The sequence below is a fragment of the Helianthus annuus genome, chromosome 7 (genome assembly GCF_002127325.2).
Source record: "Helianthus annuus cultivar XRQ/B chromosome 7, HanXRQr2.0-SUNRISE, whole genome shotgun sequence".
Lineage (NCBI taxonomy): Eukaryota > Viridiplantae > Streptophyta > Magnoliopsida > Asterales > Asteraceae > Helianthus > Helianthus annuus.
This window is the reverse complement of record NC_035439.2, coordinates 141062286-141134374: the sequence shown is the minus strand read 5'-3', so window position 1 is coordinate 141134374 and position 72089 is coordinate 141062286. Positions and strand designations below refer to the sequence as shown.

At 37.9% G+C, this 72089-nt stretch overlaps 1 protein-coding gene, 1 long non-coding RNA gene and 1 other non-coding gene across 3 annotated transcripts; 2 read left to right on the top strand and 1 right to left on the bottom strand.

Annotated features, from left to right (window-relative positions):
- Positions 1 to 37807: 37807 nt before the first annotated feature.
- On the bottom strand, positions 37808 to 38679 carry LOC110868853. Its single transcript, XM_022118123.1, has one exon. It carries the CDS (start codon positions 38654 to 38656, stop codon positions 38312 to 38314), a length of 345 nt encoding a protein of 114 aa, XP_021973815.1. The 5' UTR covers positions 38657 to 38679; the 3' UTR covers positions 37808 to 38311.
- Positions 38680 to 51753: 13074 nt separating this feature from the next.
- LOC110867399 lies at positions 51754 to 62503 on the top strand. The gene is made up of 3 exons (XR_002551573.2): positions 51754 to 51795; positions 57389 to 57391; positions 62417 to 62503. It is a non-coding gene; the product is annotated as an uncharacterized LOC110867399 (long non-coding RNA).
- Positions 59782 to 59887, top strand: LOC118480625. Its single transcript, XR_004863605.1, has one exon. It is a non-coding gene; the product is annotated as a small nucleolar RNA R71 (small nucleolar RNA).
- Positions 62504 to 72089: the final 9586 nt, after the last annotated feature.

Genomic DNA, 72089 nt, shown 5'->3' with positions numbered 1-72089 from the left:
CTTAAATAAACATCTAAAAACATATACACACTTACGCACATCAATTATACCGTATCCCAAGCCCGTATAGTGAAAATAAGTTAAAAGTATTTACCTTTGCAAGTATATTCCTTAATGGATTACGTCACAAGTAGCTTTTACTGGGGCTCCTATTCTGGAACGAAGGTTTTAATTAACCTATTAGAATCCTAACGAGTCTTTATATTGGCCGTAGCCTAGACCGGTTGGTTCCGAAATGTGAATACGGTTTAATCGCGCGAAAAGGCGAAAACCGAGAATGGAGTGTGATTCTGACCCAACAAGTTCAGAGACTTGTTTTATATGGGTTTAAGGTTCACACTCTGGATTTCGGGGTCAAAATAATATGGTTTGACCCATATCGGCTAATTTTTGAAAACTAGTTTCATAAGCCGAACCATGCGCGCAATAGGCGAAACGGTTAACCATGAGAGTCCTACGTTTATTTCCTAAGTCAATATGCCTTAAAGAGGTTGTGGTATCAGTAGGATACCTTCCGTGATGCCCGTAACGAGTTTAAGTTAATATTACGCCCCGTAGGGGTTTTTCGGTCATTTTAAAGACTTTTAAAGAGCTTTTCGAGTTCTACAGGAAATCTGAGTTTCCCAAACAGTTTATAAAAGTTTAAAATACTTTATTTATTATTTAAAATCAGTAGCAACTGGAATCGGGTCAAAAGACCTTGTAGAACTCAAGTTTTGGCCGAAAAGGGCATATTCGGTATTTACCGAACCGTAGCCATAACCGCAGGTTATGAGCAAGGTAAAAATTATTAAAAATCTTTAAGATTCCAAAAATATTATTTTACAACAGTGGGTAAAGGTTTTGGTGACGAAATCTTGGTCTAGATAGGCGTTATACTAATTGCGCCGTTTATTACAAAAGTTTTCTTATAAGTGCGCCATTTAGCATAACTCTCATTCTAGACCTCGGATTGGCGTGAAACTTTAAGGACATGCTTATAATTTAGTAAGCAAGGTTATGGTCCGTTCACGTGTCCGAAATACTCGTTTTATTTTAAAAAGGCCGTTACGGTCAACTTTTAGGCGATTAACGGAAATGCGTAAAAGACTCGGACAATTAATGAACCGGTCACAGAGGGTTATACCATCATGTAACCTGGTCCTAAGAGAGTCCTAAGGCATATCTATACCTCACTAAAACGGGTCAGAACTGAAGTCAAAGCAAAAGTCAAACTTTTGCGACATTCGGCTCCGAACCGGGTCAATATAGAAAATGGTCGATTCAAACGAGCGTAAACAAGTTTATATACTTAATATCATGTTTTATGAGTGTCTAAACAGGTTGCATATCATTTATATCACAGATTATGCAAGAATCGCAAAAATAGCTTTCTGTTGACTTTTTAAGCATTCGTTTGACTCGACATTTGAGCTAGTTAGAGTGGTGATCAGAGGAAACCCTTTTAGAGGTTTATTACCCACATAAATACCAACTCATAACTACTTTTGATCCGTCATAAGCCTGAGCCATTACGGATTTATTTTGAAGTCAAACCGTATTTACGACGGTTTGGTTTTTAGCTATTTACTAAGTATAAATCAAAACACAAAGGATCTAATGGACTTACAGAAGTTGAGACTTGCTTAGAGAACAAAGAGGAATGCTTGAGAGCTTTTGGAATGACCAGTGAAGTGTGTTTGAGTTGTGATGAAAGTTATGAACACAATGTACCTATTTATAGTCAAAGGCAAGGTCCAAGATCATCACACACCACTCTACAACTGATCATGGATGGATGGCATGTGTCCTATAGAGTTATGGGTCGAGTAGGGGGCGCCCATGACCCTGAGAAACCCATAAATTCATGTTTTGCCGCTTAAAACAGCCAACAACCAACAATCTGTCGCTGGGCGTTGCTTACGGACCGTATGGCTTCGGCCTTGCGGTCCGTAAGCCACAGGCGGATCATCAGCAATCATTCCCCCTCCTTACGGTCCGTAAGGCATACCCTTTACGGTCCGTAAGGGGTTAAAAATAAATCTTTTTAAATCTTTTAGTAATGGTTATAAAATCTTGGTAATTAATTACCTAACCTTTCGGGTTTGAAGGGGTAACGTTGCGATATGGCCCTTGATTAATTACAGTTAAGGAACTCGCGTTATTTACCCGCATTGTTAAGCCCCCGATTAATTTATTTATTATCCGGAAAGCCTTAAATTATATTATTGACGCTTTTAACCCTTCTCACACGAATTCGATCGTAACTTTCTCGTTTTAAAACGGAACTTCGCGAAATTTATATATTGCATTCTAGTGAGTGTATTATATTGTTACAAAGCCTCGGGAACGTTAAAGGGTCACTCAGAGGTATAATTAAACATGTTGACACAGTTAACCCCTGTGGTTTGTAATCTCTCACTTTCTTCCGCGTTTCGCTTCCGTACGATCTATGATTTATTCGTTTGAAGGTACAAGCATTATTTAGGGTTACTATACAGAATATTTACCCTTGGTTGACATTTATAACCCTCGAATTTACATACTTTCAAGGTTTGTCAAAATTAGTCCTTTATTTAATGTAGATGCCACGTGTAATCAAATGACACGTGTTAACACATCATTGGACACAAAAATTCGAGGTGTTACAGTGACCGAGCTTACCGTTGTGCTAAGCTATCTTATTGTTATAGTCTTTATTTCATGTGTAAATAAGATAAATCTAGTAGACCGAAAAAAGAAAATTTGTACATTGTCGCATAACCACCTTTTTTGGACCTTCATGTTACTTTTCACTCCCTTCCATTTTTACCATTGATATAGCTTTTGACTATGGGATATCCATTATCCATATAGCTAGATTTTATATACAGAGGTAAATTTATTCGTATCAGTTGTAACAAATTCATATCAAAATGTTATTGGAAATTTGTGAAAATAGCATTTTTCACAAATATAGGAAAATGATTTTTTCCTATTTTGACTAGAAATAAATATAATAAAATGAGCGGATTATCCATATAGCTAGATTTTATATATAGAGGTAAATTTATTCGTATCAGTTGTAACAAATTCATATCAAAAAATTCTTGGAAATTTGTGAAAATAGCATTTTTCACAAATATAGGAAAATGATTTTTTCCTATTTTGGACTATAAATAAATATAATAAAATGAGCGGGTTTTATATATTTATTTGTGGGTTTGTGTTCTATGTTGAAAGAGCTTCGTAACGAACTAAATCATGTCCAAAACGGAGCTAAGATGAACGAGATATCGATACTCAAAGTTTGGTGTTTGAAACTTGAATGCTGAAAAAAGTGGGAAGGTGGCACATTGTCCCACATAGGAGGAGATATGAAACTAAAAGGGTTATTTAAGTGGGAACCCTCCATCCTTATTGTTTCATGGAAGCACTCACTAAGTGTACTCGCGAAGGGTGCAAAATTCGCACACGCGCGTGTGGCGTGGGCGATGAGGCGCAATGTGGCGCTTTGATGGCGCACCGCGAGCCGCTTGAGAGCCGCCTTTTTATTTTTAACCGCGTGCGCGTGGTGGAGCAAAGGCTGCAAGGACAAGGTGGTTGGTGACGGGGCATGCAGGCGCATGACCCTGGTGGGTCCGCGCGCAGTGGCGCATGACGTGGCAGTCATGAGTGTACGCGCGCGAGTACACATGGCGTGATGGCACGCACTGGCGCATGGAGAATGGGCACTGAGGTGATGTGCGCGGCGCACCAAAGTGAGCCAAAATAGCGCGACTGTGTGGCGTGCTCGTAGAGGCTTACAAGTGATGTGGCGCAGGTGCGCATGGGACTGAGGCGAGCCGCTTGAGAGCCGCCTTTGTATTTTTAACCGCGTGCGCGTGGTGGAGCAAAGGCTGCAAGGACTAGGTGGTTGGTGACGGGGCATGCAGGCGCATGACCCTGGTGGGTCCGCGCAGTGGCGCATGACGTGGCAGTCATGAGCGTACACGCGCGAGTACACATGGCGTGATGGCACGCACTGGCGCATGGAGCATGGGCACTGAGGTGACGTGCGCGGCGCACCAAAGTGAGCCAAAACAGCGCGACTGTGTGGCGTGCTCGTAGAGGCTTACAGGTGACGTGGCGCAGGTGCGCATGGGACTGAGGCGCACGCGCGCATGGCAGTGAGCCAAAAGGGCGCAGCGTGCATGAGGGTGCAGACCTGCGCGCGCACCAGTGTGTCTTGCGCGCGCGCGCAGAAGCTTCCCGCAGCAGTTAATGTTGTGCAATTACGTTCCAGCATTCGAAACTAACGAAGTTAATGCGTTTGACTGAGAATTAAGTGACGAATTAAAGTGCATTAAAGACGTTTAATGTAGTTTAATTCACCCATTTAATTCATTTTTCAGTTTCTTCAAGACTTGCAACTATAAATAGGAGCATCCTATTGCAGAACAAAGACACCGAATTCACAGCAATACAATCCTTCTCTCTGAATATTCTTCTCTCGTCTTCAAGAATCAAGGTACTCGTTCGAGTTGGAGTCAAGACCGACAGTGCAACTGCTTCGGGCTGTTGTATCCTGGAAACAAACGTGTTCTCCTGGGAGACACGAAATTTGTTTTAAGGGACCCGTGTCTAACACGGTCCTCAGCCAAGAACAGTTTTTCTGTTCGATTTTCTCTTCTTGTATTTTCAAATTTTTCAGTTGTAATTGTATTGTACTTTTATTTCATTCTGTTTAATTCTTGTAATTCAAGTTAATAAAGTTTTATTTAATTTTTACACGAACGGATTCCTACAAATGTAAATAAGATTATATTTAAAATAAACAAAAATTAATTAAAAGGCAAGTGAAATTACCACTTTTCTAAGCCAACTTTTTAATATATTCTTCATTTTGTGTGTAAATAAGATAAATTCGGTAGGGCAAAAAAATCAATTACACTATCATGTGATTATTTTCTATTGGACTTTCACATTACCGTTCACTCCCTCACAGAATCCACACTTTTTATTTATTAATATAATATAATATAATTTTTGGCTATCTGATATCCATATTAAAATTAGTAATATAACTTCATTGAAACAGTCTCTCTATTTCTACAGGTAGAGATAAGATTGTCTATATTTTACCCTTCTCAGACTTTACCTTAGCTTTGCTATTAGTGAGATTTACTGAGTATGATGATTATGATAAGGTAAATTTACACGTATCAGTTGTCACAAAATTTACGACAAAGTGTAAATAAGATTATATTTAAAATAGCAAAAAAATAATGACAGTAGAAGCGTGGATTAGTTAATCGGTTTTTTATAACTATTTCATCAAATGAACACAAACGCAAATGAGTTACTCGCGATACAAACTATTATCCGATGAAACTCGTTTTTGATAAAGTCCTGTTATTCAAACTATGGTTACGTTATTTTTATACACACTAATGGGGTGGCGGTCATACAAAACCTTTAAAACATATGGGTTGGAGAGTGGTGGGGGTCTTGGGTTCAAGTATCACATGCAACAGAGATTAAAAGAAATTTGTCATTAAAGAGTTATTTTTATACATTGGGTTATATGAGTTAAGCTCACGTACAAACAGCTTTATCGTACAAAACGTACGAAATGCATGAAAAAAAAAGCGCGGTGACATTTTCGTAATTATTTGCTCGTAGTGTAATTATTAAAATTACTTTACAAATGATCTTGTTGGGTAATTTTGATCTTATAGGTAATTTGGTAAAATGTTTTTGTAGGGTAATTTTGATCTTGTAGGATAATTTTGCAAAATGTTCTTGTAATATAATTTTGAAACTTGCAGGATAATTTTGATATACTTTTAGAGTAATTATGATACTCTGCAAAATTACCTTACAAGATCAAAATTATCTTACAAGATCAAAATTACCATACAAGATCATTTGTAGGGTAATTATGAAACTCTATAAAATTACTCTACAAGATCAAAATTACCCTACAAGAACATTTTACAAAATTACCCTACAAGATCAAAATTACATACCCTACAAGATCATTTGTAGGGTGATTTTGATAATTAATCTATGAGTAAACAATTCCGAAAATGTCATTACGTTTTTTTTACCTTTTCACTCTATTCGTACGTTTTGTATGATAAGGGTATCTGTATTTGATATTTTGTCTGAATGGAAAAAGAATTAGAAAAAGGAATACATATACTGATAATTTGATTCTTCATTGTCGTAGTAGATAGGAGGTAAAATAGAATTTCTTTCTTCGTCTTTAAAAAAAAATAGGAGGATAACATTAGTAGATAACATGTTTCTATAAAATGTGCATAACATGGTTCAACCTAGAGTTTGATTACTACCTAATCAAACTTTGAGAATGTTTTATACTTTTATATGTTTATTTAGTTGTATAAACTAACACCAAAATGAAGATAAAAATGCTAATAGCATTGTGCTAATAATGGGACCATATTCCTTTCTACTTCCCCATTAACTTGAAAGTGACTATTTACACGTTCACAATCCAATATCTCAGATTCAAGACGTTGGCGGGACAAGGAAAACAAAACGCAAATTAAACTTTTGTAGTACGATATTCACCTACCTGAAATCATATGAAAATACTTTACATTTTAGTTTTATAGAATTTATTAGTATCACCTTGTATTTTATTTCTATTTTTAATTTTAATTATTGGGCATGTCACATGTATCTTCTAAATTTAAACTGAAAATAAATTATATCAAAATAAAAAAAACAAATAAGAAAATAAAATATTTTAAAATTATAAAACATTGGGATATAGTAGTTGCCTTGGATGCCTCTGAATTTTTGGGCTAGCTTCGCCTTTGGTAAAAAAGCCAGTTTGGACCCGACCTAACCCGACACTTCATATGCCAATTCATAGTTTCGTTTATAAACCGGTTTGGACTCGGGATGATTGAAAAACATGTCAAAAAAACATTTTTTTCCCAAACTAGATTGAACCTGATTCCAATTGATTTGATAGATTCGAACATTTTCGAACCTAAACTGGTTTATAACTCAAACCTTTTTTTATAAACCAATTATATTTGTTCATCAACCCAATTCGCTTTATAATCCAAACCGGTTTTTCAAAAATTTCAGATTTCCAATAGGTGTGGGGGGACCGTGGAATATGGACCGTAGAATTTGAAGTGCCCGTAACAACTTTTGTATTACTTATGGGGGGTAAACTGAATTTACCCAATGGGTAAAATTCTACTAAAACTCAAGTGGTCCATTATATACACAAATATACACCGATAATAAATTCCACCATTCAAAAAAAAGTTACATTAAAAAAGTGTTATGGAAATTGTATCTAACCTCAGTTAAACCGTAAACATTCGTCTTTGGTTCGATTGTTCGGACCAAAGAAGTGAAAACGGAGCTCAACTCATCAAACATTGGTCTTAGGGGGCGTTTGTTTCGCAGAAATTCAATTGAATTTAAAGGAATTGAAGTGTGAATTCCATATCTTAAGATGTTTGGTTCACAGAATTTGAAGGAATTAGAATCTAAATTCCAATCTTCATGTGTTTGGTTGACAATGAAATTGGAATTGAGCTTAAAATCCTTCAAATTCCTTAAACTAAAATCATATATATGAAGGAATTAAAGTAAATTCATTGGAATCTTTGACGGTTTCGACCCGCACCGTTTCAACTCGTATTGTTTTGATCCGAACCGTTTTGACTCGTACTAGTTTCGATCCGAACCGTTTCGACGCGAACCATTTCGACCCGTACCGTTTCGACGAGAACCGTTTCGAACCGTTTCGAACCATTTCGACGCGAACCATTTTGGCCCGTACCGTTTCGACCCGAACCGTGGGTTGTGGGTGTCGGGGTGATGGATTCCAATTCATTTGACAACCAAACACAACAAAAATGCAATTGAGATTCCAATTCCGACAATTTTCAATTACAATTAAAATGTTTAAATTCCAATTCCAATTCCAAAACATTACACAAACCAATCGCCCCCTTAATTTCTCCTAGAGCAATGTTTAGTAGTTCAGAAAATATATTAGAAAAAAACAGTCTTCAATAAAAGAAGTTGTACCTAAAGTTTCTGGACTTTATTTTAAATGATTAAAGCTTTCATGGTGCTAAAAGGTTAAAATGGCTGGATTTTATTTTCTTTAAAAATTCGTGTTTTTTATATGATTAAGTCAATATCATCATTAAGAAAATCTAATACGTTAATATAATCATTAATGTTTACTGCACATTTGTACGTTGCATTTATGAGAGAGACTAAAATTATGACAGAGATAGTGATTAATACCATTACATAACTGTTTTAACTATCATGTTAAAGGTGACTAGGGAAAAAGCCCGTGCGATGCACGGCATGCATAATAGCTATTGTTTGTTCGTGATAAGACGTTTGACAGTGCTTGACAAACTAACCTGTGAGATGACTACTAACCTGAGCAGCGCGTTATTTAATTATATTAGTAAACAGAGTATTCCATGCGTAAGTATAACGATCCGACTTGAAACATCTATCGCCAGCTTGTCCTAAAAGTTTCTGTACAGGGGAAGAATATAATTTAACCTATGAACCGTTTACTCCGGGTGACCCGCTGGGTTCAGGTTGTTAAAAGTTTCTTTGTAGACGATGTTTATTTGTAGCAGAGCATTACGTCGGAGTCGACAATTTACACCATTCTACTCGTTCTCTGTTAGTGTTAGTTCATCAATCGTTTTATTCTACACTCTTCACTAACCTAAATTTGAAAAATAGTTACGACTTTTCGTGTCAAACTTCCCCTTTCAAATGTAGAAACTAATATAGTTGATGCTATAATTGTTCCATTTTCCAGTTCTTTTATATTGATAATCAAAACTACTACAAAAGTTGTACTCTTTTCTATCCCAAAACACATGTGCATGTTATTCAGATGTCTGAATAGAGATCCACACATACAAAAAGAAGGATCGAACAACAGCTTTCGTATATGTTTTAAGTTCTTGCAAGAACGGCTTGTTTTACATGTCCGGACATGTGAAGGCCATCTTCGTGCATTGGTCTTGATCCTAACATGTGTCGCTAAAACATCAAAGCCGTTGTAAACAAACCAAACATCCAACAAACCGTGAGTACATCTATAAACAATAATAGTGAGTATATATATGTACAAATCAAACATCCAACAAACCGTTGGTGAACCTTTTGATAGAAAGTTCCTTTATTTTTATTTGTTAATACATATATAAAATAACTAATAGAGTAGGAGAACCGTTTAACTCGCTCTATCATAACACCTTCTTTAAGCTCTCCAACTCCTAAATAATCACACATTTAGATCGCTCATATTGCATTACTAATGTAGAATGTTTGTTTTTTTCCAATTGAAGAAGTTTGCTAGACAAACTATTAATCCCTTTAATAGTTAATCCACATCTCGCAAGATTTTAGATTTATACACAAATCGTGTACCTTTCACGACACTGCTTACCAATACGACTGAGAAGAGACTGTGTTATGAGAGACCATTTTGTGGGCCCATCCATATGTTTTCACCAGCTCAAGGACTTTTTCATCCTCCTACAGCGAAAATAATAATAATAATAATAATAATAATAATAATAATAATAATAATAATAATAATAATAATAATAATAATAAGAGACCATAAAAGCTGTTTTGATCAAACGTGTCAAAGAGTAGGAGGGGATGTGGTGAAAACCTCATGAGTCTATGGACCTTTAATAAGTTCTGAATTAAGAACCTTTTTCCAGCGATGCAGACATTGGACTTCAGATCTATCAGAAAAATACACAGCTGCAAACACCAACTTTTATAATTGATTTTAAAAAAACATTCATGTAAAGCCCATGAATTCCAATCCCATATAAAGCATAAGAAAACCAATAAGCCGGTGAGAGAAACAAAAAGAAATTACGTTGTATAAATATGTAGGGACCAAAGTCTCATATGGATCACTGAGAATAATCAGTCCATGAACATTAATTATTGGAAATTTCAATAGCAGTAACTATATGAAACCAAACCATTGAAATCATATGAACATTGAAATTTAAAATCAAAATGACTCAATAAGACGGACACTATTGCCTTTTTTGTTAGACTTGAACCCGTACCACTTTAATAAGAATAAAAACACGTGATACCACTAACCTAAGACGCCATCGGCTTTTTTAGTTATCTAATATACTTTAATGATTGGCATTTGTTTACTTATTGATATACACGGCTCCTTATAACTTATCATTTCTCTCGTTATATATGTGAGAATGACATGTGAGACAGAACCTTTTATTTATGTGCGGGTATAACTGGACCGAACTTAACTATGGATTGGGAGTGGCTGGGGGATTTCTTGAAGGGAATAGTGAAGTCTGTGGCCGCCACCGCGGTGGTCAGGGCCAGCTCAACCATTTTGGTGGCCTAAGGCTAAGTAAAAGCTTGTGGCCTTTTTAGTCACATCGTGTACAGGGTACGTTTAGTCAATCCCGAATAAAAAAATTACTAAAAATGGAAAAAATTCGTACCAGCCATTCCTTGTGGCCTTGAAACTCCTCGGTTTTAAGGTTTTAACTAACTGTACGATAATTTATCAAAACTACTGTTTGTAGAGTAATTAGGAAAACAAACCTTGATGAAAAACACCGGCTATGTGCTAGGAATTGCGTGTGGTTTCCCAAATAGAGTTCAAAGCAGGTTCGGTTTGAACCAGATCAGGAACATTGTTAGGCACAAAACGTATTTGATGTTGCCCATCTGCAAATACAAAAGCATAATAAGTTATAAAAGAACTGAGAATAAGTTATGATAAGAAATTGGCTCCTGAATAATTTGAATACCATAAAATGATGAAGATTGACTTCTTGAGTTAAAGTGGATAGTTTCTTTTTCTTTTTGTGGCTTTCGGCGACGGGCATTGTGGTCAGAAAGCCTCTGGCGACAGCTCCACTTCTTCCCATCAAATTCTGACAGCCTGTAAAATCTTTAACAGTCATTGGAAAGCACAGTTGTGTTGTTTTAGAACTGGTTGAAACGGGTCGGGTCAGGTTGACCGACAAACATTTGTACCCATTGTAACAAATATGAATACATTAATAAGCTACCTTTTACAAATAAACAATGTAGGACTTTAAACACTTTTAAATTACACTTTAGCTAACTTTTAATAACCAATTCGCTTTTATCTTAAATTATTTGATTTGACCCGTTACATATGAATACAAAAACATAGTTGTTAGTGGGGGTTTTCAGTAAAATGTAGGCTCTGTTACCAGCATGAGTCTGCATACGGTTACTTCTTGAGTTAAAGTGGATAGTTTCTTTTTCTTTTTGTGGCTTTCGGCGACGGGCATTGTGGTCAGAAAGCCTCTGGCGACAGCTCCACTTCTTCCCATCAAATTCTGACAGCCCGTAAAATCTTTAACAGTCATTGGAAAGCACAGTTGTGTTATTTTAGAACTGGTTGAAACGGGTCGGGTCAGGTTGACCGACAAACATTTGTACCCATTGTAACAAATATGAATACATTAATAAGCTACCTTTTACAAATAAACAATGTAGGACTTTAAACACTTTTAAATTACACTTTAGCTAACTTTTAATAACCAATTCGCTTTTATCTTAAATTATTTGATTTGACCCGTTACATATGAATACAAAAACATAGTTGTTAGTGGGGGTTTTCAGTAAAATGTAGCCTCTGTTACCAACATGAGTCTGCATACGGTTCGACCATAACACATGGATGCAATATAAAGGTTCTTTGACCATTTTTCATGTAGAATGAACATACAAACAAAATTCTTCATAAAAAAAGTAAAAAAAAATCCCAGCAATTATGGGTTTTACTATTACGGTTCTACCTTCACGTGGGTACTCGGGAAGGCAGATGTTCTCATGGTTTCTTGTGTCTCGTCCATTATTTTACGCCTCGGGATACTCAAAATGAACGCTTGCAACTAAAAAAAGAGGTAGATTAAATAGGAAACGGGTCAAAATTTTTCCAACGTGCACCTTCAATTATTTAATTTAAAAATTAGATGATTATAGAAGTTAAATACCTTTTGTAATTGTATTTTACGCTAATCATCTACATATAAAAGATTAAAATGTTGGGATAAGAAAGTGTTTCGGGTCAACATTCCCTTCTCAATCCACACCATAAGCCAAGAAAATCTCAACCATCAAAATATGATCCAAGGGCTAAAAAGTGGTTCTTAATTATGCAATGGTTATCATTTTAACTTTATTCCATGAGACTTGGGGTAAGATGCAGGAAGATTTTTTTGAGTTTTAAACCATCTCTAACTAAGTTCATTATTTAATCATTATTGTTGCAATTATTAGGTATTATAGATAATACCATATGAAATTACCTTTTAGTAATTTTCGTTTCAAATTGGTTAGCATCTTTTGAGTTTTAAAACCATTACCTTTTAGTAATTGTCGTTTCAAGTTGATTAGCATCTTTAAAGTTTTAAAACCATTTATAGTTATAATTAAATTCATAATAACGTTGATTAAGTTTGTTTATATTATTATTATTATTATTATTATTATTATTATTATTATTATTATTATTATTTCATATGATGTTCATCAACTATGTGATAAAATTGCAAAAAGGTTGTAACCTTATTTGTATGATGTTTAGCACAAATTATCTTGATTTACTTATTTTATTTTTGTTATCAACGTTTCCTATAATTCTCATTTCAAGAGTTATATTAATTTTAAATTTGGGATCCACCATATATACACACACATATGCCGTTAGTAATTTATAAGTAAAGCACATATTCGTTTACAACCCAATATTTTGATGTACCCTTATTATTTAGTTTAATTATAAAATTCAATCAACTCATCGGTTACGGAAAAGTTGAAATGGAAAAGCAATGTAAATATGAGGAAGGTGATGATGTTTAATTAAGTCAAATGATTTAATTCTTTATCAAGTATTTAACAATACTTAATTTATAAAGTTATCAATTTAATTGTATTTATCAATTTATACTCATGTAGAAAGACTAATTTGTCCCTTTACTAACTTCATTGAGTTGTTGTACTATAAACATAAAATGTTGCAATTATTTAAATTTGGTTGGAACCCTTGTGAAATGTTTTATATGATTGTATAGATAAACGCAATCAGTTTAAATCTCTTGTGCGTGTTGAAAACATCGGAGCCCTTAAAGTTTGCTGCCCAATCCTGTCAAACAATACATCCTCAAATATTTCCTAGTATCAATTAAATCACACAAAAGCATCATATGTTAAAAAAATATTCAATTAGAAATTAAAAAAGGAAATACCAATAGGCCAAATAAAGACTTATCTCCAAATGGATAACTTTTCTCGTACCCACCCCTTTACACCTCCATATACATGAAGCTGCAAAAAGGAAAAATACTATAAATTTATGAACAATTAAACAATACATTGGTAAATGGTTCCAGATACTATAGTCATGCGAGGGTACCTTGCTGAAGTATGAAATGTCTCTCCACCAAGATAAATCAATTTCATATCAACTTATCTCTTTCTTTTCGGTTCTAAGTCGCACAATAGCAGACAAAGGAGTTGATGTTGAGTGAAATGGTGAATTTATAGTAATGATGGGAGATTCCTTAATCGATCAAATTTATTACATATTGATTGAAATCGGACCTTTGGTGTGCTTTTGTGGTTTATTCCAGTAGGTTTCTTTTATTAATTGCATTTCAAGTTTTCAATTTCTTTTAAGTACCGAACTTATTATTTCATTATTATAATTAATTGTGATTATATTCTCATTTAATTATTTTTTTAATATTATTTCATTTTTATTTTTAATATTAAAGTGTATTTAATTCATGATGGTGTTAGAAAGACAAATTCACCCCCAAAATGTAATTAATATATGCATTTGTATGTTGTATACTAAGCATTTCTTCTTGTACCTCTTAATTTTTAAGAAGTCATTGAGGAAATGCTTTATAATATAGTATTGGTGCATTTAAAACAACCATAAATTTTGGTTTTAAAATAGAACATATAACTAAACTTTTGAATATACTAGGGAAAAAGCCCGTGCGATGCACGGCATGCATAATAGCTATTGTTTGTTCGTGATAAGACGTTTGACAGTGCTTGACAAACTAACCTGTGAGATGACTACTAACCTGAGCAGCGCGTTATTTAATTATATTAGTAAACAGAGTATTCCATGCGTAAGTATAACGATCCGACTTGAAACATCTATCGCCAGCTTGTCCTAAAAGTTTCTGTACAGGGGAAGAATATAATTTAACCTATGAACCGTTTACTCCGGGTGACCCGCTGGGTTCAGGTTGTTAAAAGTTTCTTTGTAGACGATGTTTATTTGTAGCAGAGCATTACGTCGGAGTCGACAATTTACACCATTCTACTCGTTCTCTGTTAGTGTTAGTTCATCAATCGTTTTATTCTACACTCTTCACTAACCTAAATTTGAAAAATAGTTACGACTTTTCGTGTCAAACTTCCCCTTTCAAATGTAGAAACTAATATAGTTGATGCTATAATTGTTCCATTTTCCAGTTCTTTTATATTGATAATCAAAACTACTACAAAAGTTGTACTCTTTTCTATCCCAAAACACATGTGCATGTTATTCAGATGTCTGAATAGAGATCCACACATACAAAAAGAAGGATCGAACAACAGCTTTCGTATATGTTTTAAGTTCTTGCAAGAACGGCTTGTTTTACATGTCCGGACATGTGAAGGCCATCTTCGTGCATTGGTCTTGATCCTAACATGTGTCGCTAAAACATCAAAGCCGTTGTAAACAAACCAAACATCCAACAAACCGTGAGTACATCTATAAACAATAATAGTGAGTATATATATGTACAAATCAAACATCCAACAAACCGTTGGTGAACCTTTTGATAGAAAGTTCCTTTATTTTTATTTGTTAATACATATATAAAATAACTAATAGAGTAGGAGAACCGTTTAACTCGCTCTATCATAACACCTTCTTTAAGCTCTCCAACTCCTAAATAATCACACATTTAGATCGCTCATATTGCATTACTAATGTAGAATGTTTGTTTTTTTCCAATTGAAGAAGTTTGCTAGACAAACTATTAATCCCTTTAATAGTTAATCCACATCTCGCAAGATTTTAGATTTATACACAAATCGTGTACCTTTCACGACACTGCTTACCAATACGACTGAGAAGAGACTGTGTTATGAGAGACCATTTTGTGGGCCCATCCATATGTTTTCACCAGCTCAAGGACTTTTTCATCCTCCTACAGCGAAAATAATAATAATAATAATAATAATAATAATAATAATAATAATAATAATAATAATAATAATAATAATAATAAGAGACCATAAAAGCTGTTTTGATCAAACGTGTCAAAGAGTAGGAGGGGATGTGGTGAAAACCTCATGAGTCTATGGACCTTTAATAAGTTCTGAATTAAGAACCTTTTTCCAGCGATGCAGACATTGGACTTCAGATCTATCAGAAAAATACACAGCTGCAAACACCAACTTTTATAATTGATTTTAAAAAAACATTCATGTAAAGCCCATGAATTCCAATCCCATATAAAGCATAAGAAAACCAATAAGCCGGTGAGAGAAACAAAAAGAAATTACGTTGTATAAATATGTAGGGACCAAAGTCTCATATGGATCACTGAGAATAATCAGTCCATGAACATTAATTATTGGAAATTTCAATAGCAGTAACTATATGAAACCAAACCATTGAAATCATATGAACATTGAAATTTAAAATCAAAATGACTCAATAAGACGGACACTATTGCCTTTTTTGTTAGACTTGAACCCGTACCACTTTAATAAGAATAAAAACACGTGATACCACTAACCTAAGACGCCATCGGCTTTTTTAGTTATCTAATATACTTTAATGATTGGCATTTGTTTACTTATTGATATACACGGCTCCTTATAACTTATCATTTCTCTCGTTATATATGTGAGAATGACATGTGAGACAGAACCTTTTATTTATGTGCGGGTATAACTGGACCGAACTTAACTATGGATTGGGAGTGGCTGGGGGATTTCTTGAAGGGAATAGTGAAGTCTGTGGCCGCCACCGCGGTGGTCAGGGCCAGCTCAACCATTTTGGTGGCCTAAGGCTAAGTAAAAGCTTGTGGCCTTTTTAGTCACATCGTGTACAGGGTACGTTTAGTCAATCCCGAATAAAAAAATTACTAAAAATGGAAAAAATTCGTACCAGCCATTCCTTGTGGCCTTGAAACTCCTCGGTTTTAAGGTTTTAACTAACTGTACGATAATTTATCAAAACTACTGTTTGTAGAGTAATTAGGAAAACAAACCTTGATGAAAAACACCGGCTATGTGCTAGGAATTGCGTGTGGTTTCCCAAATAGAGTTCAAAGCAGGTTCGGTTTGAACCAGATCAGGAACATTGTTAGGCACAAAACGTATTTGATGTTGCCCATCTGCAAATACAAAAGCATAATAAGTTATAAAAGAACTGAGAATAAGTTATGATAAGAAATTGGCTCCTGAATAATTTGAATACCATAAAATGATGAAGATTGACTTCTTGAGTTAAAGTGGATAGTTTCTTTTTCTTTTTGTGGCTTTCGGCGACGGGCATTGTGGTCAGAAAGCCTCTGGCGACAGCTCCACTTCTTCCCATCAAATTCTGACAGCCTGTAAAATCTTTAACAGTCATTGGAAAGCACAGTTGTGTTGTTTTAGAACTGGTTGAAACGGGTCGGGTCAGGTTGACCGACAAACATTTGTACCCATTGTAACAAATATGAATACATTAATAAGCTACCTTTTACAAATAAACAATGTAGGACTTTAAACACTTTTAAATTACACTTTAGCTAACTTTTAATAACCAATTCGCTTTTATCTTAAATTATTTGATTTGACCCGTTACATATGAATACAAAAACATAGTTGTTAGTGGGGGTTTTCAGTAAAATGTAGGCTCTGTTACCAGCATGAGTCTGCATACGGTTACTTCTTGAGTTAAAGTGGATAGTTTCTTTTTCTTTTTGTGGCTTTCGGCGACGGGCATTGTGGTCAGAAAGCCTCTGGCGACAGCTCCACTTCTTCCCATCAAATTCTGACAGCCCGTAAAATCTTTAACAGTCATTGGAAAGCACAGTTGTGTTATTTTAGAACTGGTTGAAACGGGTCGGGTCAGGTTGACCGACAAACATTTGTACCCATTGTAACAAATATGAATACATTAATAAGCTACCTTTTACAAATAAACAATGTAGGACTTTAAACACTTTTAAATTACACTTTAGCTAACTTTTAATAACCAATTCGCTTTTATCTTAAATTATTTGATTTGACCCGTTACATATGAATACAAAAACATAGTTGTTAGTGGGGGTTTTCAGTAAAATGTAGCCTCTGTTACCAACATGAGTCTGCATACGGTTCGACCATAACACATGGATGCAATATAAAGGTTCTTTGACCATTTTTCATGTAGAATGAACATACAAACAAAATTCTTCATAAAAAAAGTAAAAAAAAATCCCAGCAATTATGGGTTTTACTATTACGGTTCTACCTTCACGTGGGTACTCGGGAAGGCAGATGTTCTCATGGTTTCTTGTGTCTCGTCCATTATTTTACGCCTCGGGATACTCAAAATGAACGCTTGCAACTAAAAAAAGAGGTAGATTAAATAGGAAACGGGTCAAAATTTTTCCAACGTGCACCTTCAATTATTTAATTTAAAAATTAGATGATTATAGAAGTTAAATACCTTTTGTAATTGTATTTTACGCTAATCATCTACATATAAAAGATTAAAATGTTGGGATAAGAAAGTGTTTCGGGTCAACATTCCCTTCTCAATCCACACCATAAGCCAAGAAAATCTCAACCATCAAAATATGATCCAAGGGCTAAAAAGTGGTTCTTAATTATGCAATGGTTATCATTTTAACTTTATTCCATGAGACTTGGGGTAAGATGCAGGAAGATTTTTTTGAGTTTTAAACCATCTCTAACTAAGTTCATTATTTAATCATTATTGTTGCAATTATTAGGTATTATAGATAATACCATATGAAATTACCTTTTAGTAATTTTCGTTTCAAATTGGTTAGCATCTTTTGAGTTTTAAAACCATTACCTTTTAGTAATTGTCGTTTCAAGTTGATTAGCATCTTTAAAGTTTTAAAACCATTTATAGTTATAATTAAATTCATAATAACGTTGATTAAGTTTGTTTATATTATTATTATTATTATTATTATTATTATTATTATTATTATTATTATTATTATTTCATATGATGTTCATCAACTATGTGATAAAATTGCAAAAAGGTTGTAACCTTATTTGTATGATGTTTAGCACAAATTATCTTGATTTACTTATTTTATTTTTGTTATCAACGTTTCCTATAATTCTCATTTCAAGAGTTATATTAATTTTAAATTTGGGATCCACCATATATACACACACATATGCCGTTAGTAATTTATAAGTAAAGCACATATTCGTTTACAACCCAATATTTTGATGTACCCTTATTATTTAGTTTAATTATAAAATTCAATCAACTCATCGGTTACGGAAAAGTTGAAATGGAAAAGCAATGTAAATATGAGGAAGGTGATGATGTTTAATTAAGTCAAATGATTTAATTCTTTATCAAGTATTTAACAATACTTAATTTATAAAGTTATCAATTTAATTGTATTTATCAATTTATACTCATGTAGAAAGACTAATTTGTCCCTTTACTAACTTCATTGAGTTGTTGTACTATAAACATAAAATGTTGCAATTATTTAAATTTGGTTGGAACCCTTGTGAAATGTTTTATATGATTGTATAGATAAACGCAATCAGTTTAAATCTCTTGTGCGTGTTGAAAACATCGGAGCCCTTAAAGTTTGCTGCCCAATCCTGTCAAACAATACATCCTCAAATATTTCCTAGTATCAATTAAATCACACAAAAGCATCATATGTTAAAAAAATATTCAATTAGAAATTAAAAAAGGAAATACCAATAGGCCAAATAAAGACTTATCTCCAAATGGATAACTTTTCTCGTACCCACCCCTTTACACCTCCATATACATGAAGCTGCAAAAAGGAAAAATACTATAAATTTATGAACAATTAAACAATACATTGGTAAATGGTTCCAGATACTATAGTCATGCGAGGGTACCTTGCTGAAGTATGAAATGTCTCTCCACCAAGATAAATCAATTTCATATCAACTTATCTCTTTCTTTTCGGTTCTAAGTCGCACAATAGCAGACAAAGGAGTTGATGTTGAGTGAAATGGTGAATTTATAGTAATGATGGGAGATTCCTTAATCGATCAAATTTATTACATATTGATTGAAATCGGACCTTTGGTGTGCTTTTGTGGTTTATTCCAGTAGGTTTCTTTTATTAATTGCATTTCAAGTTTTCAATTTCTTTTAAGTACCGAACTTATTATTTCATTATTATAATTAATTGTGATTATATTCTCATTTAATTATTTTTTTAATATTATTTCATTTTTATTTTTAATATTAAAGTGTATTTAATTCATGATGGTGTTAGAAAGACAAATTCACCCCCAAAATGTAATTAATATATGCATTTGTATGTTGTATACTAAGCATTTCTTCTTGTACCTCTTAATTTTTAAGAAGTCATTGAGGAAATGCTTTATAATATAGTATTGGTGCATTTAAAACAACCATAAATTTTGGTTTTAAAATAGAACATATAACTAAACTTTTGAATATATATAGATATAGATATCAAACACTTAGAACATGCATAGTGAATAATGCCCTCACCTTTAGACCATGCATAGTGGATAATATTCACCATGTGGCAGCCCAGTCAGCAATGAGGTATTATTGGACGTTTTCTAAAATAGGTGTAGTGGGGATGTGGGGATTGCGGGGCATTATCTTTGTAATAAAATAAAATAAAATAAAAATTAAAATCTTATTGGCCAAATAATGTAAGTTCAAATGTGATTGGACAAGAATTCCCCCACCCGACGTGATTTATAAAACGCCCAAACCAAAAAACAGCCAATTACGCCCATGCATAGTGGCAAAGGGGCGATATTGGGCGTGATTGAGCCCCAAAAACACCCAAATTTGCAACCACTACGGGTGGTCTTAGGTGTTTTCCGTCATATGGCAGTACAGTCAGCAAGGGCATTATTGGGCGTTTTTCTAAAATGGGTGTACTGGGGATGTGAGCATTATGTTAAAAGGGTGTAGAGATTAAATAAAAATAAAAAACCCAACAAAAAAAAGCTATTGGCCAAGAAAAAGGAAGATTAAATGTGATTGGCCCTTCACTTTTGCACAAAGCGTGATTTAAAAAACGTCTGGGGGCTTTTTTGAACAATAACGCCCAATAATTCCCACGGGGATGGGGAGGGGGCGTGTTTGGGCGTGTTTGATGGCAAATTTTGAAAAAATATCGCCCACTACGTATGGTCTTATTATTTTTAAACTGCCTTTGTGATAAACTTCCTTATATATGTTTAGATAGACTTTTTTTTTCGAACGACCAACAAAATTAGTTACGAGCATTCTCGGGGCACCTATTGGACCAAACAGAGTATTCCGAGAGTAACTCGAGTCCACCACCAATTCCGGGGAAAACCCGCTACCCACCGCCAGGCACGACGATGGAATTAATGGTAAAACTTGTTTGGCTGAATGATCGAACCTAGGTTTCTAGATCTACTATCATTGTCCACCACTGCCTCACTCTACAGCAAATGAGAGTCGAACCTGCATCGCTTAAGAGAAATGCAAACTGTTAGAAATTTAGTAAATGGATATTTTTTTTTTGGAAGGTGTAGATCAGCTGGCAAGCTGTCACACCCTGGCTTTGCGGAAGCGTGGTTAATTTGTGTGACTTCTTAATACCATAGCTTAATCATAACAAAGCTATATGAATTTAAAAACCATGCAAGTCATCCATTAAGTTTTTGAAAACATAATACAATACCATTGTTTTTAACATGCAACCATAACCTTGTTCAGAAACATAACAACTTATAACAAAACATAAACGTGATTTAGGGATTGTGTCTTGTCCAGGTAAGAGACACAACCCTAAACCCTGATGACTTCATGACCAGTGCAGCGGAAAACGTTCCATACCGTGCCAGATCCGTTTAATTTCCTGAAATACATGTGAGTTGAAAAAAATCAACAATAATGTTGAGCGAGTTCATGCGTAAGTGAGTATGTAAAACCTTTGTGAGTATAAAAATAATTGTGGTATGTAGCAGTGTAAGAGGACTTGTGATCACCAATGGTTTGCAAGGCCACTGACATATGTGAAGTGCAAATAGGGAGACTCAAACCTAGCAGATTTATGCCACGGCAAAGTATGTGGACAAAGTCACCCCACGGTCCGTTTCTAGTTTGGCCGGGGGCTGGGCTCGCTACACCCAGATAGATCTACCGCTCCTGTCCCTCGGTCCCTCCATGAGGACTAATGGCCCCATGTTGTTCCTATCCACTCACATGATCGTATAACACCTCCTTACGTTAAACATACCGTTGTAAAGTACTCGTAAATCATAGTAACATGTATTTCACCCCCGCAGTTAAGTAAACTGAAAACAGTTAGAGAAAAGGGGGACATGAACTCACAGTGAATGCGTATCTCTACCAAGTGATCCGAATATCCGAAGCTGTGCAACGACCTACAGGTGCTAATTCTATTAGACGGATGGCCGTGCCTTAGCTTTATAACTTATATTTTTAGGAGACGGTTAGACAACCGTTCCGTGTACATACTTGGTATTTTACTTTCCTTCCCAAGGATGGGGGATTTAAATACATGTGTATTTATACTATCTCATTAAGTCCCACTTAATATATTTTTATTTCTCATTCCAAAATATAATTATTTTTCTCAAAATAATATATTTTCTCTTTACATAATACTTTCCAAAATAATACGTTGACAACATACGTGTCGATGAATATTTCCGCGTAATGCGTAAGTTACGTTTTAAATGATTAGGTGGTAATAGAAATTACCATTGTAACTTTTATGCTTGTCGTATAAGCGTTTGTATTATTTTGGGTTTGACAAGTTAGCAAACATTATTTTTACTCTAAAAATAATATTTATACATTTTCACAAAATAATCATAAACAGTGTTGTGACAAAATATATTTACCGAATATATATATTTATCACGTTTAGTTTTGTGAAAATCCCACCTCCGATTATTTATAAATAAAGTCATGGCGAAATATATTTGAAAACATGTCAAAGTAGTCTAACACTTGTAAATAATTCTAAGTGTTATATTTTTAGAAAATTTCGCCAGAGTTTCCCCTGTAACTGGAGGTGGCCACGCTTTCAAGCGTATCATTTTCTTTTACAAAATCATTTCAACAATTCTTCAAATCAACCAAATCAATTTCCAATACTTCAAACTAGTCGATAAGTATGTAAAATCGCAATATTACATGAACTTGTAGTTTTTCTAAAACTATTATGTAGATCTCGTTGTATTTAGTGGATCTAGGTATAAAATAGTTTATTCTTGCAAAAACCCCGTTTTTGGAACAAATCACTCTTTACAACTTCCGACAATTTTTATAAAAATTGTTATTTTGTCGGATCTTTCATTTTATAAGTGTTTCTACACTTGTAGTTCATAAAAATCACATTTGTTAACATGTTATACAACTTTTATAAAACATGATTTTCTCGACACCCGGTCCTACGAATATACCACTTGTACATACGTAGATCGGCTCGTTTTAAATACTATTTTTCACGTTAAAACATTTTTACACAAGTTCATGTTTCCCGTGTGGTGGAGTTTCACCTTTTAACCCTTGTACCAAAGAAACAAGTGTATGTCAAGATACGTGATCCTAACAAAGTCGGGTTAAACGATGATGAGAGCCACCACATCATAGATCGGGCCATAAAAACCAACATATTCAAATACTACGACATTTACACGCGTTATGTTCTTTTATCCAACGATTTTCACTTTTTAGTAGACTTTAAAGATTCATGAAGCGGGTTACCGACATTTAACCGATAAAAATCCTTTTAACCACTTTAAACATGACTAATAACGAGTTTTAAACAATATACCTCTAGCTCGAGGCTAGGGAAGAAACTAGTCGAATACGGCGTGGATAAAAGCAAACGGTAGAGGTCCTTGGCGTTCCGTTTGTTCCAAGCTTCGTTGTACGTGATCCCCGACACTGGTATGGACTTGGAATGGGTGAATCAAGAACCGAAAAATGGTTGGGTGTGGGTGTGTGGTTCGGCCGAGAGGGAGCAAGGGGGAGGGAGAGAGAGAGTTTTGTGAAGTGTGTGTGTTTGTGTGTGTGAGATGTGAGGGTATTTATAGAGAATGTCGTCTCGGTCTTCGCGAAATCTAATTAAATATTCAAAGGTGTACTCTCCCCGGGTCCCACTAGTTGGCCGATTTCATTAGAATGTAATGGTATTCGGTTCGTTTCCAATCGTTCAGTTACGGTTCAGTTTGGTTAAGTGCGTTAAGTGAGAGGTCTAACCCCGTTAGTTGTTTAATGCATTAGAAAGCGGGTGTTAGGGTAATCAGGGACCCTAACTGGCTCAGAAAAATACCAATATTAATTTTGGCAATATTTTTATGTTCCGGGTATTGTCCGGTTGTTCGGTCGGATAGTAATCCGTTAAAGTGCTTAAGATATCCTTTAAGCGTCATAAATAATATTTTTAGCGACACAATTTATTCTGCAAAGTGTCAGGAATAATTCCTCATATTTTGGCACTTTATTTATTAGCTAGAAGCTAGTGTGTTGATAAAAGTGCTGTGTTTCGTGCTTAAAGTATGTTTTAGGCACATCCAAATCTCTGTATCTTATTCCTAGAGACGTAATCATACAACCCTTGTATCCTTACACACACTATGGGTGTAGTAAAATAATTCTGGCTCATTCAAGCCTTTAGAGGCAGTGTTTGCCTGATGCTGGTTATATCAGCATGTTCACTGTGTATCCGTTTAGTGCTACTGTGCTTCTTGTGCATCAAGTTTGTCACTAGAGTTCAGTAAATAAATAATGTAGTGACAGGAAAAATCAAAGTATGATGCAGACATGTACATGTATCAACAATCAAGTAGCAGTTTATCAGAAATCTCAGTTAAGCACAGTAATTAGGCAACAGTTAATAGCTAATTAAGTCGTACGGATACCTGGTTTTGTGAGGGTTGTCACATTCTCCCCCCGTTAAATAAATTTCGTCCCGAAATTTAAGTTCTGCTTGTAGATGCAGAGTTCTCAGGAAATAAGTGGGGGTATTTCTCTCTCATCCGGTCCTCACGCTCCCAGGTGTATTCAGGACCATGTCTGGCATTCCAGCGAACCTTGACGAGTTTGACACTGCTCCGGCGGGTCCTGTTGACTTTCCAGTCTGTGACCTCGACAGGTGCTTCTACGAAGTGGAGCGTGTCGTCAACATGAATCTCGTCGATAGGAATGGCAACGTCAACTTGAGTTGGACTCTTCTTTAAATTGGATACATGAAATGTATCATGAACACCATTTAATTCAGCAGGTAGGTCCAACTTGTATGCTACGGTTCCAATTCTTTCTAGAATTCTGAACGGACCTATGTAGCGTGGATTTAACTTCCCACGCTTCCCAAAGCGTGCCACACCCTTCCAGGGTGATACTTTCAATAACACCATCTCTCCAACTTGAAAATCCACCTGCTTTCGGTTTGGATCCGCATAGGCCTTGTGTCTGTGGCGAGCGGCTTCGATGCGTTTAAGAATCTGCGCAATCTTGTCTGTCGTCTCTTGGACGATTTCGGGACCGGCAAGCTGCCTATCACCTGCGTCAGCCCAACATAGTGGTGATCGACACTTGCGTCCGTAAAGGGCTTCAAAAGGCGCGACACCAATACTGGTGTGGTAGCTGTTGTTGTATGAAAATTCGACCAAAGGTAAGTGTTTATCCCAGCTACCGCCCAAATCCATAGCACATGCCCTCAGCATGTCTTCCAAAGTCTGTATCGTTCGCTCGCTCTGGCCGTCAGTTTGCGGATGGAACGCAGTGCTCAGATTCAATTGTGAGCCAAAAGCTTCTTGGAAGGATTGCCATATCCTTGACACAAACCTTCCGTCTCTATCAGAGATGATTGAGAGGGGTACTCCATGTCGTGCTACGATCTCTCTCAAGTAAATTTCCGCAAGTTTACTAGTACTGTCTTTCTCCTTGATTGGCAGAAAGTGTGCGGACTTTGTTAGGCGGTCAACAATCACCCAAATCATATCATGGCCTCTTGGCGTTCTTGGCAGTTTTGTAACAAAATCCATTGAGATTTGTTCCCATTTCCACTTGGGAATCTCAGGTTGTTGCAGAAGTCCCGAGGGCTTCTGGTATTCCGCCTTGACCTTAGCGCACGTTAAACATTTGCTCACGTAAATTGCAACGTCGCCTTTCATCCTAGGCCACCAATAGTAATTTTTGAGATCTTGGTACATCTTATCCGATCCCGGGTGGATAGAGTACCGTGACTTGTGCGCTTCATCGAAAATAACTTCCCTTAATTCACCAAATAGAGGAACCCAAATCCTTTTCTCAAAACATAATGTTCCTTCCTCGTTTGGCACCAATATCTTCTCCATCCCACGGAGATACTCCTTCTCAAGGTTCTCCTCCTTGAGAGCTTCTTTCTGCGCTGCACGAACGCGCGAGGAGAGATCGGTTTGGATTATCATTTCCATAGCCCTAACCCTTAGGGGCTTGATCCTTTCCTTACGACTTAGGGCATCGGCGACTACATTCGCCTTCCCTGGGTGATACTTGATCTCGCAGTCGTAATCGTTCAATAATTCAACCCATCGTCTTTGCCTCATATTCAACTCCTTCTGGTTGAATATATGCTGTAGGCTCTTGTGATCTGTGAAGATTGTGCACTTCGTACCATACAGGTAATGTCTCCAAATCTTTAGTGCAAAAACCACTGCGCCTAGCTCCAAATCATGCGTGGTATAATTCTTTTCATGCACCTTCAGTTGGCGTGATGCGTAGGCGATAACCTTTTGACGTTGCATCAACACGCAACCCAATCCTTGACGCGATGCGTCGCAATATACCACAAAATCGTCGGTACCTTCCGGTAGAGCTAAGATTGGCGCGTTACAAAGCTTGTCCTTCAACACTTGAAACGCTTCATCCTGTTTGATTCCCCAATCAAACTTTTTATCTTTCTGCGTGAGGAGCGTCAACGGTTGAGCAATCTTCGAGAAGTCCTCGATGAACCTTCGATAGTAGCCAGCCAAACCCAAGAATTGCCGAATCTCGGTTGGCGTCTTTGGCGTTTCCCAATCTTTGATCGCCTCGATCTTGGTTGGATCCACGTGGATTCCATCTCCATTCACCACGTGCCCAAGAAACTGCACTTCTCTTAGCCAAAACTCACACTTAGAGAACTTGGCGTACAGCTGTTCCTTCTTTAGTAGCTCCAGGATGGCTCTAAGGTGTTGCTCGTGCTCAGCCTTCGTCTTTGAGTAAATCAGGATGTCATCGATGAATACGATCACGAACTTATCCAAGTACGGCTTACAAACTCGGTTCATCAAATCCATGAACACTGCAGGCGCGTTTGTCAAACCAAACGGCATAACGAGAAACTCGTAGTGTCCATAACGAGTTCTGAAAGCTGTCTTCGGGATACTCTCCTCCTGTATCCGAAGTTGATGGTATCCGGATCGAAGATCGATCTTTGAATAGAAGCTTGAACCTTGAAGCTGGTCGAACAGATCATCAATTCTTGGCAGGGGATACCTATTCTTGATCGTTAGCTTGTTCAACTCTCTGTAGTCGATGCACATGCGGAAACTTCCGTCCTTCTTCTTGACAAACAAAACTGGAGCTCCCCAAGGCGAGAAGCTTGGTCGGATAAAACCCTTGTCTAACAACTCTTGAAGTTGTGTCGACAATTCCTGCATCTCAGACGGAGCAAGTCTGTATGGTGCCTTAGCCACAGGCGCGGCGCCTGGTACTAAGTCGATGCGGAACTCCACTTGCCTTTGAGGTGGCAAGCCAGGCAAGTCTTCTGGAAAGACTTCTGGGTATTCCCTCACGACAGGGATGTCTTCGATCTTCGGCTCAGCAGCCTTCTTATCCACAATGTGTGCTAGAAAAGCAACACATCCTTTCCTCAAACACTTCCTTGCTTTCAGGCAACTAATCATCCTTAACGGCGTCTCACGCTTTTCTCCATGAACAACAATGGTCTCACCATCACCGGTCGGGATACGAATAACCTTTTCGTGACACACTATCTCAGCCTTGTTTCTCGTTAACCAATCCATCCCTACTACCACGTCGAAGCTTCCCAACTGGACTGGTAGTAGATCTAGAGTAAACTCGCGTTCTCCTAATTCAATCACACAGCCTCTGATCACATCATTGGCTTCTACCAACTTTCCATTAGCCAATTCGATTACGTAGGGAATGTCTAACTTATTAGCGGCTAGCCCAAGTATATTCTTAAATTCTAGTGATACGAAGCTATAGTCGGCACCAGTATCAAACAGAACAGATGCATAACGTTGATTTACAGGGAACGTACCAGTAACAACGTTGGGATCCTGGCGCGCTTCCTGTGCACCGATCTGGAACACCCTTCCACGGGCTTGGTTCAATCCTGGGCAATCCTTCTTGAAGTGCCCAACGTCACCGCAATGAAAACATCCTAATCTTTTTCCACTTCCTGCACCGCCCCCAACTGGCGGGTTGTTTTGATTGGCAGTTCCGGCTTGATTTGCATTGTAGCCTCGATTATTCCCTTGTGGGCGATTTCCCAAACCACCACGATTATCGTTTCTATTCATATTTCCTCCCTGGCCTCCTCGGCCAGTACTAGCCCAACATGATTCCTTTGAGTGGCCCGGTTTTCCACAAGTTTCACAAACTTTCACGTTACAATTGCCCGCATGGTGGCGTTGGCAGTTGTTGCATTTGGGCTGGGTGCCCTGGTACCCTTTCCCTTTCTTGGTACTACCAGCTGATTTTCCTTTCTTTACTGCCATACTGACGCCTTGTTTGAAGTTTGAAAACTTCCTTTTGTTGTCTCCTGAGGACTCAACGTGAGTCTCTGTCTTCTTTGCCTTGACTTCATCAAACTTGTTTAAACGAATTGCCTCCTCAGTGAGAGCCACGCTCAAATCAATGGCTTCCGTAATAGTTGCCGGTCTGGCGGAGGTCACCATGCTAATGATTTGGGGAGCTAACCCCCAAATGAAGCGCTCAATTCGCTTGTATTCAGGCGTGACCATATAAGGAACCACTTGAGAAAGGTCATGAAATCTCTGGACGTACTCTGCAACCTTCGGTCCATCCATCTTTAGGTGCCAAAATTCAGTCTCCAATCTTTGAATTTCTGCACGGGAACAATACTTCTTGCGCATAAGCTCTTTCAATTCGGCCCAAGTCAGGGCGTAGGCGGCAGCTTCGCCTAGTGTTTGCACTTGTAAGTTCCACCAAGATAGGGCTCCGTCTAGAAACAGCCCTGAGATGTAAGTGACCTGCTGGTCGAGCGCACATTTGCTCATGCGGATGGTGGAATCAGTCTTCTCTGCCCAGCGAACGAAAGCAACAGCACCTCCTGTGCCGTCGAAGTTGATGGGCTTACAGTCCAAGAATTGTTTGTAGGTGCACCCTGCACATACATCATATCATAGGAACGGCATTAGCATTTGCTAAAGGAATCCATTTATGCCATGGTATGTCTTAATGACTTAGGTTTACCATGAGGAGGATTTTGGTTGCCGTTGATGTTCGTGTTACTTCCGCTTGGTCCTTCTTGCGAGGCAGCATACTGAGCAATGGCGGCAGCAATAACTTGCTGTAGTTCTTCAGGAGTAGTGGGCATCGGCTGCGGTTGACGTCTTGGTGCCATCTTCTAAAGATGCGTACGTCGATTAGGCCATAATAACATACGTATATAGTAATAGTAATAGCATATAACATCTCATGTTATCAATATATCACACACAACATCCCATGTCCCAACATCCCATGTCACAAATATCATACATACAACATCCCATGTCACAAAACATAAATAAGCAATCAAGTGAAACAGATATGGTGAGAATACGGCGATTGTTATATATATCGAGACCATAAAGTGTAGCAAGTGTGTCAGCACGTCACTGTATCATACAATCATAAATCAAATAGGGGCTACATCACCCCTGTCAAAACAACATCACATCAGTGTCACATACAACCAGTACAACAACAAATATCAGCAAAAATCTGTATCGTCAGATGGTCTCCAAAAATCTGTGCAGTCACAATCGCGGTCGTCTCACCATCGCCTACCACTACAGTACCAATGAGCCCTATGCGGATGGGGGTGGGGGAGGGGGAAAGTGAGCGAAAAGTAAGCGACGTAAGTGGTACCAGTCCTCCTCCATCGCCTGCTGAGTACGGATCATGGACGCAACCTGCTGCTCCAAGGTCGAAAGTCGGGCAGCAATGTCAGGAGGAAATGATCGAAAAGGCTGAAATGACGAAGATGTCTGACCAAGATATGGACCAAAAGACAACTGAGCTCTCTCGAGCTCCTGGAGTCGCTGTGAATGAGACTCGTGCTGGTGTACAAACGACATCAAAAGATCCTCAATAGTATGGCCCAAATGAAATGGGTGGTATGGATCTGTGGGTGGCATCGGTGAGGAAGATGACCAAAGTAATGGCGTGCTGGTAAGATCGATAGGTGCAACAGAAGATGGGATAGATGCTATCTGAGGCATGAATGGCATGGTCGTCGGTACATGACCGAAAGGGTGGGCTGAAGAGCCCTCTCCAGGCCCCGCTGGAGGAATAAACGGTGGGATCTGAAAAGAGAACTCAGTGTGATGGGTGCCAGTGTGATGTGGGGGAAACGGTGGAACATCCTCGTCCGCCGGTATCCACCCGTGCTGTGCCTCCTCATCTGGAGGATCCATGTGCTCAGCAAAAAGAGCGTGCTCGGGCTCGATGGGTAAAGGATCGATAGGAGCAATAACGGGGTCAACAGGTGCAATAACAGGATCGACAGGATCAATAACAGGATCAGCAGGTATGTCACCTACGGGTAAAGGAACAATGGGATCAGCAGCAACATGATCGCCCTCGATCACAGGAACACCTACAGGGGGATCAACATCAACAGGCTCAAGAGGAAAATCAGCATGAACAGGGTCATGCTCAGGTAAAGGATCAAAAGCAGCTGCCTGCTCTGGGGCTATGGCAGGCTCATGGTCGTCGAACGCCATGTCAAAGTCAAAATCTGGATCAATGGGACCGATAGGATCATCAGGGTCCTCTATATGCTCATCCATAGGAATATACTCGATATCATGGTCAGGATCAAATCCTGGAGGGAAAACAGGGTCAGAATCCTCGATCTCGTCATGCTCAAACGCGTAGCTCGGAATAGGGGCAGCTGAAGATGCCTGATCAGGGTCTGAGTCGTGAATAAACTGCTGCGCGCTCGCCCCGCGAGATGATACAGATGCCACAGACTCTAAAGAGTCCGGGACTGATGAGTGAATGGGCGAGTCTCCAGCTGGAACGTCAGCTATCATCAAGAGATCGCCAGCAGGTAGAGGAGCTACGTCAGGATCCTCGTCCTCAAATGGCTCGTCCTCGTAAAGCTCGATGTCGCCGTCGGCATCGGCGTCTGGCATAAGCTCATAAGCAGGGTAAGCAGCAAGAGGAATCGGTGCCGGAATCGCAACAATAGGGAGGTACTCAGCAGGGTCGCCATCAATGGGCTCATAGGCATCCTCGGGTAAGGCGAAGGGTAAGGGGTCATCAGCGTGCTCATCGGCGCCGTCAGGTAACGCGAACGGCTGGAAGTCGTCGTCGTCGGTGCTAGTATAGTCTGAGGTGTGCACCTCATGCTCCGAAGACATAACATCGTCTGACACTAACGGTAGGGGTCCAGTGGTACCTGATCCACCTGTAGCTGGTGAATCCATGGGTCTGTAACATAACACAGAATAAGCACAAAATCAGTGAATCAAATAGTCACATAAGTTACCAGATAATAATCACATAATCCACCTAGTCCCACTAGCCTCCCAGCCTCTCAGACTGTCCTTCCTAGTCTCACTAGCCAACATTCCTAGTCCCACTAGCCAACACTCCTAGTCCCACTAGCCAACACTCCTAGTCCCACTAGCCAACACTCCTAGTCCCACTAGCCTGATCCTCAGCCTCCCAGACTGAGCCTAAAATAATGAATAATACGTGCTCAACATTTGTTTGTAAAAAGTTTGTGGATCTGGACTTAAGTGGTATGCAGAAAAATGTTTTCGTGAGAGCCCTAGTGATCATAGTCTAGACTCGAGAATGAATCCTAGTTCGCTATGATCAGAGCTCTGATACCAAGCTGTCACACCCTGGCTTTGCGGAAGCGTGGTTAATTTGTGTGACTTCTTAATACCATAGCTTAATCATAACAAAGCTATATGAATTTAAAAACCATGCAAGTCATCCATTAAGTTTTTGAAAACATAATACAATACCATTGTTTTTAACATGCAACCATAACCTTGTTCAGAAACATAACAACTTATAACAAAACATAAACGTGATTTAGGGATTGTGTCTTGTCCAGGTAAGAGACACAACCCTAAACCCTGATGACTTCATGACCAGTGCAGCGGAAAACGTTCCATACCGTGCCAGATCCGTTTAATTTCCTGAAATACATGTGAGTTGAAAAAATCAACAATAATGTTGAGCGAGTTCATGCGTAAGTGAGTATGTAAAACCTTTGTGAGTATAAAAATAATTGTGGTATGTAGCAGTGTAAGAGGACTTGTGATCACCAATGGTTTGCAAGGCCACTGACATATGTGAAGTGCAAATAGGGAGACTCAAACCTAGCAGATTTATGCCACGGCAAAGTATGTGGACAAAGTCACCCCACGGTCCGTTTCTAGTTTGGCCGGGGGCTGGGCTCGCTACACCCAGATAGATCTACCGCTCCTGTCCCTCGGTCCCTCCATGAGGACTAATGGCCCTATGTTGTTCCTATCCACTCACATGATCGTATAACACCTCCTTACGTTAAACATACCGTTGTAAAGTACTCGTAAATCATAGTAACATGTATTTCACCCCCGCAGTTAAGTAAACTGAAAACAGTTAGAGAAAAGGGGGACATGAACTCACAGTGAATGCGTATCTCTACCAAGTGATCCGAATATCCGAAGCTGTGCAACGACCTACAGGTGCTAATTCTATTAGACGGATGGCCGTGCCTTAGCTTTATAACTTATATTTTTAGGAGACGGTTAGACAACCGTTCCGTGTACATACTTGGTATTTTACTTTCCTTCCCAAGGATGGGGGATTTAAATACATGTGTATTTATACTATCTCATTAAGTCCCACTTAATATATTTTTATTTCTCATTCCAAAATATAATTATTTTTCTCAAAATAATATATTTTCTCTTTACATAATACTTTCCAAAATAATACGTTGACAACATACGTGTCGATGAATATTTCCGCGTAATGCGTAAGTTACGTTTTAAATGATTAGGTGGTAATAGAAATTACCATTGTAACTTTTATGCTTGTCGTATAAGCGTTTGTATTATTTTGGGTTTGACAAGTTAGCAAACATTATTTTTACTCTAAAAATAATATTTATACATTTTCACAAAATAATCATAAACAGTGTTGTGACAAAATATATTTACCGAATATATATATTTATCACGTTTAGTTTTGTGAAAATCCCACCTCCGATTATTTATAAATAAAGTCATGGCGAAATATATTTGAAAACATGTCAAAGTAGTCTAACACTTGTAAATAATTCTAAGTGTTATATTTTTAGAAAATTTCGCCAGAGTTTCCCCTGTAACTGGAGGTGGCCACGCTTTCAAGCGTATCATTTTCTTTTACAAAATCATTTCAACAATTCTTCAAATCAACCAAATCAATTTCCAATACTTCAAACTAGTCGATAAGTATGTAAAATCGCAATATTACATGAACTTGTAGTTTTTCTAAAACTATTATGTAGATCTCGTTGTATTTAGTGGATCTAGGTATAAAATAGTTTATTCTTGCAAAAACCCCGTTTTTGGAACAAATCACTCTTTACAACTTCCGACAATTTTTATAAAAATTGTTATTTTGTCGGATCTTTCATTTTATAAGTGTTTCTACACTTGTAGTTCATAAAAATCACATTTGTTAACATGTTATACAACTTTTATAAAACATGATTTTCTCGACACCCGGTCCTACGAATATACCACTTGTACATACGTAGATCGGCTCGTTTTAAATACTATTTTTCACGTTAAAACATTTTTACACAAGTTCATGTTTCCCGTGTGGTGGAGTTTCACCTTTTAACCCTTGTACCAAAGAAACAAGTGTATGTCAAGATACGTGATCCTAACAAAGTCGGGTTAAACGATGATGAGAGCCACCACATCATAGATCGGGCCATAAAAACCAACATATTCAAATACTACGACATTTACACGCGTTATGTTCTTTTATCCAACGATTTTCACTTTTTAGTAGACTTTAAAGATTCATGAAGCGGGTTACCGACATTTAACCGATAAAAATCCTTTTAACCACTTTAAACATGACTAATAACGAGTTTTAAACAATATACCTCTAGCTCGAGGCTAGGGAAGAAACTAGTCGAATACGGCGTGGATAAAAGCAAACGGTAGAGGTCCTTGGCGTTCCGTTTGTTCCAAGCTTCGTTGTACGTGATCCCCGACACTGGTATGGACTTGGAATGGGTGAATCAAGAACCGAAAAATGGTTGGGTGTGGGTGTGTGGTTCGGCCGAGAGGGAGCAAGGGGGAGGGAGAGAGAGAGTTTTGTGAAGTGTGTGTGTTTGTGTGTGTGAGATGTGAGGGTATTTATAGAGAATGTCGTCTCGGTCTTCGCGAAATCTAATTAAATATTCAAAGGTGTACTCTCCCCGGGTCCCACTAGTTGGCCGATTTCATTAGAATGTAATGGTATTCGGTTCGTTTCCAATCGTTCAGTTACGGTTCAGTTTGGTTAAGTGCGTTAAGTGAGAGGTCTAACCCCGTTAGTTGTTTAATGCATTAGAAAGCGGGTGTTAGGGTAATCAGGGACCCTAACTGGCTCAGAAAAATACCAATATTAATTTTGGCAATATTTTTATGTTCCGGGTATTGTCCGGTTGTTCGGTCGGATAGTAATCCGTTAAAGTGCTTAAGATATCCTTTAAGCGTCATAAATAATATTTTTAGCGACACAATTTATTCTGCAAAGTGTCAGGAATAATTCCTCATATTTTGGCACTTTATTTATTAGCTAGAAGCTAGTGTGTTGATAAAAGTGCTGTGTTTCGTGCTTAAAGTATGTTTTAGGCACATCCAAATCTCTGTATCTTATTCCTAGAGACGTAATCATACAACCCTTGTATCCTTACACACACTATGGGTGTAGTAAAATAATTCTGGCTCATTCAAGCCTTTAGAGGCAGTGTTTGCCTGATGCTGGTTATATCAGCATGTTCACTGTGTATCCGTTTAGTGCTACTGTGCTTCTTGTGCATCAAGTTTGTCACTAGAGTTCAGTAAATAAATAATGTAGTGACAGGAAAAATCAAAGTATGATGCAGACATGTACATGTATCAACAATCAAGTAGCAGTTTATCAGAAATCTCAGTTAAGCACAGTAATTAGGCAACAGTTAATAGCTAATTAAGTCGTACGGATACCTGGTTTTGTGAGGGTTGTCACACAAACGACACAAGGCTCAAACGAGAAGACCCGGGATCGAATCCCACACTTGGCCGGTTGGTCTGACCGGGAGTTCCAAGCGGGGACTGACCCCCCCCCCACAATCCTGTGCGGGAAACCGCCACAGACCGGGATCGAACCCGAGCCTATGGGGAAAACCCTCACACCTCCGTCCAGCTGGGCTGGACATCATTGGCAGTAAATGGATATTTAGTTAATTATAATTTAATGAAATTATAATTATTATTAAACTCTTTATATGGTGAATTAAATACTAAACTCTTAAGTAGAGTTTTATTGTCTTTTAATTTGAGTCTTTATGTCTCAAATTAAGGGGGTGTTTGGTGTTGCGTTTTCAAAATAGATTATGCGTTTTCAAAATAGATTTTGTGGTTTGAAAAAGCATGTAGGTATATGCTTCTCCAAAACTGCGTTTTGGAGGCAGATAATCAATTTTTCATCCAAACACTTTTTTAGATTATTTATGTTTTACAAATACAATAATCCAATAATCACTTCAAAACGTAATCTCAAACACCCTCTCTAATTAAGTGAGACTTTTCACTTATCCTCAATTCTTGTATAATAATAGGATATGTACCTCATTTGAGAGAAAGAACATCTAGAAAAATACAAGAGAAGATACAAAAAAAAATTACATGAATATATGGAGAGTTATTGAAAAGAAAAAATATACTTAAAAACCCATGTGTTGGGTACTTAGAGAGATATGTTTTTTCTATTCGATTTCACCAGTGTCACATCTTTATTTGTTCCATAAGTTCAAACACTACAATTATTCGGTGTAACCTCTGGCGCGTGGTCATCTTCGGTAGTACAGACTGCTTCGGCTGTTGTACCTTGGGAGACAGATGCGTTGTCTTTGGTAGAGGCGTGAAATCTGTTTTAAGGGAAACGTGTTGAACACGTGTCTCAACCAAAATCGTCAACGTTTTAGTGTGCTCTTTGTTGCAGTTAAGGAGTATTTTTCAAAACTCAAGATGATGAATAATCGAGTCTAAGATGCTATAAAGTGCGCGTGAAGGACCCACCAGAGATGCGGCTTGAATCAAGATTGGTATATATATAATTATATTTTATATTCCTTTTATTTAGTTACTGCAACCGGTATTGTACTATAATATTTCCTACGAATAACGAGAGTCTCGTTAGTATATATTTTGTAATTATATTTTATAAAAGGTGAACCTAGTTACTGCAACCGGTATTGTACTATGATATTTCCTACGAATAACGAGAGTCTCGTTAATATATATTTTGTACAATACGCGTCGTCTTTAGTAGAGGCGCAAAATCTGTTTTAAGTTTGTAGGAAATAGGTTCACTTTTTATAAAATATAATTACAAAATATATAATAACGAGACTATAGGTTTCTGGATCTTCTATCGTTGCCAACCAGTGCTTCACTCTGCAGCAAATGAGAGTCAAACCTGCATCGCTCAAGAGAAACGCAAACTTCCCACCACTTAATTGGAGTGTTTCATGATATTGAATTAAACGGAATAATTTCAGGTGTTCATATTATGTTATTGCAATATTACAGTTTACCTAAAATTACAATTACAAACCCAACCAAGTTTTAACAAAAAAAAAAGTTCACTAAACACAAAATCATTTGACAAATATTTTTGGTATACATAAAAGAAATAAAAAACTGGTTAGAGCTAGGGCTGTTCTTTTTTATTCGAAACTGAAAACCGACCCAAATTCGAAGTCATCTGAACCCGAATTAGCGAATAACCGAAAAACCCAAACCCGAAGAACCCAAACCCGAACAACACGAACCTTAAATGGGGTTATCGGGTCACTTTTTTCCCAACAAAAAACCCAAACAAGCCGACTCAAATAACCCGAATAAAAACCCGAATATTAGTTGTCTTTTTTATTGATGCGATTTGATTTTGGGTGTTTTGTATTGAAACATTAAGTTTTGAGACTTTTAAATATTATCATACCATATTGTTAAATGATGTTTAAATTGTGATGATATTATTTTAACATGATATATTTGATGATATTTTGTGGAAAAAAAAATGTTCTTGTTTTCATTTTACATCTAAACCCGAAAATCGAACAACCCGACCCGAACTAAAACGAACCTGAATAACCCATATCCGAACAACCCGAACTTTAAATGAATTGGTTATCGGATCACTTTTCCCTAGTAAAAAAACCCAAAAATCCAACTTGAAAAACCCGAAACCCAAAAAATAACCCAAAGAACACCGCTAGTTAGAGCTTCATATTTAAAAAAAACTATGATAAAAACGTAAATATAATGTAAAAATGTATAAGAAAATTAATATAAACAAAAGGTAAAAACACTATTTTCACGCTAAAATACCATGGAATAAAAAGAATCTTTTGAGCACACAGAAACACTAATCCAACCGTTCAAAAACCATATTTTTCAAAAATAAAAAATTATACATTTATATTTGTATTTTACTGGTTTACCTACAGTTATATTGAACAAAAATTATTTTTTGTTAGGGTGTCCGGGGCGTACTCGGTAAGGGGTTTCGGTGACCCCTTTCCCCGATCGGGAACACCGCCGCCATCCCCGCGGGGTCCCGAATCGGGGTGGGTTTTGGGTGTGGGTTCACCGCTGAAGATGGCACAACTTTCGAGGGAGACCATCTTTCGAAACCATCTTTCGAAGATGGCACAACTGTGGAAACCATCTTTCGGAGATGGCACAACTTTCGAAACCAACTCCCCTAATAGGGGAGTGCCGCCATCAAAAAGGGGTATTAGGGGAGTGTTAGAGGGGAGTTGACGTGGCTTATTCTGGTTGGTTACGTGTAAGAGGGGGGACTCACCTATTAGGTGAGCACCCCTTACACCCTTAGAATTAAATAAAGAGTTGTGTCAGACAAGCACACTGGATCACATTGCTTGCAGTTGCACCTGCTGTAGTTGAATGGAATCTCTCTATTTTTCTCTCTCACATACTACACACTTTCTCTCTCTAGAACCACATCACTTCAATCATCAACATTCAACAACCCATAAACAGAAATTAAATGCTCCATAATCACATTTCTCATTTGAATCAATCAATAACAACACCCAAGAAAAGAATATCTAATTAAGTAGCAATCAATTTAATCAAATCTAATAAAAAAAAAAAAAAAACTATATACCAAAATTTCTATACAACTTCCCATTGTTCCTTTTCGAAGAAAATAAATCTTGTGTCCGCCACTTAAAATTAAGTGTAAGTGCCAAATCCATTGAGTGGAAAAACAAAGTCTTTCTTATGTATAATGGGATGGAAACCTTCTCTACCATTACACGTTTTGTCTGAGCGATCAATTTGTCATGTAACAAATCCGTTGAGTAGGAGAACAAAGTCTTCCCTGTATATAACGGGATGGAAACCTTCTCTACCGGTACACATTTTGTACGAGTGATCAATTCGTCATGTAACAAAACCGTGAATTACTAGGTGGACACATGACACTCATAAGGGCAAAACAGACAATATCCTGGCACGGTTTACTTAGGCTGTTACATCATGAGTCGTTGTAGTCACGCCAACAAACGAGCATTGTGACACAGCGTCTCATGATGTAAAATCTAGCCCGTTGTTCTTTAACAAGGCGGGCACATTTTCTAGTAAAAGCACAACGGCGGTGCGAGACGGTGGTGGCGGTGGCAGAGGAGGAGTTTCTGATGAGGGAAGAAGTGGAAGAACGGCTTCTTGAGATGCTTTCTTTTTTGGAAAGCTTCCAATTTTCGTCGAGATAGGTTAAGTGCGGTGTGGCAGTGGTGGTGGTGGGTGTTGTCATTGCCGGAGTGAAGGGTGGTTGACGGTGGCCGGAGAAATAGAGGTGGGGTGTTGAAGGTTGGGGAAACATGGTGGTGGTATTTATAATATGAGTGGGGTGGCAGGAGAGTGTGGCAGTGGGTGGGTATCACCTATTCACCTGGGTCCAGACCCACTTTTTTATAAAAATTTGTCCGATATCAATATTAATCGGTTTTTATTTATAAAAACCATCATATCATCGTTACTAAATCTCATCAATAGCAAAACTAAGATAGGGTCTGATTAGATTACATCTACTTCGTAGGAATAGAGATGCTGCTTCCAGTGAGACCCGGCTCAATGGTAGTTTTGCATCAAACCTTGGACATAAGACACATAACACTCAGTAATTAAGACAAATGCCAATTAGTGCATGTACTCCCTTGTCTTCGGCTATCAACGCCACCACATGATTCATGATTAACCATCCCCTCTTTTAACATTATTTTCACGAAATAAGTAAAATAACGTTAAAATTAGTAAAATAATGTCAACATTAGTGCACTTTCACTTTTGCCCCCCGAGCGCCCGCACATATATACATTATATGCGCATGCCGCAATCGGTGTGTAGCTGCTTCTAGTGAGACCTCCAGCTCAATGGTAGTTTTACATCAAACTTTTGACATAAGGCACATAACACTCGGCAATTATTTATAAAAAAATGTGATGAGCAAATATATAACACCCCCTAGAAATAACAATCTTGGTAAAAATATTGGGTTCTTATAACGTACATTAATTTAAGAGTAAACTTCAATTTTCGTCCCTGTGATTTGCTGATTTTAACACTTCCAGTCCAATAGTTTATAAATTACATTTATCATCCATTAGTTTCCTGATTTTAACAGTTTCAGTACATTAGTTTCCTGATTTTAACAGTTTCAGTCCACACCACTGACACTGGTATGGACTGAAACTGTTAAAATCAGGAAACTAATGGATGATAAATGTAATTTATAAACTATTGGACTGAAAGTGTTAAAATCAGCAAACCATAGGGACGAAAATTGAAGTTTACTCTTAATTTAATTTAAAGTAATACGGGTCGTACTAGTGAGTGAAAAAGAGTGATACAAACCGGATTGTTTCATATATTTGTATTGGTTAATACGAGTCGTAATGTTTGGTGAAACAAGTGATGCGGTCATATTGGTTGTATCTCCTTCACATCTGTCATTTCTTTGTCGAGTTAAAAAGTCGTAGCGTGTATTGGTGGGTGAAAAAAGACGATATAGGTCATATTGTTTTTGGCGAAAAAGGGTTATGTGCCGTGTTGTTTTGGCGCAAAAAGAGCACGGATCGTATTGGTCGTATAGTTGTCACATCAGTCAATTTTTTTGTTCGGTGAAAAAGGGATATTGGCAATATTAGTGGGCAAAAAAAAGTGATACGAGCCATAGTGGTTCACATCATTGTATTGGTCCATACAAGTCGTATTGTTAGGGCGAAAAAGGGTTACAGGTCTTCCTAGTTATATAGGTCTTCCTAGTTATATCACTGTCATATCTTAGTGAAAAAGTGATAAGAACCATATTAGTGGGCGAAAAAGTGATATGAACTATATTGATATGCGAAAGAAGTGATATGCATTTCTTTGGTGTACCAATATCATATTAGTGGCGTACCAATATTTAATAACCAGACATAATCCGACTCAAGAATATTTTTGTGCAATATTCAATATAAGAAAAAATTGTTTGGATTTTAATATATTAAACCGAAATCTTATTTTTGTTTTAGAATATATATTTTCAGAGAAAATGCTACATAAATTTTCATAAGACATCTTACTTTCGAGATTTAAGATAAATATTGTAAAGAATATTAAGGAAACCCACATTAATGCCATATTGCCGTTACGCCCATGGCAAACCTTGACTGAGGTGTAGATAACCTCGGCTAGCTCCACGCGGTTCCTCGCACCAATAAGGGTGGATGAATGAGACACCCTGGGGTAAGGGCTTGCGGGTAACGGGGGAACACCGCCTACGGTTCTGTAGGTAAGGTTTTCGATGACTAGTAAGCGATGTGGGGAAGAGGAAAGAGTGAGCTATGTTTGTGTGTGCATAAGAGAGAGAGAGAGAGAGAGAGAGAGTTGAGGGTAGGTTAGGTGCTCCATTTCATTGGCTCTCACAAGGATCATGAGTCAAGGGTAGTTTAGGATAGTGGCGCCACTAACTAGAGTAGTTTATGCATTTATGGTAAGTTTGAAGTGGCTAAATCTAGGGGGTGTAAAAAAGCCGGGCCGAGCCCGACTAGACTCAAGCTCGGCTCGGTTCGAGCCTATTTGGTTGAGCTCGAGCTCGGCTCGCAAGTAATACACAAAGCTCGAGCTATTTCGAGAACAACCTCAAACAAGCTAAAAGCTCGGCTCGCCAATGTTATATTCATTATATTATTATATGATATATAAAAAAAAAACTAAAACTTTGTTTGGACAGCCTAAACGAGCTTTGTATTTTAGGCTCGAGCTCGGGCTCAACAACAAAACGAGCTCTATTTCGGACTCGGGCTCGTGAAGGCTCGGTTCGTTCGAGCTTTTAACCGAGCCGATCACAAGTAGCTAGTGTCCCCTCCTACTCTAAACATATAAAACTATGACAAATAAACGCATTAAGCGTATAGTTGAACGAATTCGACTTTACAAAAACGGAATTGATTGTCCTTTTCCAAATACTAGTATATATTCAAGTTTTAACAAGGAGGATCCTATGTGAAAAGAGGTCGGTGACATGTTTATATGAGACGATCTTAATGGTTAAAATATATGTCGGCCAATCTTAAAAGGTAAGGAGAGGATCTCATGCCTTGTAGATCTCTAAGGCATATCATCCGATTCTTTTTACATTCGTGCCATTTAGGTTCTAAGTCAAACCACTCGTGTGAGAGTATTGTCCGATCATCAAGGTTATAAAGTCAAATATTCCTTACACCACTCGTTATTCTAGAGAATATGAGGCCTCTTTTGGGAGGGGGTCATGTATGTTTAGTGGGTGCTCAACATATATATTCAACAACAATTAATGAATTATATTTTTCTCATCATAAGAAACTTGACTATAATCCACCGTTTGGGTTGTATATCAATATATCATCATCATCATACTCAGTAAATCTTATCAATAGCATAGCTAAGATAGGGTTTAAAAAGATTAAGATGTAGACAGTTTTACCTCTACCCCGTAGGAATAAAGAGCTTGTTTTTAGTGAGACCCTAGACTCGTTGGGTTGTATATGTAATGAATAAATAAATTAAACCTAAAATCATTAAAATTTGTTATGGATATGATATAATAATAGACTCGTTATAAATGAGATATGAAATATGTAAGTTCGAATTTCTAAGTTTATTTAGTAAATGATTCAAACATACACATGTTTCTAAGAACTTCAAATTGACATTTTTATATAAAAGGAGGTCTTGGTTAAACATAATTAGTCACTATTAGTGAGTAAACACTTAGGGTCTGTTTGTTATGGGGTAATGGAATGGGGGAAAGAATGGAATGGACGGGGTAATGGAATGAACGAGGGAATGCAATTGATCATTACCATTCCACATCTTGTTTGGTTACCATGTGTGAATGGAATGAGTTATTATTGTGTATTGTTCGGTAGGCAAGAAAAACGGAGTAATATAATTAGCGGTGAGTGATGGTGGTGGTGGTCGATGGTGGTCAATGGTGGTGATTGTCGGTGGTTATAGGTGGCGGTGGTGGGTGTCGGCGGCGGCGATGGATGGTGGTGGTGGCGGCGAGTGGCGGTGCGGCGGCGACGACGAGTGGTGGTGGTGGCAAGGTGGTCGTTGGTGGTGGGTAGCAGCTGAGGTGGCGGTTGGTGGCGGCGGCGGCGGTTGGTGGTGGCGTCGACGATGGTGTTGGGCGGCGACAGCGAGTGTCGTTAGCGGTTGGTCGCAGCTGTGGGTGATAACGGTGGTAAGTGGGTGGCGGGGGCGGCGGCTGTCGGGGTGAGGTGGTGGCGGCTGGCGGCGATGGCGGGTGGTGGTGGTGGTGGTGGGTTGTGGCGAAGGTGGTGGGTTGTGGTGTTGTTGATGAATGGTGCAAGAGGGGATGGAATGGAAAAAAAACATGGGGGGTGGAAGGAATGATTTTGAGGGAATGGAATGCATTTTGGAATGAGTGATTCCATTCCATTGACCAACCAAACACCCTTTACCTCATTCCCTCGTAATCATCCATTCCATTCCACCTCTCATTCCTGCATACCAAACGCTACCTTAGGGCTGCAACGAATCAAATGTTCGGTGAACAGTTCGTGAACTGTTTGGTGGGAAGCTCATTTGTGTTTATTCGTTAAGTAAACAAATGAACACGAACAAGAAATTCGTTCGTGTAGTTAAATGAACAAACATGATCAGAGGCCGCGTTCGTTCATTTATAGTTCACTAATGTTTTTAGTTTTTATATTTTATTTAAATACTTTAAAATTCCAACAAATAAATATCTAATAATTGTCAATGCATTAATTCTGTTCATAAACGCTTGTTTGTGTTCGTTTATATCCATATGTGTTCATCAACATTAATTTGTGTTCATCAATGTTTGTTGCCTAAAATTAACAAACAAACACAAATGAACACGAACAACTTCATTGCTTTAACAAACGAACACGAATATAAATTTCGTTCGGTAAATGTTAATGAACAATTCGTGAACACATAATTTCTTAACAAACGTATATGAACAAAATCTTGTTCGTATTCCTTTGGCTCGTTTGCAGCCCTATTTCATAGTTATGGAGTAAAAAATGTTGGTGATAGATGGCAAGCGGTGATGTCGATGTGAGATTAAATATATAAAATGTAATATTTAATCTTGTAGCCTATATAATCATTTATATTATATTAGATCAAAATATATTTATTAACCTATTAATAATTAGTTGGTAATTGTTGATGGACCATATTACCCTTATTAACTAATTGGGTTTCCTCTTGGGTGTATAAATAAGGGGCTTATTAGAGAGTTAAAGGGTTACACACATTACACAATCACAACCCTCATTAACATCAAGAATTCGTGACTCTCTCCCATAACCGAAATTACCCTACTTCGGTTTCATCACCATCATAATCTTACACCCTAAGGAGGAACCAGATCATCCTGACAATCATGTCAAACTCCATGGCTGCATCTCTGACTGGATTCTCTGCTGGCATGTCTGCTGTAACAGGTATTATTCATGTTTTCCATTATGTTTAAACAGAACTGATCCAACATGTGGTATCAGAGCATATGTTGATAAACCAGTTCTGTTTTCGTATCCATTATTCTTGGATCAAAATCTGGAAAACGGAAGTTTTTTAAGCCTTAAAATCAAAAACTGTTTTCGGGTTGTTTGTGACCGAAATCCCTGTTTTCGGAAACTGTTAATTGATAAACCGACTCGAAATTATAAAGATTAAACTTATTATCACGAAATCCCTTACAAAACCATTAAAATCAGGTTTCGGATTTCCAGATTATGTTCTTATTTTGTTAGGGTTCATCATAATGTTCTAAGGAAATTCGAAAAATTCCATAAATTTTGGAATATAATTTAGATTAGTGGGTGTTTTTCCTGTTTTTGATCTTATTTTTATCTAATAAAATTCCGAAAACTGTTAAAAAGATATCAGTTATTATTTTCGAAATATTTTGATAAGTTTAGATCAGCATTAAAACAGGAAACATTATCCCACAATCCCTTAAATTTCGAGTTTTCAGTTATTATCACAAAACAGCTGTTAACGAGGTTGCTACTCGCAACCATGAGGTTGCTACTCGCAACCATGAGATTGCGACTCGCAACCATAACGTGATTTATCGCAACCATGAGATTGCGACTCGCAACCATAACGTGATTGATCGAAACCATGAGGTTGCTACTCGCAACCATGAGATTGCTACTCGCAACCATGAGGTTGCTACTCGCAACCATGAGGTTGCGACTCGCAACCATAACGTGATTAGTCGAGACTAAGGTTGCGACTCGAGACTAAGGTTGCGACTCGAGACTAAGGTTCGATCCGCGCTAACAGGTGGTTTGCTATTAAATACTTGGTTTTGTCAATACTTAATTCATTAATCAGAATCAGATAACTTTTTACAAAACCAAAATAGCTTAACTTGGATGAGCTTCTGATGTATTAATTCTGGCCAAAGCTGATTTAATACATCTATTTATTGTTCAAGTATTATAAAAGGCTATGTTAAGTATGCATTACAAACGTGAAATGTCTTAATTCTGGCCAAAGCTGATTTAATTCATTTATGTTTAGCATGCTTGACAAGTGCATAACTAAAGTGATTATCTCATTTCTGGCCAAAGCTGATTTGTCATGATTGCTTTGCACACATACTTAAATGATTACACTTCTGGCCAAAGCTGATTTGTCTTCGTTTAAGTAGAATTTTTACTAAGTCTATTATTTTGATGTTAGTAATAGACATTATCACAGCTTCATAATTAAAATGGTCATTATTTATGCCTGCCTTAGTGTAACAAGCCCATTAGATCACATTAGGATTTCTTCTTTTGTATCATAACTTGCTCATCTTATTTCCACTACCAGCACCCAATTGCGGGATTCCACCTTTGACTGGTGATAACTTTGCTGAATGGAAGGATGCCCTCATGCTTACTCTAGGATTGCTGGACTTTGATTATGCTCTAAGAGAGAATAAGCCAGCGGACCTTACCGCCACCAGTACTGCTGCTGAGCAGATAGTCCATGATAAATGGACTAGGTGTAACCGCATGTCTCTCATGTTCATGAAGCAATCCATTCATAACTCAATCAGAGGGGCCATTCCTGATTCTGAAAATGCTAAAACCTATCTGGCTTCTGTGGAGGATCAATTCAAGGGAACATCAAAAGCACACGCTAGCACTCTTATCCTCAAGCTGGTGACAACTAAGTATGATGGGAGGAGCGGCATTCGCGAACACATCATGATGATGCATGATATGGCCAATAAGTTGAAGGGCCTAGAGATGGCAATCAGTGATGGTTTTCTCGTTCACTTCATCATCACTTCGCTTCCTTCGTCCTATGAAGCTTTCAAGATCAATTACAACACTCAGAAGGACAAATGGACGATGAGTGAGCTGATCGCTATGTGCGTGCAGGAGGAAGAGCGTATGAAGATGGATCGCACTACTGATGTTGCTAACTTCACCACTTCCAGCTCAAAGAAGAGGAAGAACTCTTATCATAGAAAGGATGCTTCTAAGGTTCAAAAGCCAAATCCAAATCCTAATACAAGTGCACCTTCCAGCTCTAAGAACTCCTTAGGCAAACCCTATTGCAAGTTCTGTAAGAAAACAGGACATAAGCAAAAGGAATGCCCTGACTTTAAGGAGTGGCTGGCTAAGAAAGGTAACGATTTTTTCATGATACTTGAGTCCTTTAATTTAAATGTTCCTGCTAATTCTTGGTGGTTTGATTCTGGTTCTATGGTTCATGTAACCAATTCACTTCAGGGATTCCTTACAATCCGGAAGCTGGGAAGAAACCAAAGAACACTTAAAGTTGGGGATGATCGGGAATTAGAAGTGAAGGCCATAGGAACATTACAATTATTTTTGAAAACTGGTTTATGTATTAAACTTTATGATACCTTATATGTTCCTGAGGTAACTCGGAACCTTGTATCAGGACCAAAGTTAGACATGGACGGTTTTGTCGTTTCTCATGGTCATCGCAAACTCTCTATTCTCTATGATTCCGTTGTTTATGGTACTGGCATTCTGGATGGTGGTCTCTATAGATTAGAACTCGATGATAATTTTTCCAAATCTTTGTTGTCATATAATATTAATGAATCACTCACAAAGATGGAAAAGAAACAAATTCGAGACTTAGAGACTTCATCTATGTTGTGGCATCAACGTTTAGGCCACATCTCAAGAGAACGATTAAATCGTCTCGTAAAGGATGAAGTCTTACCTCCTCTCGATTTCACTGATTTTGGAACATGTGTCAAATGTCTTAAAGGCAAAATGACATCAGCGAATAAGAAAGGTGCCACTAGGAGCTCTAATTTATTAGAACTCATTCACACTGACATTAGTGGTCCCTATCAAATCGCTGGCATCACAGGACATACTTCATTTATCACTTTCATTGATGATTATTCTCGTTACATGTACTTGTATCTTATAAAGGAAAAGTCTGAATCTCTTACAACTTTTAAAGATTATAAAGCTGAAGTTGAAAAGCAATTAGATCGTCAGATTAAAGTTGTGAGATCAGACAGAGGCGGTGAATATTATGGAAGACATACTGATGTGGGTCAAGCTCCTGGTCCATTTTATGAGTTTTGTAAGGGCCAGGGGATTGTGAACCAATACACCATGCCTGGTACACCTCAGCAGAATGGTGTCGCTGAACGAAGAAATCGTACCCTTATGAACATGGTGCGCAGTATGTTAGCCAACACTAATTTACCATTATTCCTCTGGACTGAAGCATTAAAAGCAGCTGTTCATATACTCAATAGAGTTCCTTCTAAGTCTGTCCCTAAAACTCCTTATGAACTTTGGACAGGAAGGAAACCGAGTCTTAAATATATGAAAGTATGGGGCTGCATTGCTGAAGCAAAATTATATAATCCTTTCCTAAGGAAACTTGACCCTAAAACAGTTACCTGCTTCTTTATCGGGTATCCTGATCATTCAAAGGGTTATCGTTTCTATTGTCCTTCCCATGTCACCCGTATTGTTGAAACCAAGCGTGCCGCGTTCCTGGAGGATTTCAAGGTCAGTGGGAGCAGTACTAACCCTTATGAGGAATTGCAAGAAGTACAAGACGCGGGGGGGAGAGACTCGTCGCTTACCATTACTCCGTTTACTCCTCTTGTACCACATGCAACTGCACCTGAAGCCACTGCACAAACTCCATCTCCACAACCAGAACCCATCATACCTCATAACGAAGGCACATCAAATGCTCAAAACCAAGACAACGCTCAACCCGAAAATCAACTCAGGAGGTCATCTAGGCAAAAACGGCCTTCTAATTGGGATGATTATATTACCTACCTGACTGAAATGGATGCTGGAAAGCTCAATGATCCTATCTCTTATAATGAAGCCATTAGCAGTGATCAGTCTTCTGAATGGAACAAAGCAATGATTGATGAGCTTGAATCCATGAAGAAAAATGACGTTTGGGATTTGGTAGAATTACCCAACGGTGTCAAACCTGTAGGTTGTAAATGGGTGTTCAAAACAAAACTAGATCCGAATGGGAACGTTGAACGCTATAAAGCGAGATTGGTTGCAAAGGGCTACACTCAGAAAGAGGGAATTGATTATCAAGAGACGTTTTCACCTGTCTCTCGTAAAGATTCATTAAGGATCGTTATGGCCCTAGTAGCTCATTTTGATTTAGAGCTGCATCAGATGGACGTCAAAACTGCTTTCCTTAACGGAGACTTAGACGAAGATGTTTACATGAAACAACCTGAAGGCTTTAAACCTGAAGGTCAGGAGCATCTAGTCTGTAAGTTGAAGAAATCCATTTATGGGTTAAAACAAGCATCACGTCAATGGTATCTCAAGTTTGATGAAGTCATGAAGAGGCAAGGTTTTATGAAGAATCAAGTGGATCAATGCACCTACCTCAAGATGAGTGGGAGTAACTTTACTATACTTGTCCTTTACGTAGATGACATTCTATTGGCAAGTAATAGTTTAGACATGTTGTATGAGTCGAAGCGGTTACTCTCGCATAACTTCGACATGAAGGATCTCGGAGATGCTTCTTACGTCATTGGCATCGAAATTCACCGAGATAGACACAAAGGGATCTTAGGATTGTCTCAAAAGACTTACATAGATCGTGTCCTTACACGTTACAACATGCAACAGTGCAAACCCTCCGTCGCTCCAGTAGTTAAGGGAGATGTTTTCGGTTCATTCCAGTGTCCGACAACAGAGGTTGAAAAGGAGCAAATGAGCCAGATACCTTACGCGTCAGTAGTCGGGAGCCTGATGTATGCTCAAGTCTGTACTCGCCCAGATATCGCTTATATTGCTGGAATGCTAGGCCGTTATCAGACTAATCCTGGCCTAGATCACTGGAAAGCAGCTAAGAAGGTCCTCAGATATCTGCAAGGGACGAAAGACTATAAACTGACTTATAGAAGAAGTGATCACTTAGAAGTGGTAGGTTATTCTGATTCTGACTTTGCAAAATGCAAAGATGACAAGAAATCCACTTCGGGCTACATCTTTATGTTAGCAGGCGGACCTATCTCATGGAAGAGTCATAAACAACAGTTAACTACAACTTCCACAATGATGGCAGAATACATTGCTGTTTACAACGCAACCTGTCATGGAATGTTGCTTAGAAATCTGATCACTGGACTCAAAATTGTTAATTCCATTTCTAGACCATTGAAGCTTTACTGTGATAACTCAGCTGCCGTTAGTTTCTCGAACAGTAACAGTTCGACTGGAGCTGGTTTATATCTCGATACAAAGTACTTGTTCGTACGTGAACGTGTTGAGGAAAATAATCTTTGTATTGAGTATATTAGTACTAAAGATATGCTAGCGGATCCGATGACTAAAGGTCTCCCACCTAAAGTTTTCGAAGAACATGTATCGAATATGGGACTTACTAAAGACCTTGTTTAATGGCATATTGTACTAGCTTATGTTTTAATTAATAAAATTTCCTCAGTTTGATTTTGTATGTCTCTAACATATGTTCTGCCGGTGTAATGACATATAGACAAACATAAATACAAATCAGACGCTAAAGGGCTTATACATATTTTGATCGTAACTGTTAGGTTTTAAATTGAGGCTATAGTATGACTAATGGGGGTCCTGAGTCGAATGATGATTCAACGGCTGTATTTCTCTGCTATAGTTCTTGGTTTAAAGCTAAAATGAGTGTTAACTCCTGGCCAGGCTTACCTAATACTCATGATAAATGATTACTTGGCTAAGTGGGAGAATGTGAGATTAAATATATAAAATGTAATATTTAATCTTGTAGCCTATATAATCATTTATATTATATTAGATCAAAATATATTTATTAACCTATTAATAATTAGTTGGTAATTGTTGATGGACCATATTACCCTTATTAACTAATTGGGTTTCCTCTTGGGTGTATAAATAAGGGGCTTATTAGAGAGTTAAAGGGTTACACACATTACACAATCACAACCCTCATTAACATCAAGAATTCGTGACTCTCTCCCATAACCGAAATTACCCTACTTCGGTTTCATCACCATCATAATCTTACACCCTAAGGAGGAACCAGATCATCCTGACAATCATGTCAAACTCCATGGCTGCATCTCTGACTGGATTCTCTGCTGGCATGTCTGCTGTAACAGGTATTATTCATGTTTTCCATTATGTTTAAACAGAACTGATCCAACAGTCGATGGGTTGAAATGGGGTTTGACGATCAAGTTGGTGATGGCGGTGACGACTGCGGTGATGTGGAGTGATAGATTTCATTTCTTTGTGTTGAATTGTTTTTATGGTTTAGAACTAATGCTGGTTCATTTATTTGAAGGAACGTTAGATATATATCTCAATTTCAGTTCTTTTATTATTAATTTAGTAACTTTCGTTTTGTGTTTTGTGGTATATTAAAAACTAGTGGTATGAGTTTCTCACTTTCTCTATCACAAGAATTGTTCTTACTTTTGTGGTTTCATACAAAATTGGGCCATTTGTTTGTTTAATACAACCCCCCACCCACACACACCACATAAGAATTCCACATAATTTAAAATTTTCTAGGACACACGTTAAGACTGTTCGTAACGGTTGTGGTTAAGGAGCGTGAGGTGCCAACTCTCCCCGGGTGTGAATGGGCATTTTGGGTCAAGTCGTCGCCACAACCACAAAGAAAGGGGCAAGTGGGGTTAAATGTTTTTTAATTCAACTAATTAAAATACACCAGATTAATTCACTTTACCACTATACTCACAATACACTATTACACGCCTTTCATTCGGTCAATGTAAATACCTCTTCTACTTATGGAGCGTTGAAGTGTTGCCTAGTATGCTACACTTTTGATTCACATTTGTCACCTAATGGTAACCATTATTGAAAGTGTATCTTTTTGAACAACAATTTTTTTACACCTATACATCACATAAGTTTGCGTTTGCATTTGCAAGCATTTGATCAGTTCACACCATTTTTACGAGGGGTAAGTATCATCTCACTAAAGCATTGGATCATGGGAATTAAAGTGTCACCTAATAGTGTCACTAGCAAGAGGTCGAGGGATCGAGTTCCATGTGATGAACAATATTGTAGAATCACAAATTGATTAAGGTTGTTGTTCATAAAAAAACTGTAACCATTTATAAAGGAAGTTTTAATGAAACAATGCATAACTTAGTGTTCATTATAGTTTGTAAAAAAATCAACCAAACTATATATGAATCTATAATTAAAATCCATATACTCCTTTTAAAAGTTTATAAAAAGTAGGTGAAGTAGCATATTTTATGGTCTGTTGCAGCAGCAGCAGAAAGAAACAAAAACATATAATAATATGTGATAGTTGGTTCCCAATGTAAACTTCATGGTGATGCTTCTCTCTGTGTTTACGATAAATATATTTAATTTAACGTTACCAAAATTCCCACTCTACGTTACCACTGTCGCCTTCTTACTTCTTTTTATATACTTTGGAAAACAAAATAACACAGAAACATGATATCACTATTTTTGTCCATATTACATATTTAATTCATGTTTGAATAAAAAAATCAAATGTCAGGAATTAAATATACAATTCACTCTTCATATATGATGAAGTCCAAAAACTTTTACATACAGTAGTAGAAACTTAATAAATTAATACTCGATTATTTAATAAACTCTCTAAGATAATAATTTTTGCCGGTCCCGACTCAGGGATAGGGTGCTAAATTAATAATTCGCTAAAATTATAAGATAATACATTTTTAATAATTTCTTTAGACCCCATATAAAATATAAATTAATAATTCCTTATATATAGCATATTACATGAATGATTTATGAAAGTTTCTTGAAAAATGACTCAATTGTCTTTTGTTTTTTGTTGAAATCAATTTCCTCTTGAATATCGTCTCTAATTTTCCTTAGCATGGTAAGAACTTCTGGTGTTGTTTTCTCATAGCTCAACAAGAAATTGTTCAATGTGATTGTGACGTGATGTCGTGGTCACAATCAAATTTAATCCAATTACTACTAAATAGATAGTGGCAAGTGGGTATCGAACACAGGGAGGTTGTGGAATATGTGTTATTTGAAGTGTTTCTCTAAGTTAACTAAATTAAGCTAATTGCAAGAAAATAAAATTCAAGAGTTGGATGGATTGATTTGGTTTTTAAAAACTAAATTTAACTAAATAAATCGCAAAAAGAGAAGTTTTGGTTGTAAGCAAATTAGAGACAAATGACCATCCTAGATTTCCGGTTTGTTTCGACATTCATATTATCATTTCACTAGAAAGAACTACATAGACATAGCTCATGAGTGATTACTTGCAGTGATGAAAGGGAACTAAGTACTCAGATTCCTAGAACGTGAGGTTGTTACCCGATGATCAATCAACCTTTACCCAAGCCTAACTATACCCATGATATCTCGATTGCAAACGGCACCAAGAACGTATGGTTTCTAATTAGTTCAACACAAGGATTAACAAGTTACTAACAAACAATCACACACCATAACAACAAATCATAAAGATAAAGATTGTTATTCTAGAAATTAGAAAAATCAAACATGAAATGTCTCAACCAAACCTTCAATCCAGGACAATCATCAAGTGTTTAGCCACTCATGGCTTGAAGCAACATTATAACAAAAGTTCTATTGTTCATAAAGATCAAAGCACAAAAACTAATGATTAGACAAGTGTTCTCCCTTAACAAATCTCCAAAGTTCCTCTCCCATCGTTCCCAAGCAAGTAGTAACCGAAAACATATGATGAGCCACCATAAAAACCCATGAAATGACAATTTAATGCATAAGTTACGAGTTTGGATCAGTCGGTGCCGTAACCTACGGCAGAGGGCCGTAGGTTACGGTGGTCAAAGAGTTCAAAAGTCAATATAGTGCCGTAGCCTACGGCAGAGGGCCGTAGGTTACGACGAGCAGCAATGTCCTACGGCGTGTCTCCTCTGATCTACGGCAAGAAGTTGTGCACATATAGGGTGCCGTAGCCTACGGCAGAGAGCCGTAGGTTACGGCGATGATTGATGTTTTTTTCACTGTTTCTTCACCGAATCTTCACTCCTTCACATCTTTGACTCCACCAACTTCTAGCATCCATCCAAGCTTCCTAAGACCCGCATTTTGGGCACTTTAACGCCTGTAAACCCGAACATCTAGTAGTTACCAAGTTCAAGCACTTAACCGAATAAAGTATGGAATATGTATATATTTAGACCTTTCAAGGGTTGTCCTACGGACCACCCGTCACATCCCCACACTTACCCGTTGCTTGTCCCAAGCAACCCATTCGAAAACCATTCTCAACCACACCCCTCACAAAAATCTCTAGGTGACAAGAATTACTAGCATGTAATGCTAAACCACTCAATGCGTGTGTGTGTGTGTGCGACAATAAGCTTGTATAAAAATCAAGTTTCCTCCTGACCAATATCAATGCACATCCTGAAGGTACCGTCCTTCTTCTTCACAAATAGTACTGGAGCTCCCCAAGGCGAAGAGCTAGGTCGGATAAATCCCTTATCCAAGAGTTCCTGTAGCTGTGTAGAGAGTTCTTCCAACTCTGATGGAGCTAAGCGATACGGTGCACGTGCTATCGGTGCTGCTCCTGGTGCTAGCTCGATTTGAAACTCGACCTGGCGATGAGGCGGTAGACCAGGTAATTCCTCTGGAAACACTTGAGGAAAGTCGCGAACTACTGGAATATCTTCTAATTTCTTTCCTTTTGCTGATGCATCGGTAACAAGTGCCAAGATGGCAGTGTGGCCCTTTCGCAAACACTTCTGAGCCTTTAGAAAGGAGATGATGCCGACTACTGCACCACTCTTGTCGCCTTGAACTTCGAGAGGTTCCTGGCCAGAACGAGGGATACGAACAATCTTTTCTTTGCACAAGATCTCTGCGTGATGTTGAGATAACCAGTCCATACCAATGACGATGTCGAAACTACCCAAAACTATGGGAATGAGATCGATAGAGAAAGTCTGACCCGCGAGGATAAGATTACAACCCTGAACTATGTGCGTGGCCTCTAGACTCTTACCATTAGCTAACTCTACGACATGCTTGGTAGGAGTTGGTGCACGTTTTAACATTTGGCTAACTTTTAGAGACATATAACTTGTATCCGCACCCGAATCAAACAAAACAGTAACATAAAAGTCGTCGAGAAGAAACTTACCCATAACTACGTTGGGATCATTCCTGGCATCACCCTACCCCAGAACAAAAGCACGTCCCCTAGCTTCGTTGCCGTTGTTGTTCCCACCGTTTTTGTTTCCGTTGCCTTGGTTATTATTGTTGTTGTTGTTCTGGTTTCAGTTCAACTGAGGGCAGTGCCTTTTGAAGTGACCTTCAGCGCCACAATGAAAGCATCCCTTGTTGCCCTGTTGCGGATTCTGTTGTGCTTGCTGTTGCTGCTGATTCTGATTCGCAGGCCGTGGGCTCCTACAATCCTTGGCCTCATGACCCATCTTGAGACACCTCTGGCAACGACCCTTGTTGCACTGGCCACTGTGGTGTCTGTTACAGTTGTTGCACCTAGGGTGATTTCCGGGATAAGCTCTCTGGCCGCGACTACCAGACGACTGCTGACTGGGAATCTGGTAGTGGTCAGTCTTTTGCTGCTGAACCTGAGACTGAACTGTAGCTGAACCCTTGCTGGAATCCCCCTCCCATTTCCGCTTGTTGTCACTGGGAGTAGCAGGAGTAGCAGAAGTAGTAGCGGTAGCAGTAGCGCTAATTCGTTTAGGCAGCCTGTCTTGTTCCACTGCCTGATCCGTGAGGCGATAAGCAAGACGCTGAATATCCTGGATATTATCGAGGTTAGCCGATGTCACATGGCTCTGGATTTCTGGCGCTAGACCCTTGAGATACAACTCATTGCGCTTGATTGGAGGGTCCACCATGGTTGGACACAAGATGGCCAGTTCGTTTGACCGTTTCGTATAGGCCTCGATTTCCGATCCTGTCATCTTCAGGTGATAAAGCTCCACTTCCAACTTGTGGATGTCATCACGCGTGCAGTATTCTCGCTTGATCAGTTCCTTAAAATCGTTCCAAGGGGTGGCGTTAGCAGCTGCCAACCCTAAAATCTGAACTTGCGCGTTCCACCAAGTCAGCGCAATTCCTTCCAAAGTACCAGTGGCATATTTCACCCTGCGAGCCTCAGGGCATTCACACATCTCAAATACTGACTCGAGCTTTTCGAACCAATGGAGGAGTCCACCGCTCCTTCTGTGCCACTAAACGTGCTTGGACGACAGTCCATGAAATTCTTGAAAGTGCAAACTGGTTGCGGTGCGTGTTGACCTCCTGCGTGTGCAGCTGCAAGTGCCGCAGCAACTTGTTCGTTAATGAGAGCCGTCAACTGGGCTTGAGTCATGTTAACGCGTCCAGACATGATCTTCATAGTAAAGGTAACATAGTGAGAGAGGTTCGCGAAAAGTGCGATGACAGAAGAGAGTAAGCACTCAAATGTTCTCAAGCAATAGTGTCATGTGTATCTAAGCATACTACGAGCAAAGTTCTATGTGATCTAGCAAGTAGGCAATATAACATGTACCATATTACCTAGAATGTTGAGTCTTGCACGTGGACCGAGGCGTCGTTGTGGATCGTTGAGCACTGTCCTAGTTATAGTCTGGTTTTAATAAAAACGTTTTTCCCTTATTAAAACCGAGTTCTCTATAACCAATGGCTCTGATACCAATCTGTCACACCCCCAAAATCCACACGCGGAGTACCACCGCTTGGAGGCGTGACATGACCAAGATCAAGCCACCAATCATATTGAACATAAGTGTAAATAGTAAATGTCATTCATCAATACGAAAGGTGTTCTCAAAACCAAACTTAATCAATTGTGTAGCGGAAGCATTAAGGTAAAAACCCATCATAAGTATCATGTTCTCATAAAGTGAATGTTTAACATGGAACTCAACATTCCATGTGCCCACAACGATCACGCCTCCCGTGCAAGCTCCAAGTACCTATGGTCCTGCAAGGCATGTAACAGAGAGTCAACAACTAGTTGAGCGAGTTCACAGTAAGTAAGTGCGTAATAGTAGATTCGTGTCGTAACAAGTGGCTCCACTAGGCCAGTAGTATGTTCTATTGGTGGGGGCTTCCCACATTTGCATATAGTAGGGTCTATTGGTGGGGGCTTCCCACATTTGTATATACACTAGATTATTGGTAACCATAGTGTTCTTCTTAACCCGAGAACAGTAGTACGTACGAGGTTTACGTAGGTTTTACATAAGTGTCCTTCTTATCCCGAGGACAGTGGTACGCAGGGGTTTACGTAGGTTTTACGTAAGTGTCCTTCATAACCCTAGGACAGTAGTAGGTATGAGTTTACGTAGGTTTTACGTAAGTGTCCCTCGAACCCTGGGGACAGTGGTAAGCACAAGTGTTACGTAGGTTTTACGTAAGGGTCCTTCCCAACCGAGGACGATGGTAGATAGTCTAGTAACAGTGTAATCCAAATAATTCGTCAATCCTTTTTCCTTCAATCCCATTCCCTACCCACCGGGAATCCCATGCCTTGGTAAGGGTGTGAACTCACCTTGGTTTGCTCGGCAGATACACAGCAAAGTTCAATTAAGCTATATGGTGGTCAACCACGTCCTACCATGGTTACCATATGAGTTAGGTTCGTATTCAAGTAGCGCACGTATGTTCTACACGTATTGTACACAAGTAGTGACCATATCATACATGTATAATCATGGCAGATCAATCAACAGATCATTCACGTAAACAAAGTCCAAGTATGCGGCCCAAAGGGTTGGGCTCGTAACAGTGTGCAAAGTCCAGAACAGTGTGCACGTGTTCGTGGTCTCGAGTCGAGACTAGAGATCTCGAGTCGAGACTAGGCGGTCTCGAGTTGTGCCGGCCTCAAGGTCTCGAGTCGCAACAAGGAGGTCTCGGGTCATCATGTACTAGTCGAGACTACACGGTCTCGAGTCGCAACCGGACCCGCAACCGTGGTCTCGGGTTGTGCTGATTGTGCTGATGATGGGCGGTCTCGAGTCGAGACAGGGAGTTCTCGACTCGCAATCTGTGTCGAGACTAAGCATGTGTAACAGATTTCCTTATTTGCAGCTCATGATTTCCATAACAATTGCTAACAGTTTAGGCAGTTTCACAATCAGATCAAATCACAATTATTCAACATTCAAACACGTTCATATCACCGCAATCATCATCAATCCATGAACAGTAAATCATTATCATAAGAGACATACAATCGGATCATATGATTAATGAGTTTGAAGACTATCATGCAACCCTAATCACTCCAACTTGATTAATTTAGTAATGATCATACTTATACATGAAGCAGCCGATTATACATATCCACTGGGTTCTAAATCATGCAATCCGATTTATAAAAACATCATCACATATCACTTTGCTCTAAACCAAATACATAATATCATCAATAAACATCACTAGCATGAAACCCTAGTTCGTAACATGACATCAAACATAGCAAGCAATCAAGAACTAACACTAACCAGAAAACCGAGAAGCCTAGGTTGCTCGAGATGGTTGGTTTCGGATGAGGGCTGTCGTCCGGTTCCAAGGGGAAAACGAGAGAGAGAAAGAGAGCTCCTAGGGTTTGTGTATGTGTAAAGTGTTTTGCAACAATGAGGAGTATACCCCAACTCCTAGTGTTATGCGTGAAAGTGGAGTGGGCCGAACCCTTACTTGGGTTGCCCTCTTGGCCTCGAGTCGTATAAAGTGGGCCGAGAAAGAGATGTAACAAGAGGTGAAGTGTGCGGCTCTAAAGGCTTGCGTGACAAGTATACATATCCACATATATTCACATAACATGTAGCATTTATTCGTTAATATCAACATATCAAATAATCACATAGAGTTCCTATACGTCACAGTAAACACAAATATAGGTTCTGAAGTACGAGTTGTCACAAAAACAAAGAAGTATTCTATAATTATATGTGGCTCAAACTCTCACCAAGAAAGGACTAGAAATGGGTGTCGGTGTGTCAAGTGGAACAATATCAAGTTTTCAAATTTTGACAATTTTCGCTTGGAGTTACAAAATTTTCAAATTCTCAAAAATTCCCCCCATCCCCACACTTGGGATACATTGTCCCAATGTATGGTTTTGAGGGAAAAAAATCGCTTAAACACCAAAAACATTAACTTTGTTTTTTTAATAAATAAAAACAAACTAATAAACTACGATATTTCAAAGCTAAAGAACATGACAAGTCTAAGGAAAAAGTACATTGACCTGGTGAAGTTTGACACAACAGATATTGTAAATGATCCAATTTCCTATCACCACCTTCACACCAATCTCCGCACATCTTCCCCACACTTGAGTGTTGCCACGGCCCTGAAACATAGAAAACTAAAAAAAAATAACAAGATCAGTGAAAAACCTCGGGTTGCCTCCCGAGCAGCGCTAAGTTTTCAGGTCTTCAGCCAGACCGTGCCACCCCCATTTAAGGTGGCTCAAAGAAGCGGTTCCTGCCATCTCCATCACTTCCTTGTGCCATTGAGCAAAATGCATCCATCTTGTTTTGACTCGGTGGGTAATCAAATACACTCTTGCTTGAACCCATATGCTTTTCTTCACGCTCCGGTGGTTGATTTCTTCTCATTCTTTGGAACACCTTTTCACTAAACCCGCTATCATCCACCTCAACAAACTCGTAAGTAATCATCTTAGTCTGAAATTAAATGACAAATTACGGTTATGTTCGGTCATGTTAATGATTCCTTCTCTACAATTAATTTGAGCATTTGCCGTATAGAGAAACGGTCGACCCAAAATCACCCTTTGTTGTAACGCCATCGTGGTAGTAGCATAATCTAAAACCAGAAAATCCACCGGGTATTCGAATTCTCCCAACCGAATGATAACATTCTTAACAATTTCCCGGGGACGCCTCCAACACTCATCCGCCAAGCTCACCATGGTGTCTATATCTTGAAGCGGACCAAAGTCGTACATATCGTATAGATCGCCTGGTAACACACTCATACTCGCCCCATAATCCAACAATGCATGAGGAATTTTTAGTTCCCCACTCGGATAGGCACGATTGGTGCTCCATACTCTTTATCATTCTCGATTTCGGCATCTTTTTCCAAACCTGCATTCACTTGATACGAAGAAGTTAGCAATGTTTCATTAAATTTAGTACTAGGAACAGTGCTTACCACATTGATATTAACGCCTTTTATGTTCTTGGGATTTGTAACCGTGTCACTCGGTAGCTGGCCTTTTGCTTTCTTCAATATCGCCACTTCACTTGCAAGTTGACCCATTTAGGTGGTCAAAGTGTGAATCGCTTTATCACGGGCCTCGTCCTTTTGCATCCGAACCTCATCACGTTGATTCATTCGTTGCATTTCGACTTGCATCGCCTTAAACATCTCCATTACTTCATTTCCACCCGAAGAGCTTTGACCCGTTTGATATTGCCTTTGAAATCCTTGGTTTCCTTGGAAATTCGGGTTAGCTTGATTTGAAGGGTTCCCATACCGAAAGTTTGGGTGGTTTCTCAAACCGGGGTGGTAAGTATTAGAATTCATATTGTAGTTTCTACCACCCCCTCCTTGACCTTGTACCGCATTAACTTCTTCATATTGCCCTTCACCTCCTTGGCAATTCTCAGCCGCATGACCTATTTCATTACAAATAGCACAAACATCATAAATTTGATTAGAGGTTTGAACATTACCATCGTCAACCGCATGCAATTGTGTTCGGGTGACGGCCGGTCGTACTCTCCTTGATGCTTGAGCTTTCCTCTTTGAAGTAATCGCCATTTGTTCCAAGAACTCCCAATCATCATTCTCGTAATTTGTGCCAAAAGACCCATTTGTGATTGACATTAGATCACGAGCATCTTCGGCACACAACCCCTCGTGGAAGGCATTCATCAACTCCCAAAGTTCAATTCCATGATGAGGACAATTTTTAATCATCATATTGAAGCGCTCGAAGGCTTCATGAAACATTTCGCCTTGTTGTTGTTGAAAACTCCTTAATCCCTTTCTAGCATCATTGGTCTTTTGGGCGGTATAAAACTCATCTAGAAAAATCTGTTGCATTTCCGCCCAAGTGTAAATAGATGCTGAAGGCAAAGTGTAAAACCACTTCTTTGCCTTATTCCCCAACGAAAATTGAAACAAGACCAACTTGACATCATCGGCCGAAAAACCTTGACTCCCAAGAGTATTACAAATTGAGTCATAGGCCTCCAAATGGAAATAAGGTTCCTCCGTTGCTAGACCCTTATATTTCGGCAAACTTTGCAAAGAATTCGTTCTCACTTCAAAAGTTCTTCCTTGGTTATTGTGAGGAATAACCACCGGTGAAGGATTGTGAGTAATCACCGGCCTAAAATGCGATTCAATGCCTCTTGCATGTTCTCTAAGATGCCTCCTTGGTACACCAAACCGACCCCGTGGACGAACTGGACCCATTGGTCTTGGTATATGCCCTTGTGGTGCCAAGGGTTGTTGAAATTGTTGTTGTGGCATCGGTGGTTGTTGAATTGGCCTTTGAAGTTGAGGTTGTACATTCTGTGGACGAACTTGTTGCAATGGTATAGGACGTTGCAATTGTGGCCCTTGTGGCCTCGGCCTAACGTGTTGTGGTATGAGTTGTTGTTGTTGCACTCCACCAACACTTGGCATTCCCTGAAATTGACCTTGCACATAACCAAAGTCTCCTTGATCTCCATCACCCCCACAAGCATACCCATCTTCATCAAAACCCTCAAATTCCTCATATCCCTCATCATAACCATCTCCTTGAATTCCCGAAGATTGCCCAAATGGAAGAGTTGGGTACTGAAAACCCGACTGGTTTGATGGTCGAAACGATGAAGCATGGACAATGGTCGAGTTTGGTGCTATGGTATAGTTTGAATATGATCGACCTGCACCTGGGAAGAAATGGGACAATGGTGGAATAGTAGTAGAAGGGTTGACAGTAATAGTTGGTTCTTCTTGAGTGGTAATGGGTTATGTGGTGTTGGTTGGTGTGACATTTTGAAGTATGGTGGGTTCAGTAGTATTGGTTGGAATGGTGGTATTTGGTGAAGGTTGAGTGGATGTTGGTATAAATGGTGGAACAGGTTCACCCGTAGTGGGTGGTGGTGGATCCCGATCCATGTATCTCAGTGGTGTAATCGGTGTAATTGGTGTTGTTGGTGAACCGCTGATTGTATTTTCCCTTAACAAAATCCTATTTGCTCGCAAAGTTCGTTCGATTTCCGGATCAAATGCTAATGGTGAAAGCTTGTGAGAGCTTCTAGTACGCATGCAACTGTAAATACCTGCACACTAACACACCCAGCGTAAACCAGAAAAATAACAAACTTAAAAAGATCAAAAATAACACACATTGCGCACTACTCCCCGGCAACGGCGCCAAAATTTGACGTGATGTCGTGGTCACAATCAAATTTAATCCAATTACTACTAAATAGATAGTGGCAAGTGGGTATCGAATTGCAAAAAGAGAAGTTTTGGTTGTAAGCAAATTAGAGACAAATGACCATCCTAGATTTCCGGTTTGTTTCGATATTCATATTATCATTTCACTAGAAAGAACTACATAGACATAGCTCATGAGTGATTACTTGCAGTGATGAAAAGGAACTAAGTACTCAGATTCCTAGAACGTGAGGTTGTTACCCGATGATCAATCAACCCTTACCCAAGCCTAACTATACCCATGATATCTCGATTGCCAACGACACCAAGAACGTATGGTTTCTAATTAGTTCAACACAAGGATTAACAAGTTACTAACAAACAATCACACACCATAACAACGAATCATAAAGATAAAGATTGTTATTGTAGAAATTAGAAAAATCAAACATGAAATGTCTCAACCAAACCTTCAATCCAGGACAATCATCAAGTGTTTAGCCACTCATGGCTTGAAGCAACATTATAACAAAAGTTCTATTGTTCATAAAGATCAAAGCACAAAAACTAATGATTAGACAAGTGTTCTCCCTCAACAAATCTCCAAAGTTCCTCTCCCATCGTTCCCAAGCAAGTAGTAACCGAAAACATATGATGAGCCACCATAAAAACCCATGAAATGACAATTTAATGCATAAGTTACGTGTTTGGATCAGTCGGTGCCGTAACCTACGGCAGAGGGCCGTAGGTTACGGTGGTCAAAGAGTTCAAAAGGCAATATAGTGCCATAGCCTGCGGCAGAGGGCCGTAGGTTACGGCGAGCAGCAATGTCCTACGGCGTGTCTCTTCTGATCTACGGCAAGAAGTTGTGCACATATGGGGTGCCGTAGCCTACGGCAGAGAGCTGTAGGTTACGGCGCTGATTGATGTTTTTTTCACTGTTTCTTCACCGAATCTTCACTCCTTCACATCTGACTCCACCAACTTCTAGCATCCATCCAAGCTTCCTAAGACCCGCATTTTGGGCACTTTAACACCTGCAAACCCGAACATCTAGTAGTTACCAAGTTCAAGCACTTAACCGAATAAAGTATGGAATATGTATATATTTAGACCTTTCAAGGGTTGTCCTACGGACCACCCGTCAGATTGCCGCTTTAATAGCTTCGTTTCGCGAAGGGGGCTCCATTGTAGAACTTTCATCATCTTCTTCATCGATATCATCTTTATTAATTCCAGTAACGCTTAACTGTATTCGATATTGTCGCTTGACTCACCTGCAAACCATAGTTACTATGAACCCATTCTTGCAATTGCTTTTGAGTGAGACTTGGATTATCCTTGTTGTGCTTGCATAATGCTCTTCTAATCTCGTCTGTCATTGTTGTTTTTTTTCACACCTTTAAGATGGGAAACCATGTTGTGTGTATGATTTATTTGTGTTAACCTATTTTGTTCTTGTATTTATATAGAAAATATATTTAATGTCCATAAAGTGATACATTGAACACAAGAAGCATAAGACCATGCGTAATGGTTAAACACTATAATGCCCCCACCATGGGGCGTTTTGCGCCATGTGGCGTCCTAGTCAGCAAGGGGGCATTATAGCAAAAGTGGTGTAGTGGGTATAACGCCCCCATAATGCCCCATTCAATCCTTAAAAAAAAAAAAAAAAAAAACAAAGTTATTTCTTATTGGTGGGTCAAACATAAGTCAAACCTCCAACCAAGCAAAATGGCGTTTTAACAATCACGCCGGGAGGATTTTTTTTCAAAAAAAACGCCCCAAAACGCCCCATGTAATGGGGGTTTGGGCGTTTTTGGGCGTTATAATGCAATTTTTTTTAAAAAAAACGCCCCACTACGGGCAGTCTAATAAGGTGGGAGATTGAAGGTTTCTTTCAAATTGGGCCGTTCATTTGATATACATGCATTGTATACAATAATTAAGTGGAAGCTTGGAAGGTGTTTGTAAACTAAGTATTCTACTATAAATTAATAAAATATTAATTAATATATAAATTAATAATTATTAATTTATCGATTAATTAATAACTTTTTTAATTAATAAATTTTGGTGGTCCCAAGTGTATTATTTTATAGAGTTTTTACTGTATGTTTGCTTGTTTAGATATATTTGGTTTTTAACTCTAATAATAATAATAATAATAATGATAATAATAATAATAATAATAATAATAATAATAATAATAATTATTATTATTATTATTATTATTATTATTATTATTATTATTATTATTATTATAGAAAAAAAACACTGAGACTCGTATATTCTAATTAATACTCTTTTAAAAAAATATGATGTGTATATTTGGGTTTGGAGGGTGGGATACATGGCAGATGGATCGTTTGATGGTTGTGAATGACATTATTTAAGGTGCGGTAGGACCATGGGATTGATAGTTCGTTTGATGGTTGTGAATGATATTATTTAAGGTGCGGTAGGACCATGGGATTGATAGTTCATTGGTTATCAAGGAACGATATGAGGCTATGTGCATTTGTGAATTTCATCCCAACGTGGGATTATCTAATGATAAATGTTTCGTAGGACCATGGGAGTGATAGTTCATTGGTTATCAAGAAACGATATGAGGCCATATGCATTGGTGAATTTCATCCCAACATGGGATTATTTAACGAAAAGATTATATTTTCTTCCAAATCGTTTAATATTGGCTAGCTAGAATGAAAACCTAGCTGATTTAACTAAAACAATGTGACATATGATCATTCATAAAGAGAAAATATGTTAAATACAAGTTACAATACAAAAAGAAAAATTACATTACATGTTACAATTGAAAGGAATGGAAAAAACAAGAATAATAGAAGAGGGATATAGTGGTTGGGATTCGTGTTCAACACGTATCCCTTAATTAATACAAATCGTATGTCTTCTTTTGTACGTCCCGTTTGCAGTATACGCATATAATGTATATATGTGTGGGCGCTCGGGTGACAAAAGTGAAAATGCACTAATTTTAAGATTATTTTACTAATTTCGTGAAAATAATGTTAAAAGAGGGGGATGGTTAATAATACATCATGTGGTGGCGTTGATAGCCGACAGACAAGGGAGTACATGCATTAATTGGTCTTTGTCTTAATTGCCGAGTGTCATGTGCCTTATGTCCAAGATTTGATGCAAAACTACCATCGAGCCGGGGGTCTCACTGGAAGCAGCCTATCTATTTCTAAGGGGTAGAGGTAAGGCTGTCTACATCTTACCCTCCTCAGGCCCTACCTTAGCTTTGCTATTGGTGAGTTTACTGAGTATGATGATGATGTATGTTTTCTCTTGAGAGCGTGTCTTTTAAAACGCAATAACGGGATCGGTGTGTGCTCCGAACGGAGACTCTAGCACCTAAAATTGTAAACAAGCCACATGATAGAACTCTAGGTTGTTGGAAACTTGTTTTTTTATGTGTGTACGAGAAAGCTCAAAAAGGATTTGAGAAGGTAACTTTCAACTAAGATATCACCAATAGCAAGTTATCTAATGTCGGGCTAACCTTAAAAACATAGAGATGACCCCTTAAGTGATCTGTAGTGATGCACGTCTGTGAAGTACAAAATGTGTCATCAAAATAACACATTATGTTCGACGCTCATGATATGAAGTACACACGTTAGGGTGCATAATTATTACTTACCTTACAACGATGAAAACATGACAAAAACTTATATAACCTAAGGGGACTGGGGTGGTACGTGATGGGTGCTCCATCACGTGTGCTCAAGGATTGCACATCGCCGCCACCAACATTCACAACGCGTGGATTTTTAAACGCGTGGAAGACATCACACGTTGAACAATTGGAAAATTTGAACGTTTGGCTCCTTTTGACCGTTTTTAACGGTAACATTAAATAAATAAAAAAAAACCTTTAAACCTTTATATATACTTCTCAATTTTTAACCATTTCACCCACACCAAAACATAAACACATTTCACACAATCTATATCTTTCTCAAATGGAATTTCCTACGGATTCGACGTTTCCGATGGACAGCGATAGCGATACCTAGTCGTCTTCCGACAATGAGACGCTTAAATATTTTGTGTCAGTGTATAAAGAACTTGAATCTAGTTCGTCCCGCCCAAAGAAGAAGATGGTAGATCGTGATCGTATACATGCCAACGAGTGTTAGTGAACGATTATTTTGTGGAGAATCCGCTCTACAACGCCGAAACGTTTAGAGATCGGTTTCGTTTACCAAAAGAATTATTTTTAAAGATTGTTGGAGACATCGAAGCAAGCGAGGAATGGTTTCAAGAAGGTTACGATACGAGGAGCAAACCAAGTTTCACGGCGATACAAAAATGCACGTCTGCCATTTGCCAACTAGCGACAGGTAACTCTCCCGATCAATTTAATGAATACCTAGTTTAATCGAACTAGTAGGTTCTTTAGGTTTGGAGTATCATGAGTCGGACGAGGAGTAGAGTTTTTTTTATTATTTTTTTAATTATAGTCTAAAATATTTCTAGTATGTTTAATTGAACTAGTATGTTTTAATTTTAATGAAATTTATAATTTTAGTGTTTTATTGTTAATTTCTAATTAAAAAAAAGTTGTGAGTGATGGAATTCCATCGCTAGTGATGACCACCGCCACTAAAAAAAGCTTGTGAGTGATAGAATAGTGGTTGATGACATGGCGGAACTTGATTGGATGTTGTGAGTAATAAGTGGGTGATGAGTGATGACCACCCCCACTCTCCTAATGGGGTTCCATATTCCTCTGTTTTTTTATTATTTTTTTAATTATAGTCTAAAATATTTCTAGTATGTTTAATTGAACTAGTATGTTTTAATTTTAATGAAATTTATAATTTTAGTGTTTTATTGTTAATTTCTAATTAAAAAAAAGTTGTGAGTGATGGAATTCCATCACTAGTGATGACCACCGCCACTAAAAAAAGCTTGTGAGTGATAGAATAGTGGTTGATGACATGGCGGAACTTGATTGGATGTTGTGAGTAATAAGTGGGTGATGAGTGATGACCACCCCCACTCTCCTAATGGGGTTCCATATTCCTCTGTTGTGGGATAAATTCCCACCTATTTCTCAGTACTTTTCCGTTTCAAACATATATATGAGTATTTTTTTTTAATTTATCTTAACTTCGTTTCGGACATTCTTTAATTTGCTATGAAGCTCTTAAGCCGGAGGGTGTGGGGGCGCTACCTCCGTCATGTCACCATCAATGGCGCCTAAGGGCGCCACCACCCCATACCACCGTAATTAAAGACTAGGCGCCATAGGGTCTTCGCCAAGATGGTAACGGAAGAAAGGGGCACTCTATGGAATTTGATTGGCTTTAAAGGAGGGGGCTATAAAGCCCCTAGCCACACCCTCCACACCCTTCAAATTAAAGTAGGGGGCTTTAAAGCCCCTGTGTGACGTGGCGTTGAGATGACGGTGATAAAGCCCATAGCCACACCCTCTAGGCCTCTAGCCTTACCATGGAGAAAGCAAATCCATCAATAAATGCATATATCAATTTAAGTAAAGATAAACGATGAACAATAACATCACATTTGTACCATTTTATTGATTTTTAAATATTTTACAATTGAAAAGGATAAATGATTCATTTTGTTATACGTGTTCTCACAAAATATAGTGTTTCTAGATCCCTCCTGGCTTGCTTACTTCTATATTGTTACTAGCTTATTATATTCGAATAAGCAACAACCTCTCAATTTTGACGATTAACAATTTACCTAGCAGTTACGTGAAGTTGTAAATCTATTATTCTTACGTGTCTAAGGGGCTGTTTGGCAACATCTGAATGGTTAAGTTCTGAACCAGTAAGAGGTCTGAACCATTAAGTGCTGAACCAGTATGAGATCTGAACCATTAAGAGCCTGTATAATGCTTAACCTTTCAGAGGCAAATGTCTGACCAATTCAGATTAGAGGTCTTAACCATTCAGACTCTGTATAAATCTTAATCATTCAGAAGCAAATGTCTGAACCATTCAGACATCTACTCATAAAACAAACAGTCTGAACCATTAAGTGTTGAACCATTAAGAGCCTCATTATGTAGTAAACAAACAGCCCCTAACACCTCTCAAGTAAATGTGAAAGTAAAACTGATCATGTCTACATATCATAAACATTGCATCACTTTTCTATTTATATTCACATTTACTAACCATAACACATGATCTAAGTATCTAACAAAATGGATGAAATAATCGGAGAGTAGAGGTAAAATCGTAAAAATTCGAAGAACAATATTATAGTAGAATAAGAAAACAAATGTTATGCAAAGATAAAGTGGGATTGGGGCATTGAAGTTAGGGGTGTGAATTTTTGACATGACCCGAAAACACGACGCGAACCTGACACGAAATTTGCGGGTTTGGGTTTAGTCTAAATGGGTCCGGGTCAGTTTCAGGTTAAACCAGCGAACCCGTTTAGCTAAACGGGTCAGGTTCGGGTCAACCTGGTCGGGTTGACGGGTTGACCCGTTTAACCCATTTATATTAAATTATATTTTTACAATATGTTTTATGTCATAAATTTAATTAGGTGTGTAATTTTATGTCATAATTATAACTTAAAAAGAGAAATTGACATAAGATTTTATGATTTTAATGTAATCTTATTATATAAATTTGTGTTTTTTTGTAGTAGATGTTAATTTTAATATATTAATTTGCTGAAAAAATAAAAAAATAAAAAATTTCGGGTTGAATGGGTCGGGTTCGAGTCAGCCTGAGAATATTCGGGTCGGGTTTAGGTTCATATGTATGACACAATTTTCGGGTTCGGGTCGGGTTCGGGTTCGTTTAAAATTTTCCGGTTCAGGTTGAGTTGAACCCACCAACCCGCGAACACGACCCGTTTAGCACCCCTAATTAAAGTCATTGGGTGGGAGCACAATGAAATAGAAAAAAAAATATTACATACGCTCCCTCATAGAGCTACTATTTTTTTTTGAATCAATCATATTAACCTTATAATAACTACTTTAGAAATAATAAATGTATACACACATGATAGGTTTAGTATACACCACTAGTTTCAAGTTTTAAAAAAAAATAATACAATGACTGTAGTTCGAATCGGTGGCTCTCCTACAGTTCCCTAATAAAAAGAACTGCTAAACCGTTAAAACTAAACCGTAAATCAAATTGTTTGTACTTCAAACCTAACGAAGGTCCAAATCAGACGACTTGCTTCGATTCAAACGGTTAAACTAACTGAAGGGTTTAAGATTCTTTTTTGGTAATGAAAGTATACAACCATTTTGCATTTTTTATATGTAGTGAATTTGAGATTGGATGAAAGCGAGGAAGAACAAGTGAACGTAGGGTAGGATCTGTGGTTACTTGTACATGTTGCTAAAACAGTTGATCCATCCATCATTCAAGATTTTGGATACGTCACCTAGTTATTAACGTCAACCAATTTGGCATACATGGATGACGTTTACCACTATCTTGAAAAATTCTTTACCCGATTCTATTTACAAGCTAAATCCAAAGTTGCTTTACTGTCATTAATCATGACCATTTCATTTGCCAAATGATTTTAACATTTTTTTCTTATCAAATTTGTTAATTTTAAGTGTTCTTATCAAGTGATGTTTCCATAAAATTTTGGTTAATCATGCATTACCTCTCTAAGGCTATTTGAGAACTTCTGAATGGTTAAGTGCTGAATAAGTAGAAATATGAACCATTAAGTGCTGAACGAGTAAAAGATCTGAACCATTAATAGCCAGTATAATGATTAACCGTTAAGAGGCAAATGTGTTATCAATTTAGATTATAGGTCTTAACCATTTAGACTTAGTAAAATGCTTAATTATTCACCCAATCACCCCATCCGTCATAAATCGAGTATATCCGTTAGTTTTTTTTAAAATATAATTTTTTGTTAGATTCATTCAACCCGTGTAATAAATGAGGTTTTTTAAATATATAGTATTTTTATTATTTACTATACAATATTACATTTATGCAACTTGTGTAATACACCGGGTTTCAAAAAGTATAACTTTTTTTTTTATTATGTGGTATACAAAATTAGAGTTATTCAATCCATATAATACACATAGCACATGGCCGGCCCTGAGGGTGGGCGGGGAGGACCACCGGCCAGGGCCCGATATTTCGAATGACACGTTATTTAAAACAAAATTGATATGTATATGTAAAAAATAAATTAATATGGTATACCCATACACACACCAACATAGGCTCACTTACAAAACTATTTTTAAGGTTTAAATTAGTTATTAGCCTATTGTCATTAGGTTTAAACCTCTCAATACTCAATTTCGTTAAGGCCTAAGGGCACGTTTTTTCGAGCTCGAATAGGGTACACGAATTCTCAGGGCCGACCCTAACAGGGAATATAAAGATATAACAAGATATAACTTTTTATTGATTGGTATATAAAATTTCATGTGCTCAACCCATACAATACATGGGGTTTTTAAAAATGTATTTTTTTTCATTATTTAATATATAAAATTAAATTTACTCAACCCGTACATACACGGGGTTCTTAAAGATATAATTTTTAATTATTTAATATATAAAATTACATTAATTCAATACATGTAATAAACGAGATTTTTAAAGATATATTATTTTATTATTTGGTATATAAAATACATTTATTCAACCCGTGTATTACACGGGGTTCTAACCTAGTTATATTATAAATAAGATACATTTTTAATTCATTTAATTTGATTTTCTTTCTATAGGTTGCGTTAGTTAACTTAAAAAAATGAATACATAGTTGTGGTATAAATTTTGTTAACAATGTAGTTGTATTAAAAATAGAGTATTTTATCGAGTGTTGGGACCGTGACAATACCCTGACATACCACTTCGATTCCAACCGAATGACATTTGCACCGATAATCCAACACAACAGTCATTAAATTTATAGTTCATTCGTCAATTTAGTATTATTCTAACGGGTAAAGATCAAATAGGAAGTTAATTTTCTCTAGGAAGGATAGGAAGCCATAGGATTATGACATGTGGCAAATTTTAAAATAAAGAGAAAGGGTATTTTAGTCAATCCAACTCTTTCTTCTTCCTTTTTCAAAACCCAGTAAATTCAAAAACCCATCATTTTCAAAATCCACCATCTTCAACTATTTCTTCACTTTATATCTCAATAATCACTACATTATAGTGCGATTTTCATCACAAATCAATGATTCAGAACCCGATCAACGTGTTCTTCAGCTTTTTTTTTGAAGAAAACCCAGTTTAATTTCATAAAAAAATCTCGTTTTTTCCGGTGATTTTGGAGATAATCACTCGATTCGTTCGATTCGAGCGTTGATAAGTGTTTCTATCATTCAAATTCCGTCAATTGATGAAGAAATCGGCTTCGATCCATGTAAGAAATTCTTTAATTTCATTTTCATGATCTGGGTTTTTTATTTAGTCATTGCGTTTTACGATCTTTGCGGGGGTCCGGGGGCGGCAGCCCCCGGTAGCGGGGTCCCAGGGGCGGCAGCCCCTGGCGGGGTCCAAGGGGCAGAGCCCCTGGCTGGGGTTCACAGTGACAGACAGTTCACAGTGACAGACAGTTTTATGTGTCCATTGCGTTTTAGAAATAAGACAGTTCACAGTGACAGACAGTTCACAGTGACAGACAGCTATTGCGTTTTAGAAAAAAACACATTTTTAAGTGTTTTTAGTCATTGTGTTTTAGGTAAAACACATTTTTTAGGTGTTTTCAGTCCATTGCGTTTTAGAATGAGTCATTTTTAAGTGTTTTCTGGCCATTGCGTTTTACATATAAGACATTTCTTTGTGTTTTTGGTGCATTGCGTTTTAGGTAAAACACTTTTTTATGTGTTTTCAGTCCATTGCGTTTTAGAAAACAGACATTTTAAGTGTATTCTGGCCATTGCGTTTTACAAATAAGTCATTTTTTTGTGTTTTTGGTGCATTGCGTTTTAGGTAAAACACTTTTTTATGTGTTTTCAGTCCATTGCGTTTTAGAAAACAGACATTTTAAGTGTATTCTGGCCATTGCGTTTTACAAATAAGTCATTTTTTTGTGTTTTTGGTGCATTGCGTTTTAGGTAAAACACATTTTTATGTGTTTTCTGGCCATTGCGTTTTACAAAAAAGTCATTTCTTTGTGTTTTTTGTGCATTGCGTTTTAGAAAAATGTCATTTTTTAGGGTTTTTTTTTCATTGCGTTTTACGATACTGGGGTTTTTTCTATTGCGTTTTACGCAACTGGGTTTTAAATTTTTTTTTTCAAAATATAGCAATAGTATACTCGTTTTAAAGATAAAAAAACACTCGTTTTTTTGGTGCAATTTTTATAAAAAAATAATGTCGTATGAAAGAGTTATTAACGTTTAAAAAATGGGGGGAATTGGAGGAGAGAGAAACTATTGGCTTGGATTGACTAGATTGCCCCTGAAAAAAGTCACGCGCCTCTTTTTTTACTTTCAATTTCCCTGATTTAATCTTAGCCCTTGATTAAGTAAATGGATGGTCAAGATCACTTCCTAGCCTTCCTAGCCAAATAAACTTCCTATTATATCTCCACCCTTATTCTAACAATGTTCTTATTTAAACAGTATCAAAAGTATTATTTGATAAGAAAAAAAAAACTCAAATTACAACTAAGTGCGCTATGGGAACTTTGGAAAGTTTGTTTTCGTTATCTTTCTATTAAAAAAAAAAAAATACGCGGTTAATTTTTTTCTCAATAGTCAGATATAAATTTTATTAGACTCGAAATTGTATTCGAATTATAACATTTTTCATTAGGACTCATTAG

Coding starts and splice junctions, on each gene's coding strand:
- LOC110868853 (XM_022118123.1), bottom strand. CDS start 38,656: ATGTTTCCCCAACCTTCAACACCCCACCTCTATTTCTCCGGCCACCGT.